Consider the following 72,089-nt stretch of genomic DNA (forward strand, 5'->3'; position numbering starts at 1 on the left):
CAAGTTTAAGAATAATTTAAAACACCCCAAATCATGGGTTAGTAGTTTCGGGTTAATCCGAGAGTATTTTGAATAAGTTATCTAGCCTAGTAGTTGATAAAAAAGGATATTTTTAAGTGGTGACCAAAGTTAAGAGGACCAATGCCCTAATCTATTCCAAAGGCTGAACACTTTTAATGAATGATAATGTCAACGAGGGGAAATTTTTCTCATATCTCATTTTCCCAAGCCTTTGTCTTCATCATTATCCATTCAAACTTATTTTACTCCCTAACATTCCAAGAAAAAGTGAGAGCTTTATTCCATTTCAAACCTTGCCTAGTGACATCAAGCTAAGAACCTTAATATCTTCCTTCCAAGCTTCATTTCAAGCCCTCTTTTGCAAGTTTTTGTTATGGTAGCCAAATGTACATTTAGTGGTGGTTTAGGATAACCTAAGTAATCCAACATATTTTCTAGAAGTTTATGTCTTAGAAGTTGTTCTTAGTATCTTCCCAAGCTTCTAAGCAAGTTATTATTACCTTCTTGATCTTTTTTTAGTGAGAGAAGTGAGGGAGAGCTCCAAGACAAAAGAAAAGGATAAGTTGACTCTTGGTTGACTTTTGGGTGTTCTAAGCATCTTAGGACTCAAGGTAACTCACTTATAACTTAACTCTACGAAATGTAGATCACTAGGTGTGATTCTTAGCTTGCATGAATTGTGAAGCATATCCATGGTAAATCTTAGTAATTTGTGTTTTCAACATGTTTATGGACCTATTATGACCCCTTTTATCATAAATAAATCTCTAATAACATTTGGAAGCCTCAGTGGGGATTTTGGGTGAAATGAGGAGTCATTTTCATGCCCAGACATGGAAAATTTGGATTTGAGTATCGGTACTGAAAGAATAATGTCGATAATGTTTTTCAGAAGTTAAAAACAAATGAGTTTTGGGCTAGAAGTATCGATAATCATTAATAGGGTATCGATATTGCTGATTGGGTATCAATACTTACAGGAAGGTATTTATACCGAGTTCACTTAGCAGATTCTAGTAGACATTTTTTTAATCAGTACTCATGAGAGTATCGATATTGGGGGTAGAGTATCAGTACTCTCTGTAGGGGTATCGATATTAAGGTATTTTTCAAAACATCGAAGTATAATTTGATATCGATACTCAAGATAATATCGATATCGTAGTACAGAAGTATCAATTCTCAATCCAAGAGTATGGACACTACCATTCCTTCTCAGTTTATAATAGTAATTTAAGTATCGATACCAAGGGTGGGTATCGATACCCAAGGGTTCGTATCAATATCAAAGAGTTGAGTATCGGTACCAGTGTACATATTTGGATAAGGAATCCAAATAGTTAAGAGGTTGAACTTGAGGGTCCTAATAACACCAGGATTTCATAAAATAAACTACAAGTGAAAACAATAATAAAATCAGAACAACTAGGATGACATAAAACTATCATCTTTTGATGCTAAGGCAATAACCATGACACCCGAGTTTACTTTAGCAGAGGAAAATCATCTCGTTGGATATATCTCAGTCAGTGCCAAGACTCCTCAGTTGCCAGCTGGGCGTTGATGCTCCAAGACTTGACAAAATGAGTTGGTCAGGTGTACCAATGTAGTTTTGGATGTCACCCCTGATACCGAGGGTATCCTAAGTAAGCTAGAGGCGTGTGCACTCAGAGATATAGAACCCTCTGCCACACCATTAAGCCTACCTCAGCATTTCATGTAATCATTCTTATGTATTCATACCTATTCCACTAGCATGCTTATTTATTGAAAGTATGTAGTAAAAATACAGTTATTAGTATGGCACTAAGCTCGTAAGCTCATCGTTTGGAATGTGTTTTTGTGCACAGGTTCTTAGGAGATCGTCTGTAGAGCCTTTTCATCACCAGACATTCTAGATCATCCAAGACTTCAGTGTTCATCTTGATTTATATTAAAGGGCATGTACTATTTATAGACCCTTGTATTTCAATCGTAACTCTATTTTGATTAAACTCAGTATTTGTATTTTGAATGTTTTGGTAGCTCCCCCATAACTGTAAACTTATATTTATTACATTTTTATTTTATATTATTATCGATGGTTCTTATATAATGGTTTACATTCGTTTTGAAAGGAAAAAATTTTTGGGTGGCTACTTTGGTGGTCTTGTGTGACACTTTAATCATGTGGTCTTCTAGTCGAACTGGGTTAGGGGGTTACATTTAATGGTATCAGAGTGTTAAATTTAATCGTTCCTAGGACACATAAGTTAGAGTCAGTCATCATCTATGTATGTACATGCCTCTAGAGAGTCAATAGTACTTTATTGATTGGAATAAAGATAATAACCTCTGTTTCTTTCTAAATTTCAAAAACAATCATGGCAGACGACCTAAAATATAGTCAGGATAATAAAGACAAGAGCCATGCCTCGTTAACAGTCAAAACCGGTGACGAGTTTATGTTGGATACGAATCATTCCAACATACCAATAGAAACAGGAGTCGAGGAGGCGACCTTCTTTAAAGGCCTGACATCGACACTTAAATAGATTGTTAGAGGCATACCTAGTGCCTCAGCTATAACACCTCACTCGCCTATACCACTATTTAGCCCGCATGAGTACCTAGGTTTCCAGTAGAAAGGCTCCACATATACAAGACCATTATCTTCCATGGTTTATGGGTTGACGACCCCATAGCGGTAGACCTATGGCTTATAGAGACTCTTTACACTTTGCGACGGTTGCAACTTATCGCTGAGGCTAATTTTGAGTACGTCACTACCCTGCTCAAGGGTGACGCCATAAATTGGTGAAAGATGATAAAAATGGAACTGGAGCTAAAGAAACCATCTTCGAAGTAGTTCTTATCAAAACTATGATAGAAATACATCGAAGAGGATCACACCAATGATTTGAGAGACTAGTTTTTACACTTGGTATAAGGGACTAAATGGTGATGAAGTATGAGTGTGAGTTCCTCAAGATGAGAAGATACATGCCTGAGTTATCGTGCTGTCAAAGATTCAGAGAGGGCCTACACCTTAAAATTCTATGACATCTTGAAGTCGACCCCTACAGGGTCTTTGCCGAGTTATCGCGCTGGCAAAGGCGGTCGAGAGGGTTCTATATAGTAGGTCTAGGTAGACCAGTAAGGCCGTATGGCAGGCTAGGAGATCCACTAAGCCAGAGAGATCATCTTATACTTTGGATAAGAAGGCCAAAGAGAGTTAAGGTTCGTAGAGACCTCCAATAGTACAGTCGATGAGAGCCCATCAGAGCTCGGATCACGGGGTTAGGTTTGAGCCTAGGAGGAAACCATTCACATTAGTCTCCAAAGAAAGTGCTAGTGACTAACCAAGAGTCTTCTCTCCTATGATCTTCCCTCAATATGGGAGGAGGTACCCAGGGACATGCCACCATGGAACGAGGGGTTGTTTCAGTTGCATTTCTTATATTATTTAATCAGCGACTGTTCGAGGAATCATGGAGTTACCTTAGAATCGATTTATAGGTTAACTCGATCCATTCATAGAGGTAAAGGTTTAGTGAGAGGTGACAGTGCTTTGTCTGGGAAACATAAGAAAGGGATAACCAGGTCAGTTATGAGACCTCGTGAGGAGTGTGATGCAATAAATGTGATATCAAGTACCTTTAAAGTATTTTCCATTCCAATTACCTCATTTATAGACCTCAATTCCACTCATTACTAAATCTAATCTAACCAAGTTCAAGAAATAGAAGTCCAAGTAGAAGACTTAGACTAGGCACAAAATAACAATCCACTAAATTTAAATCAAGTCCACTAGGAAAAGATAAAATATATGTCCCTATAGCTAATGCAACAACTCTTGCTCCATTTCCTACTCGTAGGTCTACGTCTCCTTTAGCCAGATTCCTTCTCTTTTGCAGTCCCTCTATAGAAGTACAAATATGACAACCACAACCGGTATCTAATACCCAAGAAGTAGATGTTTACAAATTAACATAAATAACATAAATACCTGAAACAAACGTTCTGTTTGCTTTTGCCTTCTTGACCTCTTCAAGGTAAACAGGGTAGTTTTTCTTCTAATGTTCGGTCTTATCACAATGAAAACATTTTCCTTCCTTGCTAACTCCCCCTTTGGGTTTCAATACATTTTTCCCTTTCGGTTTGGCTTTACCATTGCCCTTAGAATTTGCCGCTACCTTTTTCTTTCCATTTCCTTTGTCATTGTGGACCATCAGAATGGGATTAGGTCCAACCTTTTTCATGTTACTTTCAATAGTTCGTAACATACCAAGTAACTGTGGTAAAGTCTTGTTAATTTCATTCATGTTGAAATTAAAGACAAATTGGCTAAAGCTATGTGGCAACGATTGCAGGATAACATCGGTAGCCAATTCATCTTTGAGAGGAAATCCCAACTTTTCCAACGTTTGGATGTAGCCCATCATCTTGATGACATGAGCTCCTACAGGAGTTCCCTTTGTCATTTTCATTGAAATAGAGCATTATAAGTCTCATATCTCTCTTTACGTGCTTGCCCTTCATATATTTCTTTGAGATTTTGAATCATTTCATATGCAACCATGTCTTCATGTTGCTTCTGAAGCTCAGGAGTCATGGTGGCAAGCATTAGACATCCAACATCTAACATATCATCCATATGTTTCTTGAATTTGTCTTTGTCAGCTCTTGAAGCATTAGTTGTAGGTTCATCAGGAACAGGTTCTTCAATGACATGTTCCTTCCTTTCCTGTTTGAGAACATTCTCAAATTACGAAACCAGTCAAGGAAGTTTATCCTTCTCAAGGAGTGATCGCAGTGATAAAGTGTTGTTTGCCATTAAATCTACTACAATGGAAATATTAAAGTAAGTAAATTTATCGAATTAAAATTTATAAATAGGTCTTTATTTACAAATTACTCCCACTATTTTATTTAAAAATTAAAAACCCTCCCTGTTTTAATTTTGGAAAAATTCAACGAAAATTTTTCTAGTGGGTGAGGATTCATAATAAATCAATTTCCTAAATCAGCTCTGGCTTTTATTTTAGGATAGTGATTATTTAGGTAAGTAACACTTTACTAGTTACATCTTATGTAACTCCTCCTTTTGGTGAACAACTCTTGTTCAAGTCATCTCATGACTTATCCAAATATTTAACCTCTAGGTTTCTAATCCTATTAGAGTAACCTAGCTAAGTTATTGCCAATATCTCAACCGGTGAATATCACTTGCTTATTCTTCGCGTTTAACCAAGATAGATTTATGTGCCAATGCTTTGGCAAAGCCATCATAATATCGATCGAAGCCTTAACGAGGGTAAATATTGGATAGTTAAGTTAACTTAGATTATAAAGAGGGATTTGCATAAATATCTCATCATTTTTCATTTTAATATTAGGCCCTTATTGATCTCACCAATATTCATTCTTATTTTATCATTTGATGCATTGCATACATAACAAATATAGCAATAAATAAGATGCAATGGTTATAGCCCAAAAACAATGTCTAAGGTGGTGGGAGAACCAAAAAACCCTAAAGCCTAAGACTTCTCTCTAGGTATCTTCTCGCCATTCTTTTGCTCCTTGTTAATCTTCATATGATTACAATTTTAAAAGAAACTTGTTTTACATACGAGGGAGTAAGATGAGAAGAGAAATACAAGTGAAATATAAAAAGGCACGGCTCGCAGACCGTATTTCAAATTAAACCACTGAAAATTGAACAGGGGCTATAATCATGCATATGAAACACCATGCAAAACAAACATATCATATATATACGTTGTTATGTCTTTATTAAAAGATATTAATATGGGCCTTCAATTTATAATGTTGATGAAGGGTCAAGGGATATTTTGAAAAACAATACTTCTGTTTTTATAGAAAAACCTTACGATTTGATAACACTTATAAACAGAATCGTGCTTTTGGAATTTTCAATCCCGAAGGTTTTCTGCATCGGAACAATCATTATTCCCCTGCCAAACGCGATTTGTCATCGCACTCGTACAGATCATCATGTCAACAATTGACATATGGATTTCGTAAAATCCTTGCAACAAGAAATAGATTGAAATCAAATTAATATATTAATCATTGCAGTTATCGATTCAAACAATAATATCATGCATAATTGCCGAAAATGATAAAACTAGAACATGCATCTCATACATATCGCATCAACCAAGAATTTAGCCCGAATTCAGATCGTACAAGTGGCTCTAATACCACGGTGCAGCGGAAACAAAACTCGACGGTCTCACTAGCGATCTAAGTACGTAAAACCGAAATTGGAAGGAAATGTTGCGAATACTTACAATGGGTTCCTTGAAAAACAACAAAGACAACAGTAAGAAGTGGTGATCACAAACGGTTCGAATCGTAAGCCTCCACGAAAACACGTCTCGACCTCTACTTAGTTCACCCGATTAAGAGCAAAAATATCTTTTCCCAAAATCAGTTTTGAGAAAAACGGTTGAAGTGGTCGGATGATATACCTTACCTCTCTTAAATGTATCAGTTACCCTAACACTTACGGTTTTAATTTATTTTAAACTAATAAATTTCTTATTTAATTAATTAAAATTAAATATAAATTAAAGACTTATAATCTGAATTACAATATTTAATGTTTATTTAAAATCCTGAATTAAATATTATTTAAAAGAGTTGAAATTAAAATTACATTCTTTTAATGTTTAATTACTATATTCGGGATAATTAAAATCATATGTATATTAAATATACATATATTAACTCTAGATATATTTTAGTAACATACAACAAATTGTATATCTTTGTTCATTTCAATCCTAGGGTGTGACCCTGTAGGTTCTTGTAACGTTAGGAGTAATTATTAGAACAATTCTAATATTACATACAATGAGTGATATCTAACAATATATCATTATCACCTAAATTACAAGAAATTATGATTCGACATATCATCTTCGTGATTAACTCTTTTATGTATTACATCATTTTGTCCTTTATATCTAGAATAGGCACAAGTCTTAGAATAATCACACTTGTATAGCCCATCTATTGTTTCTTGATATCTAAAGTAGACTATAATTAATGAATAATTTGTGATATCACATATCAACTTATTTGAGCATGGCCATGCATTTCTAGTCTAACTCAATCAAGTGGCCTGTGATATATTTCCTATTATGTAGAAAGGACAAATCCTATCATAATCATACACACCCCACTACATATATTGAGATATTTTCAATAACAGTCTTTATAGTGCAACCAGTTACGGAGCATGTTTAAATGTATCAAAACATACAACAATATATGTTGGGATGACATTGATCTCAAGTCTGAAAATCATACATATAGTCATCGCCGTGAGCAATGTTATGTCTGTTACATAATAATCCAAGACATATACTCATGATGGGTCAATCTAATACATTGTTCTCTAACAATATAATCATATATCAATTCTGACATCTCTATGTCAATGACAACTCCTTGTCATCAATCAATAACATGTTAGTCTTAAGCGTATTATTATTGTTCATGCCCATAATTATACTTGAATATGGATCTTTTAATAATGTTATTATATGGACTCTATTATCTTTCAGTTTATGTTAAACATAGACATATAACTGAAAATAATAGTGGCAATGCCTTTATTTAATAAAATTGATAAATAAATGTATTATTACAATCATTATATGATTGGTCTTTGGGCATACTCTGACACATAGATTGGCCATAAATGATAGAGATGGCACTAGAGCTAGAGAAACAATTTTGGGAGAAGTACCTATCAGAATTCCAAAAAAATAAACCAGAGAGCTCCCATCGAACCAAACAATTATGGAGTATGAGCAGGAGTTCCTCATGATGAGTAGATACATGCCATAATTAGTTTGATTGAGGACCACCGCTATTAAAAATTCAAAGAGGTCCTATAGTTTGACATTTTGTTGCATCTTGCAACCGACTCTCAAAGGGTCTTTACCAAGCTATCCCGTCGATAAAAATGATTAAGAGGGTTTTGAGTCAGTTTGCTAGGTAGACCAGTGAGTCAAGGTTTGTAGAGACCTCTAATAATACAGTCGATGAGTGCCCATTAGAGCTCGGATCACAGGGGTAGGTCTGAGCCTTGGAGGAGACCTTTGACATTAGTATTCAGAGCAAGTGCTAGTAACATGACAAGAGTATTCATTTATCCGATTTTCCTTCAATACGGGAGGAGACACCCAAGGATATGTTAACAGGGAAAAAGGGATTGTTTCAGTTATGGTTCCTTGGATCATTTTATTATATATTATTCAGGGACTATGAGAGTTATCTCAATATCGACTTAGAGGTCAATGCCATCTGCTCAGAGAGGTAAGGGGTCAGTGAGAGGTGGTAATATTGCTTTTGGGTAGTATAGTAGAGGGACAACAAGGTTAGTGGTTGGTGCAGAGCCAATGGTAGCCACCAGACAGTATACGGTGAGAGCTCGTGAGGAGTACGATGCAATAGATGTGATATGAGGTACCTGTACAGTATTTTTCATTATAGTTATCACATTGATAGACCCTCATTCTACCCATTCATACATCTAATCTAACCTAGTTTAAGAAATATAAATCCTAGTAGAATACTTATAGGTAGAGTTCGAGTATCGAGCCCTCTAAGTCCAGATGCCCTAGTAGACAAGATTCACCAGTGATGCCCAGTATAAGTCCATGGACATATCTTTTTGATAAAATTGATGGGGTTAACCTTATGTAACTTCAATATTATTTTGAGTATGGATTGGTTATACAAACATGACACTTGTTTAAAGTGTAAAGCGAGACAACTTAAGCTCAGAATGGAAGATGGTACCAAGTTAGTAATGACTAGTGAAAAGTTGGGCCAATCAAGGATCGTGTCCACTATAAAAGCTCAAAAGATGATCAACCAGGGATGTGAGGCCTTCTTGTCTCATGTGGTCATTACTCGAATTCCAGTTCCAACACCTAAGGATATCGAGACAATGTGAGATTTCCCCGATGTGTTCCCAGAACAATTGTCGGGTTTATCGCCAGACTGTGAATTAGAATTTGATATAGAGGTAATGTTGGGTTCAACTCCAGTTTTCATTACTCTTTACGGTATGACATAGATAAAATTGAAGGAGTTAAAGGCACATATCGATGAGTTGTTAAAAAAGGGGCTTCATTTGATCAAGCAAATCCAGGTGGGGAGAACAAGTCTTGCTCGTTATGAAGAAATATGGGTCGATGAGGTCATGCATTTATTACATACAGCTGAACAAGCCAATCATCAATAATCGTTATCCAGTCCCTATGATAGATTACCTCTTTTACCAGCTAAGGGAAGCGCGTGTGTTCTCTAAAATTGACTTGCGATTAGGATATTCGTAGTTTAAAATCAAGGATGTCAATGTGGTGAAGATAACTTTCATGACAAGGTTCAATCGTTAGGACTTCTTGGTAATGTCGTTTAAACTCACCAATTCCCCGACGACATTTATGGACTTGATAAACTGAGTCTTTCACCAGTACCTAGATTAGTTTGTGGTGATTTTAATAGACGACATCCTAGTGTACTCTCGATCTAAAGAAGAGCATTACCAAAACCTCTACATCGTCTTGTAGATGCTTCAAGGCTATCAGTTGTATGCCAAATTTAGAAAATATGAGTTTTGGCTGTCAGAAGGTTTTATTCTTGGGTCATATCGTGTTAACTGATGACATCCTAATCAACCCTCAAAAGACTCAGGCCGTAGGGAATAGAGTTGGAAGTAAGGGATAAGGTGTTCCTCAAGGTTTCCCCATTAAATAATGTGTTTCGCTTCGTGCGTAATAGAAAGTTGACCCCGCATTTCATAGGACCCTATGAAGTATTAGATAGGGTTAGACAAGTGGCTTACCGATTAGCTTTACCACAAGAACTAGAAAACATCCATAATGTGTTTTATGTATCTATGCTTATAAGGTATCGTTCTGATCCTTCCTATGACATACCCTCAGAGTAGATCGAAGTGAGCCCATACATGACTTATAAGGAGGAGCCGATCAGAATCTTAGCAAGAAATGTAAAGGAGTTAAGGAATAAAAGGATCCACCTAGTAAAGGTGCTTTAGAAGAACCATGGTAAATTGGGAAATCGAGGAGGATATGCATCTTCAGTACACTCGACTCTTCTATCTAGGTAAATTTTAAGGATGAATTTTCTAATTAAGAGGGGAGAGTTGTAAGGCCCCAAATCTTAGGTTAGTAGTCTTGGGTTAATTCGAGAGTGTTTTGAATAAGTTCTCTAGCTTGGTAGGGAATCTTGAACCAAATGGGTGTTGGTTTGGGCCCAATAGTTGATAAAAAAAAGTATTTTTAAGTGGTGACCAAAGTTAGAAGGACCAAGGAATCAATTTATTTATAAACTATTCCAAAAGCTGAATCTTTTTAATGAATGATGATGTTAACGGTGGGAAGTTTCTCATATCTCGTTTTCTCCAATACCTTGTCTGATTCTTCATCCATTCAAACTTTATTTTCTCCCAAACATTCAAAGAAAATGTGAAAGCTTTATTCCATTTCAAACCTTACCCAACAACATTAAGGTAATAACCTTAATCTCCTCCTTCCAAGCATCATTTCAAGCCCTCATTTGCAAGTTTGGTTATGGTAGCTAAATGTGGGTTTAGTGGAGGTTTAAGAAAACCCAAGTAATCCAATAGATTTTCTAGAAATTTAAGTCTTAGAAGTTGTTCTTAGTCTCTTCTCAAGCTTCCAAGTAAGTTAGTAATATCTTCTTAATCTTTGTTTAGTGAAAGAAGTGAAGGAGAGCTCTAAGGCCAAAAGAAATGAAAAGTTGACTCTTGGATGAGTTTTGGGTGTTCTTAGCAGCTTAGGTCTCAAGGTAACTCACTTTTAACTCAACTCTACTGTATGTAGATCACTAGGTGTGATTGTTAGCTTGTATGAGTTGTGAAGCATGTCCATTGTAAATCTTAGCATTTTTTGTTTTTCAACATGTTTGTGGACCTATTATTACCTTATTTATCATAAATAAAACTCTAAAAACGTTTGGGAACCTCAGTAGGGTTTTTTGGTGAAATGTGGAGTCATTTTCATGCCCAAATAGAGCATTTCTAGGTTTGAGTATAGGTACTAGAAGAACAATATTGATATTTATCCTTTAGATAGATAAAAACAAAGTATTTTGGGCTAGAAGTATCGAAACTCATTAATAGGGTATCGATACTACTGGTTGGGTATCGATACTTACAAGAAGATATCAATAACAAGTTCACTTAGCAGATTTCAATAGCCATTTTTGGTGTCGGTATTCATGGGAGTATCAATATCGGGGGGTAGAGTATCGATACTCTCAGTAAGGATATTGATATTATGGTATTTTTCAAAACATCGAAGTAAAAGTTGGTATCGATACTCAGGATAGTATCGATACCCTAGTACAGAAGTATCGATAATCGGTCCAAAAGTATCAATACTACCCTTCTTTCTCAACTTATAATAGTCATTTAAGTATCGATATCAAGGGTAAGTATCGATACTTATAGATCAATACCAATATTGAAGAGCTCAATATCAGTATTAGTGTACGAATTTGGATAAGGAATCAAAAATGGTTAAGAGGTTGAACTTGAGGGCCCAATAACATCAGAATGCCATCAAATAAAACAACAAGTGAGAATAGTAATAAACTCAGAACAACTAGAAAATATAATAGCTAGAACAACATAAAACTAGCCTTGTTTGATGCTCGAGAAACAACCAGGACACCCGAGTTTACTTTAGCAAAGGAAAATTGTCTCGTTGGATATATCCTAGTCAGTGTCAAGGCACTTTAGTTTCCAACAAGACGCAGATTCCCCAAAACTTGATGAAGTGAGTTGGTCGGCTGTACATTTCTGATGCGGTTTCATATCTCACCCCTGATACCCGAGGGTATCCTGGGTAGGTTAGTGGGGTGTGCGCTCTGAGATGTAGAACCTTCCACCACACCATGATACGTACCTCAACATTTCATGTCAGCATTCTTATGCCTTCATACCTATGCCACTAGCATGTTCATTTAGTGAATGCATGTAGTACAGTACAGTTATTAAAGCTTAGTGTTTGGAATGTGTTTCCATGCCTAGGTTTTTAGAAGACCGTCTATGGAGCATTATCATCACAATATATTCCAGATCAGTCGAGGCTTCAGAGCACATCTTGATTTATATTAGAGTGCATGTATAATTTATAGCCTCTTGTATTTCAGTCGTAACTTTATTTTGATTAAACTGGGTATTTGTATTTTGAATCTTTTGGGAGATCCTCTGTATATGTAAACTCATATTTTTTACGTTTTTATTTTATATTATTATTGATGGTTCTTATATAATGGTTTACAATCGTTTTAAAAAGAAAAATTTTGGGTAAGCCACTTCGGTGGTCCCTTGTGACACTTTAATCCTTCTATCTTCGGGTCGAACTGGATTAAGGTGTTACATTATTAACCTTATGCACATGAATAATTAATAACCATTCATGCATTAACTAATATAGTATATTTCATAAAACATGCAAAAGGTAGTAATATATTTCTCGATTTTCAAGATACATCGGTCGACCCTTGAACTCCTTTCAATCACCATTGAACTTTAATATGTTGTCCCGAAATATCTCAGATTCATGGAAAAATAAATTATATCATAAAGTAACTTAATCAAGAAAAACAGATTTAATCGAAAGGTAAAACATTGAAAAATAGTTTATCGGGTTTGAATTTGGCAAACAGACCTAAAATGAACTCAAGACTTAAAAAACCCCAAAATGACTTTTTAGAAAAAGTTAACTCAAAAAGTCAACAGTCAACCTAGTCAACACATTAGGTCACAGGACAAAGCTAGTTCAGTTTGGGCTTGGTATGGTCTGGCTTGAATTTGTGCCTAGCAAGTTGATTCAGATTTGGGCTCCAACAAGGTCCACAATCTTAGGTCACACACATTTTAGCCTGAAAACTAAACCCTTTTCTTCATATTTGGAAATTAAGGTTTCTAAACCTTTCCATAAATGGTGACATGGTAGGGATGCTTAATAGAGACAAGGAAGGCAATGATGATGCATACAATGATGATAGGGTCGTCTCATAGTTACTGGTAAAAGATAAAATGAAGAGACAACGGTGGAGGAAAAGATTCCAAAATATTTCGCTCTACGATTCCTCACTAGCAACGATTGTCGAAGGAAAACCAAATGAGAAGTTTCACTCGTGACGACTCAAGAGCCTAATGGTGGGCTTGGTGTGGTGAACGGACAGTAGAATCAACAAGAAATAGAAAAAAAAATAGTCGTAAGAGTTTGGGTTTTCAAATGACTCTCTTCGACGAACGGTGGAGATTCTCGATGAGTTGGTGCAAGGCTTTGATCTGGATGAGATGACGGTTCTACTGGCATAGGCAGTGATGCTCACCGATGAGCGGTGGTTATGGTCGGTGATGAAGAGAACTGAATGGTTTCTCCCAATTCAGTGACAATCGTTGGTCAATTGGAGGTAACCAAGGTTAGGGTATGATCAAAAAATGAAAAAGAAACCCATGGCGGTGGCGATGCATGCCATGACTAACCGAAAAGTGACGGTCGACGCTCGATAGTGAATGACGGGTATAGTTGGGCTATATTTTGAGGATTCAAAATTATAGGGATAGTTTTGAGTGTTTAGAAAAATAACTAAGGTCGGTTAAATAAAATATGGGTAATCATTCCTCTATTTCACAAGTTCAAACCTTGTCAAACCTTTATTTTTATTCACATTTTTATTGTTAACCTTAAAAAAAGAATGGGTATTTGGGGTTATTCCCTAAAATACCCTCAAGCTTGAATAACAACCATCATACTTCAAAAGTCATGCATTTTGGTCCCCCAATACATGCTAATTAAACATTTAAAATTAAATGAGGGTGTGACATGAATTTTTAAAGAATTCATTTTTGAAGTATTTAAGAGAATTTTTATTGTTTAAGCTTCTTTTTGGTGATTGAATTGTAAAGATTGGAATTGATTATGTGAATTACCATTTTATTTGGATATTAAGAAAGTTGAAGTTGTAATATGAGGTTTTAGTGGAATTATGATATTTAAGGATGATAGGGATCATATGAAATAGATATAGTATCGAATAAGCATTGAAAGAATTTTTAAAAAATTCTTATTTGTTGTGTGCATATGTATGGTAAGGTACTAATATGTACTTTGAATTGCATGTGTTTTGCAAATGATATTAGTGTAGATCATGAACTAAACCAAGATTGAAGCAAGCTTAAAGCTAAGGAAAAATTTAAGGGGTAAAGCTTGTATCATTATTTAAGGTTTGCTAATGAGTCATATCAAGTAAGTGCATTCTTATCTTATACTATTATATATGATTTAAGGAAGGCTTGCGATAAGCCAACATTGAAAGTTTTAAAAAGTAAATTCTTGATTTTATATTATGAAGTTTTCATAATATTTTATAAATGGAATTGGAATGATTTTGGGTATGAATTACCCGCTAAACTATTATATGATATTTTTGATAAATCTATATTAAGAGTTCTTGGTATAGTTAGCATGCCATACAGTATTAGCAGCTGCATCGAGTACATAGTAGACTAGTGATGCTACTATTGTACTCTTAGGAATACGATACATAGTAGACTGACGATGATACTATGGTATTTCTGATTCTTAGCACTAAAAGTGCATCTTACTGACTTGCATGCCTTGTATACTATGTTTAAAACGAGATTGTAGTAGTTATATATTAGTTATAATAAATATTACATGGTTTTATGCTAGTTATAAAAATAGATTGTAGGTTAATAATTTGGTAAAACTAGACTAACTGACATTAATATAAATTTTAGTTTAAGCATTTTATTTGTCATATGTTATAGTTATGAATTGCTAGTTTTATGCTTGTAAATGGTTTTGGTTTGAGTTTTAGAGAAAAAAATTGACTTGATTTTAAGTGATTAAATGGATTAGGGTTTATTGTTTCAGAAATGAATAGTTTTAAAGAAACAAAATTTTTATTGATCTCTGATAAGAAATGTTTCATAAAATTCATGTGACATTCTCGACTCGTATTTAGCGATAGATAGGGGATGTGGTGTTACATTTATTGGTATCATGGTTGCAGGTTTAGATGATTCTACACTTAAACCGAGTCTTTTTTGAGTTAAAAAATGTATACATACCACTAGGATGTCATTATTATTGATATGGTGTTTGTATGATTGATACTACTCCTTACTAATGTGATTTGACATTGTGTATGTATTAGATGTATGAGGATGAAGGTTCTCGTTGAGCGACTGATCAGGAGGTTCATGAAGAGACTGGTAGTGAAAGTAACGAGGTTAATAATAATCCTAATGTTCAGTCTGATCATGGTGGTGCGCCAGCACATCAAGGAGTGTCAATGCAAGATTAAGGAATCTTCTTTCAAACTTTAGATGTGATCATTAAAAGTTTTCAGCCGCCTTCTACTCCAGCTCCTCGATTACCAATCGCTAAAGAATTGAAAAGTTTAGGAGCTTGTGAATTTAAAGAAGATTCCGATGTTAAGATTATGTTGGATGGATTCTACTACAACGATGTTGAGAAATTAGATGGAATTGTATCATTACTCAAAGGACTGGCTCGAGTATAGTGAACTAATGCCATTATGCATGTTCCACCCGAGAATGTAACTAGCTAATTCTTTCATGAGGAGTTCAAGAATATGTATATCGAATATCAGCTCATACGATAAATGAAACGAGAATTCCTCAATTTGAAATAAGATAATCAGTCGATTTATGAGTATGAGTGTGAATTCAATAAACTAAGCCAATTTCCAGCAGAACCGATTTTGTACGAGAATGTTAATTGTTAATGGTTTATCGAGGGACTCCGACCAAGTCCAAAGGAAATGATGTTGACTTTAAATTTTTATGTTTTTCAAGAAGTGGTGAATAGAGAAAAAATATTAAAGAATAGCAAAGCAAAATATACAATCATCCAAAATATATGGTGCATCTGCAGCTTTATCTCAGTCTAAGCAAAGTAGAGGTTCTTGTTATGAAAACAGAGCAAAATCTATGGCATCTGCCCAAAAAGGAGTGAATGTTGAAAAGTATAAACCGTGACCGATATTTTCTACTGATACAGAGATATCATTTCAAAATCAGCATCGACCTTTTGAGGTTTACGATAAAAATCACCAAGGAGTGTGCCAAACTCTCACGGGAGCTTCCTTTCGATGTGGAGATACTAGTCATTTCATTTGATATTATCTGGTGATGTAGGAAGAAAGGCCAATGCAAACTAAGAGATCTATTGTTGTATCACAAAGAGGCTGAGCTAGTGCCATATCGAGGGGAGCATCAGAAATTGATTCTCAGCGTGAGATTCGGACACTAACAAAAGTGTATAATATCTGGACTGATGAATATCGTGATGATCTAGAAATCATGGCAAGTGCGTTCGAACTTTTCGATAAACCTATATTTGTGTGATCCTGGTTCTATCCATTCATACATAAGTACTAAAGTAATTTGAGAGAGGAATTTTGTTAGAACCAGTCCTGAGTGATATAGTAACGCTAATCCTCTAAGCCTGAGTACGAGGGTAAGTTAGATTTGTAGAAATTGCTCGTTAAAGATTCAAGGGGTTGAATTTTCGGAAAACTTGATGGAATTTCCTTTTGAAGAATTTAGGATAATTTTGGGTATAGATTGGTTGTCTACCTACTATATCATTATGAATTGTCTCTTAAAGCGATTGATTTTTGAAAGAATCGAGAGGTTTTGAGATTATAGCGGCAGGTGAAAGATTATATCCATTTTTTAATATGATTTCGACAGTAACTATTAAGAAGTTATTACCAAGACTGTCAAGCTCATATAGATAATGTAGTAGACACTCAAGTCTCAAAGAATAAGTTAGAATATATTCTGAATGTACATAAGATAACGAGTTTAAAGATGTACAGTGAGAGTTGGCTTGAGCTCGAAGTGAGGCTCAAGAAACTGATGAAGCTTGGAGACATACTGTAAAGGCTCAGCATTTAGCTACTGGTCCTAGAAACTGGTGGTAGTAACCCAGAAAAAGGTGACGGAAGCATATAAATAGGTTACATATACCCAAATAGAGGTACCATAGGCTCGTGAGGAAACTGAAGCAGCTAAGGTAGAGGTTGCGAAGAAGCAAGAGGCTCTATATAGCAATATAATGTAAAGGAAAAGTTTCCCTCCATGAAGGGTAACGGTGAGAAGATGGCTATTGAGGCTTTTGAGAAACTCCAAGAGTTCAAGGGTTATGGTGACAAGCGTGAATGTAGCTTAGTGTAAGCTTTGCAAATTATTATTGGCCTCGTAGATAAATTGAAATGGAACATATGATATTACTAAGAGGTTTCGCAACGGAAGTTGTCCTTTGATCCTTACAACCCTTCTAGGGGAGGTCAGAAGAACTTCAAAGAAGGTGTGAGGCAATACATGATTCTTGCAACATCTTAATGACATGAAAATATTGATATCATACAAAATTTAATGCTGACTGGGCACTAAAAAAACAATTTTACGTAAATTTTCCCAATCTTCTCCGACGAAGGACCCATAACTCTTAAGCTGCTCGAGGCTCACCATCTCCCCAATCTTCTCCGACAAGATCGGGGTTTTAACTTCAATATCTCAGATCATGATGCAAATTATGATTTTGGATTCATTGATATAAAAGACTTATATTTTACCAGTTTATTATGTTCTTTATGTCCAGTAAGGGGAATGGGTTTGTTTGGTTCTTATAAAAGTGTTGATTTTTAGGTTCCATTTCTGTCGAACCATAAGTTTTGAGATTTGTTCAACCGCCCAATTTGTTCCGGCAAGCAAGATCTAAACCCGTTGTTCATCGTAATGATTTCTTCGAGACTGGTCATGTTACTGAGACTCGTCGACACACAATCGTGGAACTTATTGTTAGCCAAGGCAATAACAGAAACCGGTGAGTTACCAAAATTGTCGGGGATGTTGAATTTCAACCTGTTGTGGTTAATAAAAATTGCATCCAAATCATTGTCAAAAAGCTCTTTCGGTACTCTCTCCAAACTCATTAAACCTTAAATTCAAGAACTTAAATGCATGCAACTTAAGAACCACCTCAGGGAACTTACCGGCTAACCTATTGTTGCTAAGATCCAGCTCGAACAGCAGCTTTAGACATACGAACTTATGTGAATCAGTCCCAAAAAATCGATTCGTGTTGATGTGAAAGAATGAAAAAACAGTGAGTAACCCGAGCTCCTCCAGCAAGTACCCTGCGATATCGCAGGGTAGACTGGAAGGGTTGGAGAGGATAGCTTGTTTCCATGCTTATAAAGCTATGTAACCATTTCTGAGGCGGGGGTTTTCAAAGGCAAGTGATGGGTCGACAGTGACTTTGCATGATGTACAACGCTTCTTGGTCGGTGAGGCGGCCGTCGTGGCTGGAAATGAAACGGTGGTGCTCACATGAAGAGAAGCCGATGAAGATCGTGAGTTAGATATTTTTTCTACTTTCAATCGTTTATTTTCTATATCAACTCATTTAAACACATACAGTGTCCAGTCAACATTAAAAGAAACGAGTTGGACAGTTTGATCTGTTACGTTAGTCGAAAGTAACGATTATATTAGTTAAAGACAAAAGAAATATTGATCAAAGGGTTCGTTAATTTTTTTTTAAATTGAAAGATAACATTGATCTAAAATAAATAAATAAATAAAAATCACACTGATTTTTTTTATTCGAAAACCTTAAATATCATTTAGCCAACTTTTTTCTTATCCTCTTTCCTATTTTTCATATATTAAATAATAAACTTAAAATAGTTTTCACTTTTTCTACCATCTTATAACCAAAACAATTAAAAGAAATGATTATATAATTTTTTTATTTTTCACGTTATAAGTATATGACCTTATTTTTCCCTTTTATTTTATTTTTAATTTTTTGTATCTTTTTATTCTTATACTTTTTCATGTAACGGTTTTTTTTATCCATAACTAATGAAAAATTTAACTATTTGTTACATTTAAATTAAATTTTAAATACAAATTTTAACTTTTGAAGATTTCTTAATTTAGTCCTTAAACTTTTTTAAATTTACAATTTAACCCCTATGAATCTAAAACTTATGAAATCATAACTAACAATCATATATGGACTAAAATCTTCAAAAATCTCTTTTTTGACAACTTTTAAGAAAGAAGATAATTCGATAAATAAAATATTAAACAAAATATCCTCCCCCGTTAAGTTAAAGGTTCAATAACACGTGTAACAATGAATTTTTAATTGTGTTACTGTATAATGTTTCTACGTTTTGTTCTACAAAATATTTTTTGTTTTTGTTTTCAAATTATTATTTTTTTCAATTTTTTAAAAATTAGAAAATATATTTGGTTAATATAAATAAAAACATGAATCCAAAAATAAAATAGTAAAAAATTATTTGGTTTCTAATTTTTAAAAACAAAAATAAATAAATAATTATTAAAAAGTTAAATTAAATTATAATTATTAAAAAATTCCATTATATTAATTTAGCAAGTGAATTATGAAAATATAAAAATTAAAATTGATAAGAAATTTCATAACACAAAATTTATTTTAGTTTATAATAAAAATATAATATTATTGTGTATTAGACATCAATTAAATTTTAAAAATACACAAAAAATATTATAATAAGCAAAGCACACAAAAGTGTTGTTAAAATAATAATATGTTTAATGGTAATTGAGGTCTTCAAACTTTAGGAAAAATAATTAATGTAGCTCCTAAATGTTTTTACAGTGAAAAAATTAATCTAACCCTTTGAAGAATGGAATAAAACGTTGATTGTCACGACGCTTATATGACAGTTCACAAACATACATAACAATCTACAATATTGATGTGATAATTTATGATACTATTATGGTAGTACACATGGACAATGATGTGGTAAATGGACTTAATTGATATTTTTTGCTAAGTTTGATGCACAATTGATTTTTAAAAAAAGTTTTTGTGCTTATTTATTTTGAAAAAAAATTATTTAAATTAGAAATATAAAATATAAATAATTAGTAAGATATTTAATACATGAAATATAAAAATACTACAACATTAATTTATTAAAAATTTTCAATACAAAGACTATATTAAGTGTGGATCATATTGATTTTTTTCTTTTGTAAAAATTTGACGGTTTAAAATATCATTAAGTCAATCTTATTGTTAAAATAATTTGAACCCGTCTAAGTTCAAAATTCAGATCTCATGTTTTCTTATTTTTTAAATTTCTAAAACAATTTTAATTAAAATAATGAAAACATTTTTTTATGTTTTCATTTTTCACTTATTTTTATTTTCCAAAAAATATTTTTTAATTCGACAACCAACCATGTTTTCTTTAAAACATTTTCTATTTTCTAAAAACTAACAATCTAAATAGTTCGATAAACCTAATTGTGAAATCGGCAAATTAGAATGATTATGCTAATAGAGAATTAATCCCCCACATGAACATAACCACAAGTATTATGACTTCCCATTCATATCAGAAAAAACACAAATCCTACATCATTTTTTTACAATATTAATAGTAGTAAACAACCACTCTACTAATGATCAACAAAAATAACCTAAACCCAAAATTTCTAAATATATAATATTCAAATTAATTAAAGCTAACTTGATTCAAATAAACTAAACTGAAAGAGATTCTGAGTTGACAATAACTAACGTTGGAGTTTAGCATTGGGCGGAACAAAAAGTTTAAAGCAAACCATGCACCAACAGTACAGCCATCAGTTTCTTCAATAACAAATTACCATAGGAGTTCTGAATCCCACAGCACTTAATCCCTCTAACTTACCACATTAATTTTGAATCCAACAACTATGTACAAAGGATGAGACGTAGGCAACGAATAATAATAATAATAACGCCAGCTTCAAACAAACACAGCTGAACATTACAAACTATATAAACGGCAACGGGGCACGATTTATCGACTAATAATTTTACCATGAACTACTGGCACCTCATCATCTTTCTTCTCCTGGCTGACCGAATGAGACCTACTTCCACTCTGGTGATTGCCCAATTCCTCCAATAGTGTCGACATTTCTTCTTCGATTGGAAGTGTCAGTTTTGAGCCCTCCAGTGCAACACCAAGAACGATGTTCTCTTCCAAGGAAGGTGACCTAGCCACCAATGGCTGCGGAGTCGACTTATCGACATCCTGCTGTGCCTGTGAAACGCTCACTGGGATTTCAGATTCTTCATTTGCAGACCGTGGATCAGTGATCACCACACTTCCTGAACTTGCTGGCTTCCGAGTTTCGCTCTTACCCTCACTAAATTGCTTTTCGGAGTTCACTTCGATCGAGTTCCCACTTTCAGCCTCGGACAATGAGGCTTTTGAACCTGAACTGGGGTTATTGGTTGATGATGCCATAACCCTGTCTTCTTTGGAGTCCAATGTTGATCCCGAATTAGTATTTCCCTTCAAGTCAGATGTGAGGGTTGCTTCCTCCATGGATTTTTTTTCTTCATTTACACGTGTTGAAGCTTTGACTTTGTCATCACCATTAACTTTATAACTGGGTTCAATGAGGAGAAGTGGACGGTTGGTAGTTGTTCGAGAACGTCTGAAAATGGTATCAGCGAAAGGTACATCTTCTATTTCAGCCTCGCCATACATCTTCTGAACTGTACGGATAGGGGTGGCAAGCCGAGCATGATGATGGCTAATAACTCTGAGAAGATCCAACAGTATAGCTTCTTGTTGCAATACTATCCAGAACGTAGCCTTTTCACATGTATGCGTGCATGTCATGAATGTAAATATGCATAAATTCACCAATGTTTTGTGCTACTTCTATTGGTTGGCGTCCATATAATCTTCCAAGGATCTTATATTATTATCCAGGCCAAGATTGTCAATGCTTCTTCTAGTAGTTCTTTTGAAAAGTATCCACCAGTGGCAGGGGGCAATTAATAAAATACCGTATTAACAGACTGATTCCTATATACTAAAAACCAGAATTGAAGAGAGCAAAACATTATTTTTTACATCTACAGATTCTAAATCGCCATTTCATTATTATATCTTCAGATATTTACATGAAGCACGGACAACAATGAACTTACCTTAACACAGAAATATTCTTCTATACGTGATGTTTTCACAAAACAGGATACCATTATCTGAAACGATATGAACAAATGAAAAGGAGTTAAAGAAATAGCTAACAGCCACAAAAGTCTACTCTGAAACTTGCATGTGTTAGTAGATTATTTATATAAATGCATGAGACACAAAATACACTAATAGGCTAAGATGGGCAGCCAATGCACCTAAATTAAGTCTAGAAACTCTTGTTGTGAACATAATAAAACAGCTCAAGGAAATTTTAAGGGCCAGAATTACCTATCAGAAACATCTATGAGCAAACTGTGAAGTAGCATTTTCAACAAAATGCAATCAGAGGGGGGGGGGGGAACAAAACAAAAACTTAACGTTAAATTAACATTTTTATGGGGAAAATTATCAACGGTGAAAAAATCTCACCATAAGAGCCTGGTTTTCTGGATTAATACTTTCCAAAAATACTCTTCTATGCAATTTTTGCTGCTCTACTTGAGGATTTTTGGCTAAAACCTTCCGCATGTCAGCTACTACATTCTGTATGGAGAAAAGTGTAAAGTTCTAGCATGAGCTCTAGAAACGAGACATGATGGTCCTGACAAGTTAACAGCAAGAAAAATCACAATCTTACATTGATTTTATTAACATCCAAATGACTAATGGCAAAGTAATTCTTGATGCGCCAATGAGTCTTCTGGCTAATGTTCCTCACAACATTCATAGTGAACTTGTGGTTTGGGATGTGAACTGCCTCACGGTCATCAGCTCTTATAATTGTTGGTGACCACCATCCAACATGCTGTTCCAGGAAAGTCAACAAAAGCAACCAAATTGTTTAATATCTCAGATTGCTTAAGAGAGATGAATAGAGAAAAGTATCACAAACCTCGACTGTCCCTGAAACTTCATAACCGTCTATATTAGTTTGAATCCATTCATTGACAACAAAAGGCCTTGTTGCATCGATCATTACACTTGAAAGAAAATTTGTAAATATCTGAATGCATTAAAAATACAGAAGAAAAAGAAAAAAAATCAAGAAAGGATCATGAAAACTTGAAATTAAGAACTTGACAAGTATCAATAAGGATGATATTGAATGTTCTATGGGCAAGAATCAACACACTAATTGCATACTAAACAGGTAATGCCAGAGTTGAGAAATCATGGCTCTAAGGATTATAAAAGTTTTTAGACAAGATGGTTTCAAATTTCAGGCTAGTAATGATCTACTATTGGTACTTAATTGCATTGTACCTATGATTACTTACTACATGGGACAGTCATAAGGTTTTGCAACAAAAATTAAGCACATTAATTTCTTTTATGCATTACAGGCAACCCATTTACCTCACGACCAGCAAGGGTGATCAATACTGTACCAAGTCCACCAGCAGTTACCCACTTCTGGGTGGAAAAACCTAGCAATTCAATGAACAATGATACAGCAGCAACCCATACTGCAGTATAAACAGCTTTTCCAGCAAAGTCAAAGCCCATCTGTGAATAGAACAAAACACTGTTTTCAGGTTTGCCCATTGCAATCTTTGTAAGCGCCTTCAAGATATCTAAATTATTATTCCACAAATCCTCAGAAGTTAAAATATTTGATCCAGAAAAATGTTAAAAGTTTCCTGAAAAAATAAATCGAAGACGGGGCATCATTTGCCGTAGGGTAGAGACGGCAGAAATATTGATCAGGTTGGCCTAAGTCGCTAGAATTAAGATACACCATTACAACCACAGTGCAATTTGATAATTGATGCAAATGCTACAAAAAGATTTTAGAAAGCAGAACAATGAGAAAGTGACAAAACATACATTTCTTGCATCATTGGAATCATTCATCTCCGTAAATACATTTCTTAAAATTAGGCTAAAGACAGAATAAATAGGGAATCAAGCTATCTTCATTGCATGATTTTCTCTTGCACAATAGTTCAAGCTCCTAAATTTAGGCTAAACACAGAATAAATAAGAAATCAAAAAGTTACCTTAATAACATGCACAACTAACATGAAATGTTAAAACTTGATAGACATGCACTCTTTAGATTAGCATGCCAATCCCTGAAAACATAGAAATTAAAAACTACACACAATAGCATCCTCTACTTTCCTCTAAATAGCCCATCCCAACCAAAAAAGGGAAATGAAGAAAAATCATCTAGTTTAACCAGTAAAGGAAAGAAAAGTATACATAATTAGCCAGTCGTCAAAAACTTACAACTGAAGGCAGTCCATTGAACTCACCTTGACAAACAATAAGAAATAGGAAGAACAGTCGATAATGATCGCACAAAATGTAGAAGTCGTTGCTTAACAGCCTGCCTTGCTTCTGAGGCTAAAACTACTGGATCTAATGCTCTGAAAGAAACCACAGTATCAACAGACCAAGCAAATCGTCTGCAAAAAATATGAAGATTAAGATGAATCCTTTATGGGGCACCTGCAGAGGAGTGACACTCCAGTACAGAGCAACACAGGTCGAAGATAATAGGTCATAATATGATGTGTTCTACTCTTATTCCAACTGTTATCGCTCCTCTGCGGAAAATAGCAAGGCAGTGAATCATAAAGGAATTCCACCGATGTAGAATACAAAAGCATGTAGAATAGTGTTCAGTGCTTACATGGAAAAGCATAACCCTGCCTAACCGCATAAGTGGCCCAAGGCCCCATGCAGCAAAAGCAATAATTGCAACTGCCGGGATCAACCGAGGTACAACTGGACTGGCGTGTAAATCACCAAATGCCCTGATATATCCCAATAAAAAAATTAGTAGATTATATATTAAAGAAAAAAAAAAGATGCATGAAGATGCCAAAGAAGAGAGCACTGAACTAGCCCCACCTAATAGAACTTCAACCTGCCCCTAACTACACCCAAGAAAGAAGGTAAATTTGAATATAAAACTAAGTAGATGTCTCCAACGGGGAGGATAAATATACCATAACTAGTATTAAAAATGATATCCAGCCTTCTGAAATAAATAGCAAAATTGACTGAATGCTTCTCATAACATTGAGAGAAAAGTTCTCCAACTGCCACTTAATATCTCCACAGTGAAAAAGGAAAATCCGTCTGGCTTACTACATGTATATTCAACATTACAAAAATAACAACAAAAAAACCCTATTCCCATATGCAATGGGATAAGGGGGAAGTAGGGTAGTAGGCTGCCCCCAATGCCAGGTTGGGAGTAGTTTCTGTGGAAGACCTCCGGCAGTCAGAAAATTAAAAAATAAAGATAAAATACAATGCATGTATAAATAAATAAATAAATAAATACATAGTTGAACAGTCTTCATATGCAATCTACATATGCGCGTCTGTAATGGGAATTTTTTTTTGGATAGGAATTTAATGCCTCGTTAAAAACCTCCTTCATGATTAAAGAGCTTATAGAGAAGCTCCTTAATCAGCGGGAGGAGGAAAACACTGCCTTAAGATTTCATTAACCATAGAAAATGCACGGTACAACCAGGGAGCCACCCCCAATATAAACAAAACACTAAAAACAACCTCAAACAATCCTACCAGAACCAGCCTAATCCAACAAAGCAACAACAACAGCCTAAAAAACAGACTGGTCAAACTCAAAGCCTAAACGTGGCCCGATAGACGCCCAAACAAAACAAAACAACCATAATAAAAGTCAAGGGTAACAGCTGACTAAAACCATAGAAGCCAACTTCTAACTCAAAAGCCACTTAGCTTTCTCATGATAAGAATACAAAAAAACACGCACATAGCCGCCTTTCCACCACATTAACTCGTCTTGTCGGCTAAAACCATCCAAACTTCCAGCTCCAAACAATAAGCATGATGCAGATCACCTAAAACTTCTACTCCTTCCCTCTCCACAGTCTTCCGAAATCAGATACACTACTGAGCCATTAGACTCACAACCCAATTCTTTCCCAAAATGCAAGGAATCGATCGCATCCTTTTGTTGAGACTGCCCCAATGCTGGAAAGGCATAATTATATTTGAATCTGCCATAAAAAACAAACACCTCTTCCTCCCATTGCACCTTACTCTGATGTCTCTTGCTTCAGTAACCCCTATACTTTCTTTTGGGAGCTGTAAAATTCTCTTGAAAAAATTGGTCAGATCTATATTTGTTGCCAAAACCCTCCTTAGGTCTCATTAACTGCCTTGTGTTACCCTTTGAATTTATGTATGCGCAGTTGTAAGAAAGGTCATCTTGAATCCCATCCTCCACCACCCTTGACTCAACTCGACCATCAAACATGGGGAAATCATTATAATAATCCTTCAAGCCCACAAAAGTACATGCAGGCTCACTACTTTTCCTGTAGGCATCTTCTTTCTCCCTCTCTACGTGAACCAACAAATCCTCTTTATCCTTTAGGCTCATATCTTCCAATTCCCTTGGCACTAAATGGCCATCCAGGATGGGAAAATTAATTAAATAATCCTTACTCCCCTCATAACCATGTGCAGGCAAGCAACTTTCCTTAAAGACATCCACTGCTTCTCTCTCCGAGTGCACCAGCAATGTCTCGTGTTCCCCCACTTCCTCAAGTTGCGAAAGAACCATCCCCTGACCCACAACGACACTCCTCGGACCCATAATCAATTCCTCGCCTATGTTCCTGTCCTCCATACCTTAACCCGACAAGAAGCTGCCTCTAGCAGTAGTCCCCAAATAGCAAAAAAAAATTTCTTCTTTCTCAGAACACCTCTCGACCAACTACTCCTCCGAAGAGTGCACGGATCTTCCTGCTTCTTTAGCAGCCACCTCCAGCTCGGGAAACTTAACTGGAGAGACACCAACGAACTCCCCCACTTTGGATAACGGGGATACGACTGCCTCTTCAACCGAAGATGACTCTACCCACTTAATAAAAATTATGCACCATTCTACCAAGCTGTTTTTTATAGTTGAAAGCTTACTCTCGTCAACATAACCAACAAAGGGAGCCTCCGTATGACTAACATCCTTCACCACACTCTTGGCCTTGACTGGATATGGATCAGAGAACTTCTTTCTCCAGAAAACATCACGAAGATGATATCTCGCCATGAAAACTCAAACTTTATTACCTTGAATCCAAGAACTATCAACACAGTTGATAGCCTTTCTCGCGTCCTCCAGTCTGGTGAAACGAACAAAACCAAACCTATTTCTTCCCTTGCTTCTTTTATTAGGGATGAGAGAATCAACCACCTCACCATATTTATCAAAAAATAACCAAAGACCTTGGTAATGAAAACTCTCAAGAATGTTGAAAATGATTACTGTGACACAATTTTTCCTAACAGGAACTCTCACCTTACTCGCCATCAAGAGAAATGAAAAGGAATAAAACATAAAAACTTATCTAAAACACCCTAATTTTTAAACAGGAGGAGTTTCTCTCACTAACACCTTATTCGGACTATATTATTTCTGTAATGGGAATTAATCCCTACAAATAAATCTCTGTGTAAAAATCTCAGCATATAGACAGAAACGTAAGTCCGGGCTAAATTTAAAAAGAGGAAACATGAAGAAAAGGATACACAATAGTCAGAGATACCAAGTTACGAGAAGGAATAAAGTCAAATTGGGTTAAAACCTAAACTAAGGCAACACTACTCCGTTACCCTAGTTCTAAGCCTTCATAAATTCCAATGACAAAAACGTATAAAAAGTAGAAGTCATGGAAATTACTACAAAGGCATTAAAAATAAGATAGAGATGCTACACCCTATTACTGTGACCCACATTACTCGACTACCCTGGTCTTAAGTCTCTATACTTTCCTGTCAGAGGTCATGTCCTCGGTAAGGGCTAAATTCTTCAAATTAGATCTCAAGCAGTCTACCAACTTCCTCCTTGGTCAACCTCTCCTTCTGGCACCATCGACTGTAATCGACTCTACCCGCCTGACCGCATCTGACGGTTGTCGCCTAAGGACATGCCCAAACCACCGTAGTCTTCCTTCCATCAACTTTTCAGATACAGACACTACCCCCAAGGACATCCTAATTGCATAGCTTGGTGTCATGTCCCACAGAGTCCTACCACATGCCCATCGAAGCATTCTCATTTCTGCGGCCTCTGTCCTCCTTACGTGATCCTTCTTGATTGCCCAACATTCTGATCCATACAACAGCTCTGGTCTAATTTCCATTCTATAAAATTTTCCCTTAATTTTTAGAGGAACCTTCTTGTCACACAAAACTCCTGTAGCAGCCCTCCACTTTAGCCATCCTACCTTTATACGGTGTGTAACGTCATTGTTTACACCCCCATCTTTATGTATCATAGACCCTAGGTACTTGAAACAATCCTTTGAGGGGAGAACGTGTCCTTCGATGCATACTTCTACATCTTCATCATTTTGGTTCCCACTGAAGTTTGAAAATAAATACTCTGTCTTTTCAATATTGATCCTTAGACCTTTTTCTTCCAAAGCAGTCTTCCAGGTAGCCAATCTTCTATTCAACTCATTTTTTGTTTTAGCAACTAGGACAATGTTGTCAGTGAAAAGCATACACCATGGAATATTGTCTGGTGTCACACAATATATGTCGTTCATAATCAAGGCGAAGATGTAAGGGCTAAGAGCCGACCCCTGGTGGAGTTTGATTTCCACCGGGATTGTCTCGGTGTCGCCAACTGTAGTCCTGACGTAAGTAGTAGATCTACAGTACATATCACGAATCGCCCGTATATAAGCAGTTGGGATCCGTCTCGTTTCCAAGGTCTTTCAGATCGTATCCAGATCGTATCGCTGGGTACGCTATCATACGCCTTCTCAAGGTCAATGAACGCCTTCTCAAGGTCAATGAACGCCATGTGAAGATCTCTATTTTTCCCTATATTTCTCCATAAGCTGTCGAAGTAGATGAATCGCCTCCGTAGTAGACCTGCCTGGCATAAAGCCAAATTGGTTTTCTCAAACCTTAGTAACCTATCTCAACCTTGCCTCTATCACCCTTTCCCATAGCTTTATGGTATGACTGAGTAGTTTAATACCTTTGTAGTTACCACAACATTGGGGATCCCTTTTATTCTTATAGATTGATATCATCGTAGACTCTTTCCACTCCTCTGGCATCTTGACAATCTCTAAAATAATATTAAAGATGTTGGTCAATCACATAATTCCCTCTTCTCCTAGTGTCAACCACACAGTGATAGGAATTTGATCCGAACCGACAATTTTGTCCCTCCCCATCTTTCTAAGGGTCATTTTGATTTCCTCAATCCTAATCCTACTTGTAGAGCAGTCATTGACCGAAGTAAGATGGTCGGCTGACCCATCAACAATACTATCTCTATAGGGAGAGTCACCGTTATTAAATAGAGAAAATAACTTCAGTGACCAAAAATACCTTATAATATACGATTTTACCCAACTTTTTTTGGATTTGCGAAAAAGACCAACAAATTCGTAACGCGAACTCCAATTTCACAACGCGAATTTGTAAATCTCAATATGAATCTGTAAATCGCGTTGCGATTTCCAAATTCGCAACACTGAATTTCAAATTCGCAACTCGATTTCTGAATTCAAAACGCGAATTTTGTTGTAGCAACTCGATTTTCGAATTCGTAACACGAATTTTAATTTCGCAACAGGTTTTAGTTTCGCAACACAAATGTTTTGGGTATATAACTACGCAGTAGCATCAACTCATAACCTAAATCCCTAAATCGCAACTCATTTCATCTTTATCTATCACTCTTTCCGGCGACATCCATTCCTATATCCAACGACATACTTCCCCATCTCTAATTGTTTTTTACATAATTTTATTTATATATAATTTTTCTATGATTTCTCTCCCAAATTATCAACTATCAACTTAATAAATGTATGTTTTTTTCTCTAAGTTAGTGATGATATGTAGTTTATAGCTCGTTTGTTTAGTAAATTAATTTACAATTTGTAGAATGAAATCATCTAATGTTGATCATATTTGGATAAATTTGTGTTTTGGAGGGTCATGGGAGAATGTTCATGGTGTTCTACAATATATGCCTTTACCCATGAATCTTCAACTAAAACTGTCATTAAAAAGTTAACTTATGAAACTCTAATATTACGTGTTGCAAAGAAATTGAATTTAGAGCCTCTAAGTGGATTTAGGTTATCTTATCAGAGAAAAGGTAAAGTTTATTTGTTAACTGACAATGAAGATGTTGAACGATTCATTACTTACATTAGTGTTTCACAAGAAGATGATGTTACATTGTATGATGTTGAACCTAGAAGTAGTGAAGTTAGGTCAGTAGCAGGTAGTAATCAACTAAGTTCTTCAACCCCAGTTTATGGTGCTCACAATGTACAACGTTGTTATGAACCTCAAAATTTAATGGTTCCACCACAATTTCATCACCGAGAAAATTTTATTTCACCACATTTCCAATACCAAACACAATATCAAACACAATCTCAAAACCCACAACCTTTTCCTAATCCAAATCCCAATCAACTTTCAGCACCAAATTCCGGTTTTCGTATTGACCAGTTAGATGATTATGAGCAAACAGAAAAAATTGTGAGTACTATTCAGTATTCGAAATTTGATCTTGGTCAATACTCGAACTTTGATCTTGGTCAATACTCGGATTTTGATGATGTTTCAGAAGAAGAAACAGACCCTGCGTGAAATGATTTTGATATTGGTCAATACCTGAATTTTGATGATGAAACAGCCGTTGCCAAGGAAGATGTTGTTGATAATAATGAGGAGGAAGTTAGGACTGTGAATGAACATGTTGAACATCCATTCTGTAATTAATATAACCCTGAAGAAGAAAAAGAAAAAGAAGAAGTCCCCGAAGAAAAGAAAAAGAAGAAAATGCCACGGGAGTATAAATGGAATATGCCAAAATTACTTCAGATACCGGAAGAAGAGTTGGTAAAGATAGCAGTTGATTGTTATACAAAAGTTATTCGTATCAAGAAAGATGATTGTTTTGATACAAAAGAAGACTTGAAGATAGCTTTGTATACGAAATGTGTGGAAGATGGCTATCAACTAAAAGTTAACAAATCAAGCCAAGATCGCTTCAAAACAAAGTGTATGATTGAAAAAAACTGTATGTGGCGTATGATTGCCAAGAGGATAAAAGATTGTGAAATGTTTCAAGTTAGGACTTTAATTGATAAACATACATGTTCAAGAACCCAAGTTTTTCCTCACCATAGACATGCAAACAAAAAGGTGTTGGGTGGTTTTCTGGCCGAGTTAATGTTTTTGAATGGTAGGGTATATCGGGGACATGAAATTATGACTGACATGAATGCTCGGTTCAAGATTAGTATCTCATATTCTCAAGCTTGGAGAGCCAAATGTTATGCCTTGAAATTATTGAGGTGTCTCCAAAAGCATCGTTTGCCCAATTGCCGGCTTATTGTCACAATTTAAAGCTGAAAAATCCTGGGTCGGTAACTTATATCAAAACAGATAGAGATGGACACTTTGAGTTGTTGTTTATCATCATTGGTGCTGCGGTTAGTAAATCAATATAATTTTGTTGACTCATTTTTGTTAGTTACATGCATTTCACATTTAAATGATTATGTCTTGTGTATATTATTTTGTAGATTCGTTCGTTTATTACTTGCATGCGTCCAATTATTATAGTTGACGGAGCAAATTTGAAAGGTCGATACCTTGGAGTAAACTTATTAGCAGTAGCCATGGATGCTAACAATGGGATACTGCCAATAGCTTATGGGGTTGACAAATCTGAAACCTCTGATTCATGGACATGGTTTATGGGGCATCTTTGGGATTATATAGGTCTTATTAGCAATATGACAATCATATCCGATAGGAAAAACTCAAATTACAACGCTGTTAGAAGGTGTTTCCCAGATTCTTTTCATGGACTTTGTGGTGTTCATTTGTACAGAAATCTAAAATCAAGGCCTGCTGGTATAAAAAAATCACAAATGGACATACTGGAAGGCTGTAAAAGCTTATTGGGAAGTGGATTTTAATAAGAATATAAATTGTTTAAGACGTGTTTTGCCTCAATATGCTCAAACACTAGAAGATGTCGGGTTTGAAAGATGGTCAAGAGTAAATCAACTTGGAGCAAGATATGGTTTCATGATGTCTAATAGTGCAGAATCAATCAACGCTCTAAGTCGTCATTCCCGAAAATTACCCATTACTATGTTAATGAAGTTTTTTTCGAGCCTCTATTTAACAGTGGTACTACAAGAAAAGAAAACATGCAAGTATTATTTCTTTAAATTCGTAATTTATCATATATTTTACTAAGTATTATTTATTTAAATTTACAGGAACATTGGAACGTCGTGTTACACCATGGACTGAAAAAAAGATAACGAAACGTGTTGTGAAGTCAACGTCATGGAGAGTTGAACCATGTTCAGACACTTTGTTTGAAGTATTGGATAATAAATTAAATGGGCTTGTCGATCTAAATGCAAAGACGTGTAGTTGTATGAAATGGAAAACATCTGGTTATCCGTGTGGCCATGTTATAAAAGTTGCTCTTCATCTAAACCAATATGATTCAAGCGCATACGCTATGGATTGCTACACTACAGAAGTATATCAACAGACTTATGCCGAGATTGTCTACCCTATTCCACATCCTTCTGAGTGGGACAAACCAAATGACTTACAAACAATTTTGCCACCAGTCGTGGACAGTAGGCTACCTGGCCGACCAAAAAATCACGATTGTATACCGTCTAAGGGTGAAGAGAAGAGGATATCGACATGTAGTCGGTGCAAGGAAAGTGGTCATACAAGGTTGACCTGTGGATCACCAGTGCCATCACAATCATCTTTTCCATTACCAAAATATGGATCCTCATCAAAATCCAAACTCATATGGTGTCAAGCAAAATGAAATCAAAATCAAAATCGCAATCACAATCGGCTTCACCTTTTGGGACTTATTAACTTAGGTGATTTTTAAATGCAAACATTGTATTATGTGTATTTTATGTGTGAATGCATACATTTCAGTTAGACATTCATTAGTAACTTGAGTTTGAACATTGCTATGATATGTTCAGTTGTTATCACTTATCAGATTTTTTGTTGCGATTGTTGCGAAAGTCAAATTCGAAACCCGAAATCGCAACGCGAAGTTGACTTTTACGTTGCGAATTTGCCTTTCACGTTGCGAATTTGACTTTCGCGTTGAGAATTTGACTTTCGCAACCATCACAACTCGAATTTGACTTTCGCGTTGCGAATTTGATTTTCGTGTTGCGAAAGTGTACCTTCAACAGGTCTTTTTTGCCTTCAACATAATGCAGATTGAAATTTAAAACAACAAATCAACTTTTACAAATCAATTGAACAAGCAAAAAATAATTCTTATTTCCTCATCAATTAAACAAATAAACTTTACAAATAAACTTTTACAAATACATCAATTTCACGCAGACAAATGTTTATGCACAAATACATCAATTTCACGCAGCTCACTTCAGGATCATGATTAACCTACAGAAACCAAACATTTTCTCAAACAACACTTTCTACACATTTAAAACCATCGAACAAAAAATTATCTAGGTACTTAACAAAACATTTTCAAACAAACAAAGAGTATATATGTTAACAACACTTGCTCAAACTTACCAATTTGTGTTGTTTATGCACACTTTCAGCACGCGGATGCAGGTAGGCAGTGTCTCGCATATATCGGTCTAGCCATAAAATGCCGAAACCACAAGCCTACTGCACCTCTATCTCTATCTGTGAGAGGTAGAATCTGTTTACTTCCTTTCGTCAAACGTTCCAAGTACATGCATACGAGAGGACCACAATCCCCTCTGGCTCCCTGCGTTTATTGTGGTACAGTCTCATCTCTGATCATTGTAACTTTGAACTTCTTTGGCTTCTTGTTTCCAGAATTAGTTCAATAATCAATCGCATCCAAGTATTTAGCCAAATGAGCGCTCCATCCCTTACAAATAATATCTCTCGAATCAGACAATGGTATGTAATTCAACATGTTCAATTGTGCATATCAAATTTTTATTTATGAACACCTTTAAAATATTCAAAAATAAATACTAACCTTATCGACCTCCCACCACACAGGATAAAGTTTAGCTTTTCCATTACCCAACACATATGAAGTGTCTCTCTGATCCTTCAAGTGAGCTACGTGAAAAGACGTCGGCATAATACTCCATCGCGTATTTTTTTATTTTATTCAATTTCCTTATTATCAGAAGACGTGACACCCATGCATCAATATGCTGTTTTATAAAAAAATCCATATATTAGTGAATTTCATAAATTTAAAAAAAAATTAATCAAAATGCAATATAAGAAGAATATAAGACTTAACCCCCCGTCGAAATAGTCATTGTCTTCAACCCCTAATAACACACCCCACCAAGACCGATCAAGAAACAAATGCATATCATCGTCGAGTTTGCATATGTCAGCGTAACACCCCTGGCTCCACTCATGTAGATAAAAATCAACTGCGGTCTTAGCCCAAAGGGTATTATCCAGAATTGTATCCGGTAGTGTTCTCTTCTCCACTTCAGATACCATAATGGTACTGACCGGTAACTCATACGAAAGCCAAGTCTCATCCATCATGTCGGACACATGAGGGGGTTTATCAATATGCCGACATATTATGCCATGTGAATCGGGCTCTCGAACGGTGGGAGGGACCTCTTGAACGATGACAAGGGCCTCTTGAACGGTAGGAGGGGCCTCTTGAAGGATGATAGGGGCCTCTTGAACAATAGGAGAGGCCTCTTGAATGATGAAAGGTGCTTCGGGCTTCTTCTTACGGAGTCTTGGCACTATTGGGGTGAACGGAGATGTAATGGCACGTGCACGACGTCTGATGCGTGAACCCCGTCATACAAGAAAAACCCGACTTAAAACATATACCATATCGGGCCGCAAAAAATTATTTAATACATAAATAAGTAAATAAACAAATAAATAATGTCGAAAAAAGGTTATTTTCATTTTTAGTATAGTATTAAACAAACTTACCTCATTGCGTAGAGTATGAACCTCATTCTGCAACGATGCAACAATCTCACAAAGAGCGGCTACCTCATTACGTAAAGTAGATACCTCACCACGTAAAGCACCATTGTCATCACGTAAAACCTCTACCTCACCACGTAAAGACCGTACCTCATCACACCATGCACTATTGTCTTCACGTAAAGTACCGACCTCCTCATGCAAAGCATTGACCTCATCACGTAACTCCCCTAACTCATCCCGTGGAGGTGGAGAACAGAGAGATAAATTTCGTGGCATCTTTGTCGGTCGCCTATCATGAGGTGATGGTGGATAAGAGGCTCGATGATGTGATTGAATAGGTGATGGCTCTCGTTGTGGAAGTGTATAATCGGCTCGATCAGGTGATGGCTCTAGGTGAGGTGATGACTCTCGAAGTGGGGGCTGCTCATCATCCGTGCCATAAAAAAACGCTTACTAGCTTGCCACCAATCAGTGACAAGCTCAGCCTCTGTGGGTGTCAGCCTCTGTAATGGATAGTTAGCCTCCTAACAATATAAAATCTCAAACAAAGTTAAACGTCTACTAGTAATAACTTGTTTATATATGGTAGTATTTGTGTTAACTTACATCATTCATCGTCGTATATGGTAGTAACTCTTCTCCAACGGTCGGATCTTACTCCAGGAAATAGCCCTAGGAATATCATTTGAATTTTTGATTGCATATGTTCGCATGATGGGAAAAGCCTCAAATATCCAAATCTACAAACAATATAATACACAAACATTAGTAATTGTTAAATAATTAATTATAATTTTGGAAACATTATATAGAAATTCTTACCTTAAAGGCCCAAATAAAGTCTGCCAAAGTGTATTTGGAACCATGGCCACGCAAAATTTTTCGGTCCTCAAAGGCAGACGACAACTTTTTCTAGGTAGCTTTTCATAGATATGAACCCCACGGAAACAGGTATGACTAGTGTACCGACCTACATCATCGTGTCCGAAGCGACCAGTGATTAAGCAAAACTCCTCCCGCCCAAAACAAGTATACGCTAGAGGAAAATAAAACCATATCTCTTCATCACCACGTTTTATCCTCTAGGGTAGATCGTTAGTCATGGTCTGAAGAAACAAATAGGTCAACATAGCATCTCCACCCGGATGTTGCACTTTCAGCCATGGCCCGAAGCAATTATCATCAAATAATTTTCTTTGTATAGGTGTAAGCATCGACGTAATTGTAGTGACTAGGCTTAATTTATTCCTTAAGGTCAATGAAGCCGAAAAATATTTCTACAAAAATAATAAACATACCAAGTTAGATATACCAAAAACTACAAATTATACACTATAAACAGACATGATATTAAACAGTGAAAACAAAGCCAAATATGTTTCAAACTTGCACGGTATTCACCCAAATCATTATTCTATCATAGTTCACAAAATGCATCAGATAACATTGTGAAGTTAGTATTTGTCTTTGTTTTTTGGTTGAAGTAATGCAATTCATTCAAGTTTCAATTTGCAGAAGAATAATAGTTTCAAATAGTCTTCTGCAAATTGAAACTTGAATGAATTACATTACTTCAACCAAAAGACAAAATAAAGACAAATACTAACTTCACAAGGTTAATGACTAAACAGTTTAGTAGTATTGGCAGCAACCGAATGAATTTACTAAGCAATCTAAGTGAAATGGTTAATCTATTACTGAAATTACCAGTAAATTTATCATCAATTTAAATATGAAAAATCTAATAATAATACAAAAATTTCAAAATAAAAATAATTAAAAAAGTAACCCTCGGTGGTTGATTTTCCATTTCTGACTGTGAATTGTTGTGAGGGTGGCTCTGAGAGATGGAGATAGACGGATTTTGCCAGAGATGGGGACGGATGTCGCCGTAGAGAGTGAGAGATAGAGATGAGATTGAGTTGTCATTTAGGGTTTTAGGTTATGATTTGTGATTATAATGTTTACATTTGTGTTGCGAAATAAATATTGTGTTTCGAATTCGAAAATTAAATTCGTGTTGCGAAAATAAACGCGCTTTGCGAATTTGACTTCTGTGTTGCGAATTACAAATTCGCGTTGCAAATTTGGAAAATCGCAACGCGAATTTGGAAAATCGCAACGCGAATTTGGAAAATCGCAATGTGAATTTGGAAAATCGCAATGCGATTTACATATTCGCGTTGCGAATTTGGAAACTGAGTTGTGAAATTCGAGATCGCGTTGCGAATTTGTTGGTCATTTTCGTAAATCCAAAAAAAGTTGGTTAAAATCGTATATTATAAACCATTTTCGGTTACTGAAGTTATTTTCTCTATTAAATAAGCCAAATAAGTCAAAGCCACACCAGCAGATTTTATTATAGGAATCTCATTTCCCCCATTAGGAATTGGAACAGATCGGCAGATAATGACATCAGACCTGGGATATACATGTCTTATGGGTCTACAAACACTGCTCAAAAGATGAAGTCTCCAAGCATCCTGTCGCTGGATAAGAAACAGAAGAGGTTTTCATGTCTCCAGACTTTGTAAAAGTGGTATCACATGCATGCAAATGCATATCACATTCACTCTAACCAATTCTCATGTTTTCTGAACTAGCAGTAAATGAACAAAACAGAAAAAATAAGTGGCTTAAAAGCTTCTGCACTCGTCAAGGAATATGAAAATCATACCATATCATGCGAGGAAAGATTGATACGAATTAAATGTAGCCGGCCTTTTCCTATGACACCCTGTTGACATTAACATATTCAGTTGCAAATACTTGGAGAAGAAAAGACGGAACATAGAAATGGTAGAACAGAAAGATCTAGATATCACATACAAGGTTTTGACCGCAACCATGACTATCATGAACTCTCAGTTCATTAGACAATTGCATAGTATCAACACGCGTCATCCTTTGACGAGAGAGTCAAAATTCTTTTATGAAGACAATATCACCTTATACAAGCCCTACTTTCAACTAACTTTATACCTTAAAAAGCTCAAATTAGCAACAGATTCCCCAAACAACTAATGTCTGCATATAGAAAATAAAAGTAGTAAAATTAACAATTCAGTTACAAGAAAGAACTTAACTAAGGATTTTAACAAGTGAAACTAAAATGTGTAACTCAGAGCATAATTGATTGGAAGCGCAAATTAAAATCCCTTGATCGTAAAATGCCTAAATATGAAAATGAAATTCACACAAGACCATAAACTAGACATTTCTTCATAACGATTGCCCGAATTTAAACGATTAAACAACAATAAATCGCTGTAAATAACATAAAAAATTTTAAAAAAGAAACGATAAAAACAAAGTCCTTCAAATTTTACCAATAAGGGAAAGGGGGAAATAAAACAAAAATAAATTGGTATAACTGATAGACAAATAAATAAATAAATAAGATCCATTACCTCGAGACTAAATAGGATATAATAATTTGCATATAGCTGTTTTTTCTTTCTTTCTTTCTTTCTTTCTTTTTTTAAAAAAATAAGTTTTGGAGAAAGGTATTTTTAAAAGGGAGCGGCTGCTACAGTAGGGCTAACGCGCACGGGAGCGAGTTGATTTTTCTTGAGCCGACGTGGACGCGGTCCAATCATAGGGGGAGTTCAGAAGATGTTAATTTCGTTAGTGAAATGATATTTTAACCTTATGCGGCGATTTGCCGTTGCTAAATACTCACGTGCCGCACAATTTTATCCATTGGAGCAATTTCTTCATTTCTAAATAGTAGGGTTAAAAAAACATTACCGTTAATTGGTATACTCGTTATATTTAATAAATTAATTAATTAAATAATTAATATTAAATGATTTTAATTAATTAAATTACTAACAAAATTAACTAATGGTTAAAGTTATGACTATGAATTTTAATAAATGGTTAACAATTAATAAATTAAATTTATAATTATATTTCTAATTTATTATATTTCTATAAATAATTGAATATAATTTTCTATTATTTTTAATTTATATATATTTTAATAAAATTTGTAAATAACTAAATAAGTAGTTTAATATATATTTCTTATTATTTTTTAAATTTTTTTTGAAAATAAAGAAACGTAGTTACATCAATATAGTAATGTATTTATTGTTAGGTACCAAGATATTGAGAGATATGCATACTTAAACCGGTGTAAATATGTGTTAAATGCTACATTTTTTTATTTTATTCACTTACACCGATGTAAGTATGTGTTAAGTGCTACATTTTTTTATTTTATTCTCTTACATCGATGTGTGTATTAAATGTTACACTTTTTTTATTCACTTACATTGGTGTAAATATATGTTAAATGCTACATTTTTATTTTATTCACTCACATTGTTAGTATTGTTAGTAAATGATATAGAAAAACTAAAAGGCTAATATCCCACATTGGAAAAGAATACACCCATTCCCCTTTATATTGAATGTGGCAAGATAACTCCCATGCAGACTCATGCCATCTTCGTCGTTTGGCTCATTGTCATGACAATTGCGTGTCTTCGACACGCATCGTGCGCGTATTCTCTTTTTGGAGAAAATTTGTAATAATTTCTTTACAAAAATATTTTCAAGAAACTAAAATAAAATTTCTAAAATTGTATTTATATACACATTTCTCAAGTGTAAAACTGATATTTTTCATTACTGTAATTTAATAGGAGAGAAATTGATTCCATAATTCATGCCTTTCTCTCCGTTTTTGGTTTGGAGAATGTACCTAAAAGTACAAACCTCTTGTAGCATTTCGAATTCATCAAGCAATTCATTTTTCTATGTTCACAATGCTTTCCTCTCCTTTTTACAAAGTTTTTTTTAGCTTTTAACATTTCGAAAATTCTTAGTAATGAAGAGCAATACCACTTTTGTCCACTCCAATCTCTTGGGTGTAAGAGATTTTGGAGAACCATGTTAACCTCAGAGGGCATTCGACCATTGTTCTGATTACACTCATCGAGCCGAATTAGCTTCTAAGGCAGTGGATCACCATGTGTTGAAAACATTTTGATATTTCGTTATAACAAATTAAGTTAAATGAATTTTAAGATTTTCCAAAAGATTTTCTAAGTATATTTGATATAATTATTCGAATATCAAAATATTACTCCAAATCTTTCAAATGTCATTTTTAATCCTTACTCAAGTGTAAAATTAAGTTTTAATCTTAAAATAATTTCAAAACAATTTTAAAAAGTATTTCGAACCATTTCAAAGCAAAAAATTCCAGATTTTCCAGAGGGAACCGATTCCCCCCCAAGGGGGTACTGATTCCCCCTGAATGGTTTAGCTCCGAGAAAAACATAATGCTCGGAGGGAATCGATTCCCCCCAAGGGGGTACCGATTCCCCCTGATTAACGGTCAAAATATTTGAATTTTACACTTAGGGAACCGATTCCCTATGAGGGGGTATCGATTCCCCCCACACTCCAAGCTGTTTTATTAATTGATTTCACACTAAAACGGCTCCATTGACTCCACTAATCATCCCCAACGTTCAGAATCAATTGAAGGAGTATTTAAACAAGCTTAGAAGCCATTGATCAACAACAAGAAACAACAATTATCAAGAATTGAGAGAGAATCAAAGAGAAAGCATTAAACTCATTGTTTGAGCACTTCAAGCCTATTTTCATTCAATATTCATTGTGCTTTCAAGAACACCATTTGTGCTCTATTTTATTTATCCTTGAGTGTTCTTTTTTGTTCTAGAATTGTGCAAATAATCTACCTTGTGAGGTTTTCCTTGTAAGTTTGCAAATTTGTGTATTTCTCTTTGAAAAAGAGTGTGCTCAAGAATTTGGGGTATAATTCTTGAGGGAGTTGTAAGGTTACTCTTTTTCCTCAAAAGAAAGAACAAATTAGTGAATTTGTTGAAAATCCTTAGTGTGGATAGCTATGGTAGTGGACGTAGACTTTGGTTGAGAAAGTCGAACCACTCTAAATCGTTGTACAAATATTTTCAATTTTCTGCAAAAGCTTCCACCAAAATTTTTATTGCCAATTCACCCCCCTCTTAGCCAATTCCATCGATCGATTAACTCAACAATTGGCATCCAAGCTTGACTCATTTGAAGGTTTAACCTCCTCTTGAGTAGATCCGGGAAGAGTTAATTCGATAAAGATGGCGTCCACTTCCGGTTCATTCTCCATGGAAGAATCCAGACCAATTGACGTGCCTCCACACTTCAATGGAACAAATTATCGTCGTTGGAAGAAGCTTATGATGATATTTATCCAAGCATTTGATACGGAAGCTTGGATGATGATCGAGAAAGGATATTCTTCTCCTACAAAGAAGGAAAAGAAGTGGAGTGATCAAGAACGGAAGAAAGCTCAACAAAATACAAAAGCTATGCACATGTTGTGTTGTGCAATTGATCCTGATGTATATAAAGGAGTTTCTTCTTGTTCAAATTCCAAGGATATGTGGGATAAGATTGAGGAGATCTATATAGACAAGGAAGAAGAAGAACCAATAAAGGTGATGTCTCTATTAGCTCTCACAGAGCCAAAGGTATCTTCTAACTCAAATAGATTAAATTCAAAATCTTTTAATGAGTTAGAAGATGCTTATGATGAATTATTTTCGGAGTTTGAGACCATGAAATCCAAATATAATAAATTAATTTCTAAATTTATTGCTAAAAATGATATTCTTTTGAAAGCTAAAACAGACTTGGAAAATCAAAATGAAATGTTGATAAAGGAGTTAGAGCTTTCAAAGATAAAATCTGAAAACTTTGAAAAAGAAATTTTCAAATTAAACAAACTTCTTCTAGAAACGAAAATGGATTTTGAAAATCAAAATGAAATCTTGAAGAAGGATTTAGAGCTTTCAAAAATGAAATTTGAAAGTATTGAAAAAGAAAATTTCGATTTGAAAGTTAAGCTTGAATGTTTAACAAAAGAAAAATATATCATTTTAAATAATTCATCTAGTTCAATAATGACAATATGTTCACATTGTCATTATTATGGTCATAAGGAACATACTTGTCCTTTAAAGAAAGGAAAACGATTTAAAATTAGACAAGTATGGGTTCCAAAAGGAACAAGAGACATTGAAACTAATGTTCAAGGATCCAAAGCAATTTGGATACCAAAATCTACTTAAATGTCTCTTGTAGGTATGTGGGAGCAATGGTGATGAAGATGATGATATTCAAGATGCTCTAGCCACACATGAAAAAGGAATAGGTAACCTCTAAACTTAATGTTTTTTATTTTATTTGGTTGCTCATTTAGTTTATGCATGCATGAGGTTTTAAATGTTGAATAATTCTAAATGATTATGTTTTATCTCATGTATGTTGAAAAATATTGTATGATGAACATAGCAATTTTTGATAATGTTTTATAAACTCTAGTTCATCATATTAATTTTTGGTCAAAATTGTTTTTGATATACCTTTAACAATTGATATCGATTTTTTTTCAAGAACTTTGGATTTTGCAAAATTTTGACCTTAAATTTTTTTTAATGTTTATGCATTTTTTTTGTTTTAATGTAGAAAATTTTCAAAAACTTTATGCATGTGCTTTTAATCTCGATAATCAACATTGCATAATGTTTTGTATGCGAATGGATTAAAGCATAATCCGATTAGATGAATTTGACAAAAGATACAATGTCTTATTTTTAAATTAAGTGTTTGCAAAATTGATTGACATTGCATCTACTTTGATTATGCTTGTTGGTTATAGAATAGGAAACATTTACATGGTGCATTTAGATTCTATCAATATGACTAATTTATGCATTGTTGCTAAGGATGAGCATGATAGTTGGTTATGGAATAGGAGACTAGGACATGCTCGTATGAGTGTTTTGCAATGATTGATTCAAGGAGATTTAGTTAGAGGGTTGCCAAAGCTAAAATTTGATAACGATAAAATCTGTGATGCTTGTTCTAAAGGAAAACATAGAAAAGCTTCCTTTAAGTTCATTAATGATGTATCAACTAGTAGAGTATTACAATTGATCGATATCGATATTTTTGGGCCATCTAGGACTACTAGCTTGGGTGGAAAACAATGTGCATTTATCTTGGTAGATGACTATTCTAGATATACTTGGGTTCTATTCTTAAGTGCTAAAGATGAAGCATTAGAAAAATTCATCACGTTTTCAAAAGTAATCCAAAACAAAAGTTACTCTATAACTAGTGTTAGGAGTGATCATGGAACTGAATTTGAAAATCTTGGATTTACTGAATTTTGTAATTCTAATGGTATTAGCCATAATTTTTCAGCACCTAGAACCCCTCAACAAAATGGAGTTGTTGAGAGGAAAAATTGAACTTTAGAAGAAATGGCTAGAACCATGCTTTGTGAAAACAATTTGCCAAAATATTTTTGGGCTTAAGCCACAAATACCACTTGTTATGTTATTAATCGAGTAATGATTAGGCATATTTTGAAGAAAACTCCATATGACATTTTTAAAATAAAAAGCCTAATATTATCTATTTTCATCCTTTTGGATGTAAATGCTTTGTTTTAAATAACGGTAAAGACAATCTTGGCAAATTTTATGCTAAAAGTGATGAAGGAATTTTTTTGGGTTATTCCTTGAATTCTAAAGCTTAGCGAGTATTTAATAAAAGAACTTTAGTTGTAGAGGATTCTATACATGTTGTTTTCGATAATAATCCCCTTCCGAGGAAGGATTCTTGTATGAATAATGATGTAGGTATTATAAATATGAGGAAACTCAAGATCCTCTCGAGAATCCAACCATTGAAGAAAGGGAAGTCTCTTACCCAAGAGAGTACAACTATGTCAAGGATGGTGAAATCATAGGTGATCCATCCAAAGGGGTAACAACTCGATCTTCTCTTAGAAATATTTGTAATTATGTTGCATTTATCTCATGCATAGAGCATAAGAATATTAAAGAAGCATTAAATGATGAACATTGGATTATGGATATGGAAGAAGAGTTAAATCAATTTGAGAGAAGTAAAGTATGGACATTAGTTGAAAGGCCTAGAAATAAATCTACTGTAGGTACTAGATGGGTATTTAGGAATAAGCTTGATGAGAGTGGTAATATAGTTAGAAACAAGGCTAGACTTGTTGGTCAAGGGTATACTCAAGAAGAGGACATAGACTATGATGAAACATACGCTCTCGTAGCTAGGATGGAAGCAATTAGAATGTTATTAGCATTTGCATGTTTTCATGAATTTAAATTATATCAAATGGATGTTAAAAGTGCATTTTTAAATGGTTTTATTAAAGAAGAAGTGTATGTGGAACAACCTCCAGGTTTTGAAGATTCAAAATTTTTGGATCATGTTCTTAAATTGACAAAAACACTTTATGGTTTAAAACAAGCTCCTAGAGCTTGGTATGAAAGACTGTCAAACTTTTTAATTGAAAAAGATTTTCAAAAGGGAAGGTGACATTACATTGTTTTTAAAGCATAAAGGTAAAAATTTATTAGTAGTTCAAATTTATGTTGATTATATAATATTTGGTTCTACTAATGATATTCTTTGCCAAGAATTTTCTAAGCTAATGCAAAGCGAATTCGAGATGAGCATGATGGGGGAGCTCTCATTTTTCTTGAGACTCCAAATCAAGCAAAGAAAAGATGACATCTTCATCAATCAAGCTAAATACGTCAAAGATATGCTCAAGAAGTTTGGACTGGAAAATGGGAAACCTCGTGACACTCCAATGAGCTCATCAACAAAGCTTGACATAGATGAAGGAGGTAAATGTGTGGATGTTAAATTATATAGGTCAATGATTGGCTCTTTGCTCTATCTAACTGCAAGTAGATCGGACATTATGTTTAGTGTTTACTTATGTGCTAGATTTCAATCATGCCTTAAGGAGTCACATTTACTAGCTGTTAAGAGAATCTTTAGATACCTTAAGGACACTCCTAGTTTAGGACTTTGGTATCCTAGAGACTCTAGCTTTAGCTTGCATGCCTTTTCTGATGCGGATTATGGAGGATGCAAATTAGATAGGAAAAGCACCTCCGGTACTTGCCAATTCATTAGAAATATGCTGATTTCTTGGTTTTCAAAGAAACAAAATTGTGTTGCATTGTCTACCACTGAAGCCGAATACATTTCAGCTGGTAGTTGTTGTGCACAAGTTTTATGGATGAAACAACAACTTTTCGATTATGGAATTGAAGTAGGTACTATTCCTATCAAGTGTGACAATACTAGTGCTATTTGTCTCACTAAAAATCCCATCCAACACTCTAGAACTAAGCACATTGAAATAAGACATCACTTCATTAGAGACCATGTCGCTAAGGAAGATGTAGTTCTAGAATTTGTTAAATACTTTGCACCAATTAGCGGATATCTTTACAAAACCTTTAGACAAGGAAAGATTTTGGACACTTAGGAGAGAATTAGGTTTAACTAACCTATCTTCACTTAGTGTTTAAAATAATTTTAGCACTTTTAAGAATAAATGAAAAATGCTTATAATAAATTTTGATTGCATTCTTTGCTATTAGTTAGGGGGAGTTTATGATTCTTTGTGAAAAATTGATTATATGTTCAAATAAATTTTAATGATAAATTTGATTGATTGAGCATAGTTAATTTTTGGTAATATGAGTTGCCAATACCACTAGAGAAAATTAATTTAGCATTTTGAGTGTTTAAAATCAAATTTTAGCAGTTTTAGTGCAGAGGGAATCAATACCCCCCTTGAAGGGGAACCGATTCCCTCCTTTAGGGAATCGATACCCCCACGAGTTCTGGTTATTAAACGCCCAAAAAAACCTTTTCTCTTAAAACCCTCTCTTATATCTTAAACATCGTTCATCCTCTCTTTCTCTCTAAATCTCCATTTTTGCCAAAGTCATCAAATACAAGTCGGAATTAGATCTTTGTTCAACTTCTAATCCTTGCAAATAACATCACATTCTCATAAAATCCAAAATTTCAAGGTAATATGTCAAAAACACTCAATTTTTCAAAATTATCTTTTAATTTTGAAATAAAAAAAAATCAAGAATTGTTGTTTTAATTGATGTTTTTGATTCAATTATGTTGTTTTCATAAAAACTATACATATTATGATTTTCAAACATTATATTCCAAATAGTTTTTCAAAACATTGCCCTTTACGATTCGATTTAGAGAACCTTGAAATATTGAGGACTCATTTGAGTTTTGGGTTTGATTATATTGCATAAATGTGTTTAAATTTGCAGGTTATATATTCTATTCCGATTCTTAATCCATGTCAAATCCTAAACAACCTAGGACATTGTCTAGTCGCTCAAGTCAAAACCGACCTCTTATTCCTCCACCCAATCCAAATAACCCAAATATGACCATTCTGAACTCTTGTGTCACGTTCCTAGTCGTAGACAAGATCTATATTATAGGTACCATACTTGTTTTGAGTCATACAAAATCCGGGAAGAACGTATCCCTTCGATCCAAGCTATAGAAGATATGGACTTCCAATATCTTCCTACTCTTAAATCCTAAAAGTTTGATAAACTCTTTAAACTCAAACCTTTGGTTTATCATCAATTAGTCCGCATTTTTCTATTCCAATGTGGCATGTGTCCAAAATGAGCGACGATACGAAATTATAGGAATTCGATTATATCTTTTAGGATAATTCATTTTTATTAGCTCCGGCACAATCGCTACCCATTTTGGACTAGATAACTCAGGTTTAATGAAAAAGAGACTATGGATTCACCATATAAGTCTAAGGATAGTGAGAGTACCCTAAGAACTTATCATGATAGATTCCTTCATTATATGATCTGTTGGTGGTTTAGACCATCCGGAGGTAGGTACTCCTCCCTTAGGAACATAGATATACGGTGGATATACTGTATCCAACATAAAAAGAAGATTAATCTGCCACAGATCATCTTTAGTGAGTTTCCATAAACACTATTCCTTTCAAGAATATAGAAACCTTGGTTTATGGTTGTCTCCTTAGTAATTTGTTTATCAAACTCGGTCTTAGGGTCTCTTCTGATATTCCTATCCCTCTTCAAAACCAAATCAATCTTATTTCCTTGAAGAAAGCAAGATGGAAAAAGGATAAGTAAACGGGCCAATGGATTTATCATCACGAACTCAGAACTTTGAATTGTGAAACATTTTGATGTTCATGGATTGTTTTATTTTGGATGTTTAAATTTGTTGGATATTTGAACTTACATGCTTATATATTTGGTTTGATTTTAATTTTCATTTTGAGCTTAATGTTTATTTTTTTCATCATTTACATATTAGTTGCATTATGACCAATTTTTGTCATTTCACATTATTTATGAATATTGAATTATGGAACTAATGGCTAATGTTTCTCTTGATTGTGATCTTAGCAGCTTACGCTATATTTATTTATAATCAATTGGCTAAATGTTTTTCAAAAATTTGTTTAAAATCTTTTAAAGGTCTTTTTGATTTTAAAAAAATGAGGAGAAATGTAAAAGTGTTTTAAAGGGGAGAAGTGTTAGAGTAAATGGGAGTAATTTCAAACTAATTTCAAACTTGATTTCAAAATCTTAAAATTAATAAAATATTTTGTTATATTAAAAGGGGGAGATTGTTGAAAACATTTTGATATTTCGATATAACAAATTAAGTTAAATGAATTTTAAGATTTTCTAAGTATATTCGATATAATTATTCGAATATCAAAATATTACTCCAAATCTTTCAAATGTCATTTTTAATCCTTACTCAATTGTAAAATTAAGTTTTAATCTTAAAATAATTTCAAAACAATTTTACAAAGTATTTCGAACCATTTCAAAGCCAAAAATTCCAGATTGTCCAGAGGGAATCGATTCCCCCCAGGGGGTACCGATTCCCCCCCTGAATGGTTTGGCTCTGAGAAAAACAGAATGCTCGGAGGGAACCGATTCCCCCTGATTAACGATCGAATTATTTGAATTTTACACTTAGGGAACCGATTCCCTATGAGGGGGTATCGATTCCCCCACGCTCTAAGCTGTTTTATTAATTGATTTCACACTAAAACGGCTCCATTAACTCCACTAATCATCCCCAATATTCAGAATCAATTGAAGGAGTATTTAAAAAAGATTAGAAGCCATTGATCAACAACAAGAAACAACAGTTATCAAGAATTGAGAGAGAATCAAAGAGAAAGCATCAAACTCATTGTTTGAGCACTTCAAGCCTATTTTTCATTCAATATTCATTGTTCTTTCAAGAACACCATTTGTGCTCTATTGTATTTATCCTTGAGTGTTCTTTCTTGGTTCTAGAATTGTGCAAACAATCTACCTTGTGAGGTTTTCCTTGTAAGTTTGCAAATTTGTGTATTTCTCTTTGAAAAAGAGTGTGCTCAAGAATTTGAGGTATAATTCTTGAGGAAGTTGTAAGGTTACTCTTTGTCCTCAAAAGAAAGAACAAATTAGTGAATTTGTTGGAAAATCCTTAGTGTGGATAGCTAAGGTAGTGGACGTAGACTTTGGTTGAGAAAGTCGAACCACTCTAAATCGTTGTGCACATATTTCCAATTTTCTGCAAAAGCTTCCACCAAAATTTTTATTGCCAATTCATTCCTCTCTTGGCCAATTCCATCGATCGATTAACTCAACACCATGGAACAATTTAATTATTACGATTTATTTTATTTGTTTATATTTCTAGTCAGTTCTAACGACTCTACTTTGAATTTACTATTTCCAACTAGAAGTTAATTCTGATACTATAAAATAATATCGAATCCTTTAAGTAAGCTTGTACAGACCTTGCCAAGCTCGATGCACATGACAGATCAAACTACCGTCGATGGTTCCAATGCATCATCTTCTTCTTCGAGAAGCATGATCTCGACTACGTGCTACTTTAGTCGACGCCTTAATCCATTCAATCGTCCTTGGATGTTTCCTTTAATGTCGTTGGTGGTGATTCTACCCCTACTCCCACAAGTCAAGTTCTTCAACCCATAGATGATGCTGCTCCTACCTAGGTGTCCTTGGAAAAATATGAGAATGACAAAAAAACTATTCGAGGATTTCTCATAAGTCACATGTTGAACAAACTGTTTGATATGTTTCTCAAGGGAAAAACACAAAGGTGACCAAGGACACCTTAAAAAAGAAGTATGGAACTGACGACACTGATATAAAGAAATATATCATTAGTGAATGGCTAAAGTTCCAAATGATAGATGAAAATCTATCATGGATCAAGTCCATGACTACGAGAACTGGTGGCTGACATACTCAGCAAAGGGATGCAAATATGTGAGGTGTTACGAGCCAATGTTCTTATCGAGAAGCTGCCAAAGTCTTGGTTCGACTACCGTAATTCCTTGAAGCATAGTAACATTCCTATAGAGAAGTTGGTGGGCCATATAAAGATACAAGAGGCTAATAACCTTAAGGATAAAATCTCTATTAATTTTTTCTTTTAAGGCTAACCTTGTGGAATCTGGATTTGTGTAACACCCTAAACCCAATTTGGGCCTAAAATTTCACATTGGGCTACCGAGACAACCCCTGATTTTTAAAACAAGTTCAATTTATTTTCAAATAATCTAAATGGTATCATAAAACTTAAATAACAATTATAAAATATTTTTATAAACCAGAGCTCCGAGACATACACTTTAAAATCAAAATAATAAACATCTAAGTTATAAATTATGAATACATGAGTAAGGATCTATGAATACATAGGCCCACTAAGCTACGATACAATACTTTAAAGGAGATGCTAGAAGTTCTACTACGACGGTGCTCCATGAATTGTTCAATCTATTGAGCTACCAATGGAAAACATTCAAAGACTGAGCTTACAAAGCCCAATAGTATAATCGCTAATCTAGAGCAACATTGAGGGTTTCATAAACACAAGTATGCTAAAGACATGGTACTAAGCAATAGGTACATGCCTGATCTAGATCAATTGTTGCCTACTTGAGGCTTAATTATTCTATAACTGAAATATGAGTCTCACGCTTCCCTAAATCATCTATTAAGGGCTTAGCCATGAGTACACCTCTGAAGGGTCATTAACCCCAATGACTGTCTCTGCTGCGCATTATCTAAATGCCATACTAATGGTCCTATGCACTATCTAAATGTAATGCTGACTCTGTTGTGTATTATAAACTAGCTAAGGTAAGAATTATGATGTGACTGAGGGGTTGTATCTCATGCACACATCCTTCTAGCCTACCACTATCACTACTGTATGACATACAACATTAAACAAACAAGTTATGACGGGAGTCATGGTGTAGTTGAGGGTTTTGCAACTCAGAGCTAGCGTACCCCTCTGACCTACCTGAATATCCTTGGGTACTCTGGGTGAGATACAGAGCTACATCGGAAATGTACACCCTGACAACTTACTCCGTCAAGTCTTGGGGTATCTGCACCCAGTTGCCAAGAGAACTGCCTTGGCACTGACTGATATATACATGGATATCCTAAAAAACAAGACAATTATCCTAATGCTAAAGTAACTCTGTTGTCTTGACTATTTCTCGATTGTCATACACAAAGGCTAATTTTATGACACCCTAGTTTTTACTATTTCTAGCTGTTCTAAGTTATTACTGATCTCATTTATTGGTCTCCCTAGTTACTATCTCGCTCATTCTCTCCCTAGTCTATTACTATTGATAATTTGTATTGATATAGTTGTTCATTAATTTAGGGCATTTTAGTCCCTACTCTAACTTTAGAGAAGTTTCTACTCATTCGTGACTTCACAACGACTACGGTGTTTACTATTTACTGATTGTGCCTAACGACTTGAATTATAAATTCTACGAGATCCACTTATCTCTCGGGTAAACCCAAAACTATTAACCCATAATTTGGGGCGTTACAATTTGCCTTAGGTTCCAAATTTAGTAGGCCTAAGAACCGATGGAACAAAAAAAAGAAGTCTAGACTACGTAAGGGGATTAACTTTAAGAAATCGAAAAAAGACGAAGTGTAAGGCAAGTCTGTCAACTATTACGTGTACAAACATGTCAAACACAAAGCCTACCAGTTCCAACAACGCTTTGACCACCATAATGAAAATCAACCACAACTGAATATTGTCGAGAAGACAAACAAGATTATTGTTGCGGTGATTTTCTAAAGTCAACTTGGTGGAGAAAAACGTAAAGTGAGTTGTGGACACCGGTGTGTCAAGGTATTTCTATGCCAACTGGGAAATATTCATTGAATTTGAAAGTATGACTAAAGGTGAACAAGTCTACATGGGGAGCTCTAGCAGATCTGATGTGCTAGGTAAAGGAAAGGTTTTACTTAAACTAACTTCTGGTAAAAACCTCTCTTTGAATAATGTTCTTGATATACATGCCTTGCATAGAAATTTAATAAGTGGTGGGTTACTCAATAAGGCGGGCATTAAAAATAATATTCGAAGGAGTTAAACTATTACTTTCTCGAAATAACAATTATGTGGGAAAAAATATTTGAATGCATGTTTATTTGTTGTAGAAACTGTGTTTAGTGGAAATAATAACGCCTCACTTATGCTTATATTGTTTAATCTGTTGTTATATGTCATGCTAGATTAGGACATGTGAATGTTAATTCTTCAAAGAAACCCTTAAAAATGAATTTATTGACTAATCTAGACGAGAATGACTCTAACAAATGTGAAGATTGTGTAGAAGCTAAGTATGCTAGGACCTTCTATTAAATTTGCCACCAAACAAAAAACTAAATTTTTAGATTAGTTCACACTAATTTAGCATATTTCAAAAAGTGTGAGAGTAAATGAGGAAAACACAATTATGTCACATTTGTAGATGATTATTCTAGATATACAAAGGTTTATCTTCTAGAACAAAAAATGAAGCAAAAAGTTATTTTTTGACTTATAAAGAAGAATTAGAAAATCAACTTGATAGGTGAATAAAATGGTTTAGATCTGATAGGGGTGTTGAATATGACTCTAATTTACTTAAAGAGGTTTGTGAAAATAATGACATAATACATGAATATTACACACCCTATTTTCCTAAACAAAATGGTATAACCGAAAGGAAAATAGAACTTTAAAATACATGATAAATGATGTATTAATAAGTTTAGGGTTATCTGATAACATTTGGGGAAGCCATTCCTTCTACTAATCATTTGTTAAATCGTGTATTTCATAAGAAATTAGATTGCACTTTATATGAATTATGAAAAAATATATCCCCCGAATCTACAATACCCGCAAGCGTGGGGGTATCTTGCCAAAGTAGAATTACATGCTTTTAAGAAAACCACTATTGGTCTTAAAATGGTTAAGAGTGTGTTTATTGGTTATGCTACAAATAGTGTTGCCTATATATTTATGTCTTTGCATGATTTTTCAATTTGTGAACCTAGACATTTTTGTTTTCTTTGATAATGTTTTTCCTCTTAAGAAACCTAACTTTAAGGTTGATACACAAATAGAAAATTCTGCCACCACTTTTTCTAATTCACCTATTACTATGGAGACTCTAGATGAAGATATAGAGCCTAAATGAAGTAAAAGACAAAGAGCAACAACTACTTTTGGACCAAATTTAATTTTCTTTATTACTGAGGTTATTGACTTAGACTTGATTTCTGATCCTATAGCTCAAGCTTTTCTATTAGATGAAGATCCCAAAACTTACGAAGAAGCCATAAGATCAAAAGATGATAGTTTATGGAGAAATGTAATTAATGAAGAACTATAGTCAATAATGTCTAATCACATATGGCAATTAGTTGACTTGCCTAAAGGGTTTAAACCTATCAATAAAAAATAGGTTTTTAGGAAAAAATACTTAGACCAAAGGGGTCAATCCAGAGTTATAAGGCAAGGCTAGTAGTCAAAGGATTCACTCAGAAATTTAGCATTGATTTTTTGATACCTACTCTCCCATGAATAAAATCTCAACTATTCGTGCTTTGTTTGAGTTAGCCTCTATTCACAGATTACAAGTACATCAAATGGATATAAAGACTACATTCTTGAATAAAGATCTAGACAATAAGATCTACATTGAGCAACCACCAGGTTTTAACGCTTCTGGCATGGTGGGTAAAATATATAGACTCAAGAAGTCACTCCATCACCTTAAGAAACCTCCTAAGCAATGGTACGAGGAATTTCATAAAACCATTCTTAGTTTTGGGTTTATTGTTAATGGAACTAATGCATGTGTTTACTCAAAAAAAAATGTTTGGTAATGGAATTAATGAATGATTTGGGAGAGGTAGTTGTTATCCTAGGAGTCAAGGTTATTAAAATTGAAAAGGGTTTTTGTTTAAATAAAATAACTATATTAAGAAATTTTTAAAGAAATTTGACAGTTTTGATTTCATCTATGCGAGATCTCCTTATTACTCTAGCATATATCTCTGTAAGAATAAAGGAAACAACGTTTCCCAAAAAGGAGTATACAAAAATAATTGGTAGCCATATGTTCTTAATGAACTATACTCAGGCATACATTGTCTATGCTGTTAGTAGATTAAGTAGATATACCCATAATCCTAGTAATGAACATTGAATTGCTCTCAGATGCTTACTAATGTATCTCAAAGGTATAATGGATTGGAAACTTGAGCTCTTTGGCTATCCTATAGTCCTAAAGAGTTATTGTGATGCTAATTGGGTTACCAACGATGATTAAGTAAACTCGATGAGTGGGTATGTCTTTATACTAGGCGGAGCAATGATCTCATGGAAATCTACAAAACAAACATGCATTGCTCATTCTACTATGAAGCCAAACTTCATTTCTCTCGACCTAGCTGGGCAAGAAGTTGAATGGATAAGGAATTTATTAGTAAAATTCCTTTATGGGGAAAATTGACTCATTTAGTGTCATTGTTATGTGATTCACAAGCTACTATATGTGTGACACATAGCCAAGCTTACAATGGTAAGAAAAGACACATTTGTATAAGATATGAATTGGTAAGACATATAATAAGGAATAGAGTACTCTCTTTAGAGTATGTGAAGTTGGAGAGGAACCTTGTTGATTTGCTAACCAAAGGGTTAAGTCATAAATTGGTTTAAGATTGTCGAGGAGATGGGTCTAAAGCTCGTTGGTTGAGGAATTTATGGTGGACACCTAATTTAGTTATCTATGTTAAATATGATAAACGAAACCATGGAAAGACTCATAGTGTACATAATTTCCTATCCTTATGACGAGTAATCTGCATGTTCAAGGTTAAGTTGTTTTGCTCTTAATAAATTCATAGCCTAGGATTTGGGTGTTCTTAGTGAAAAAGACTTGATGAATTTATCGATTTTGGTTGGATATATACTCTTAATAAGTTCATAACCCAGTGATGAGTGGGTGATCCTATCGTGAAAGACCAAATGAACTTACCAGTAGGAAGGATGAGTTTGAAATAAACTCTTAATGAACTCAATCCCAAAGTGTTTGAGTGATCCTATTTGAGAATGAATTATTGAATCCACCATTTAAAGAGGTTAATTATTTATTCTTAACGATTTCTTATCCTAAAATTTGGGTGGTTCATTTAAGATGAACTTGAAGAAATTCACCTTATTTATTTTAAAGGTTGAGTTGTCGTAAAAGCTCTTAATTATTTCATAACCCAAATTTGGGTGGTTTATGTTGAAATAAACTTGATGAAATATCCTATGTAAGTGAGAATGACTAATCACCTTTTGTGAAAAACGTTGGGCCATTTTTCTAATATGCTTACTAGAATCCTGAGGATGTGTATGTTATATATATAAATATTGTTGATTTATCGTGAACTTTGGTAGATGAATGAGGTTAGTCGTGTGTCATGAGTTCAAGACTTGTTCACATAGTTAAGAAAAAAATTACACATTTTCACTATTGTGGAGACTCCAACTCTAGAGTGCATGGCCTTAGTCACCTTAGAATACTTCTTGCTTAGCTTAGCGGCTAAGTCAACCTGAAAACACTAAGTAAGAACACTTTTTAAAAATGTGAAAACACAAATGCTAGTAAGGAGATCATTATCAAAGAAAGAATTGAGTGAATGCTCTTTATTACTCAAATGAAGTAAAAAGTGAAATGTATACAAATGAGGTGGGGATGTCTCTATTTATAGTTAAATATCATTACAATGGATGGCTAAGATCAAACTAAATCAATAGCTAAGATGAGCCCTATTAATTTCAAATCTTTGTATCTAAGGAAACTCCATCAATCACCATATAATCAAATCCCCTATTTAAGGGAAGACACCCAAACCACCATCTCATCACATCGATTAGTCTGATTTTTTTCCTTGGATGGTTGATCACACTTGATATGGTAAGAATCCCCCACAACATCTTCTGATTTGTTGTATCTTTCCATAACTACGTTACCTATACAAACACAATCTAATAAGGTGCCACTTTCCTTGTTTGTTCGGTCAGTGTGAACAAGCTTGGGCCCTTTTGCACTTTCCATATTTTGGGCCAATTTTGATGAACTAGTCACTCCAAAAATGCCCTTTAGAACCTCTGTAGCATACTCAAGGGCACATTATTTGGGCTTGGTCATGTGGGTCATGACAATATTCCCCACTAAATCAGGAAAAGCCCTCATTGCTGCATCAAACGGTACTCAAACTTGGCCACTTTGAATCTCACTTACTGCCTTTACTTATTGCAGTTCCCTATGTGAACTGCTTGCCTTGTCTTTTTCCGCCATGTAACTTCTTGATCTCTTGTCCCCGTGTGTACACCTCGATTGTAGGAACTGTTTTCTACCTATCTAGTTCGCCTCGGTACTGACCCTCTCTATCCTTCGATAAAGGATTGGATGACCTCCTTGGTCGAACTCCTAAACTTGTCGGCATTCTCGGTATGCCCTCTTGAACTCTAAAAGGTCTAGCATATCCCTCTGAACCATTGTCCCCTTTAACCTGATGGTTAGGTTTTTCCTAACATACGCTTATCGAAGATGGAAAATTAGACTTAACAACATAAGAGTTGTGTTCGAGATGTACCTCTTTTTCATCGGTCATATTCACCCAAAAATGCATCATCCCACCTTTTACCCCGAAGTTTGGAGCCCCACGCATCGATGCTTCCTCCTCAAAGCTTTGTTCCCCTTGTATCGATACTTCATTCATGAAGTTTAGTGCCCCTTGTTACATTGGTTCTTCCTCCTTGAAGTCTGGTGTCTTTATCACCTTACCCTTTTGTGGTTCCTCCTTGTCCCTCAAAAGCTCAGGTTCATTTGTCTCCTCCTCAGTTATACCCTCAACAGTTGTCTCCAAAGTGATGCTTGTCTTGTTCAAAACATCCCCATCAAATTGGATTGCTGATAATACTTTGTCCCCTTTCCCTTTGTCTCGGTACATTGGCACAGTGTGTGGCCAATGCGGATTACTAAAATACATGGTGTCTTGGTGAAGAATGATGACAGATTGAATTCGTTCAAGAAAACTTAACCTGGTAACAAAATCAAAGTCATCCAACATAATTACCTTGAAATCTTCCTTGCCTTTCCGATCGCCAATTTGAAGCTCTACCATCCTTGTCACTCTAGTAATGGGCACTTTCTTGGAGTTTCCAGTCTTTATGCATCTATTTGCCTTCTCCACTTTGAGGCAAAGATCCTTCGCAGCTCTCTTGGACATGAATAAATTGGTTGCCCCAGTGTCCACTAGAACATTCTTCAATTTTCTGACAATGTTGATGTCCACGTACATCAACACTTTCTGTCCCCCAACTTCATTTTCCTTGACATAACCCACGACCATTACGCCAAGCCACATGGCCTCCTTAATTTTGGACTTCTTGGCTCGATTGTTATAATATTGCAATCTTTGTGACTCATTTCCTTGATGATACTTTGTTTTCTCCTCTTCTACCCTCGACTTGCTAGTATTGGTGCTTAAAATTGAACCAAGTCTGGCTACTTCTTCTTGTGGCTCATCTTCTTGACTCAAGATGGCGACCACCATACCCTTGTATGGCAATCTCTCACCCTGTGGTTACCATCGCAAGTGTAACACTTGATATGACTATTTGGTCTCGGTTATCATAATAGATGGCTCTCCCATTTTGTGGCCCCTCACTATTTTGATGCTCTCTAGATTCATCATTTGATGATTTATCTCTGTCTCCTCCACCATTGCATTTGTTCTTCAGCTTTAAGGTCTCAAATTCTGATATGGACTCGGCTAAGGCTATGGCATTTGAAAGGTAATTCATGTTCATTCGCACTACTTCGATTCTGGCCGATAATTGTAATCCACCCAAGAAGGCATAGTATCCCTCCTCTTAACTCATGGTCGGGATTTTAAGCTTGAGCTCTATGAACTAACTCATATTCTCCTGGATTGGACCATCATGCCTAAGCTCCTTCAGCTTCTTTCGTGCCTTCAATTCGATATTTACAGGGAAGAATTGTCCCTTGAATTTAGTATTAAATTCACTCCACTTCCCTATGGGAATTCCCTCTGAACATTTATGTATCTACCACAAAAGAACATCATCAGTCAAATAATTTAAAGCAACATTTACCTTAGTGAAGTCATCCTTGACTCCCATGCCTTGAAAATATTATTATATGCACTAAATAAAGTTCTCAACTTCACTTGTCGATCGTATCCCCTTGAACTTGTTCGACGTCAGAACATTGATCCTGGGCCTACTTGGATGTAACTACTGGCACTCCGTTCACCATGGCCTCTTGATAACCAATCAGTTCGCTCTTAAAACTCTGTCAAATCTTTTAGCACCTCCACCCTCATGGCCAAGTACAAACTCTCAAGGCCCCTAGTCTGTTCATTAAACGATACGCTCACCCCATTGACGTGTTTTTGGGTCTCCCATTTAATTTAGTCCTCCAAAGATTCTATCTTGGCCAGGCAAGATTCAGCTATATTCAGCACCTCCTGGACTTCACTTAGCTCATTCTTTAGATCCAACACCTCAGCCCTCGCAGTATCATACTCCTCTATCTTCTTTTTACCATAGTTATCGAGAACTTCCTGTATAGCCTCCATGACTTTGGCCTGAAAGCCTTCTAACTCATTGAGTCTCCTCTCAGTGGATGCCACGACATCTCTCGATCTCCCTCGCTTCTTCTCTGCATTTACATGGGTCTCAACTTCCTCCACAACAGCTGGGACCTCTTCTTGTTTTTTTCGTGCCATCTCTCCCAAAACAAGCTTGAAAACGTTCGTTGTTGCTGCAACGAACTAGTTCTAATACTACTTGTCACGCCTTTGGAGAATTGAGTGAATGATCTTTATTACTTAAATGAAGTAAAACATGTAGTGTATACAAATAAAGTAGGGAGGCCTCTATTTATAGTTGAATCCCCTTACAATGGATGGCTAAGTTCAAACTAAATCAACGTCTAAGATGAGCCCTATTAATTACAAATATTTGTATCTAAGGAAAATCCATCAATCACCATCTAATTAAATCCCCTATTTAAGGGAAGACGCCCAAACCACCATCTCATCACATCAATTATTTTGATTATTTCCTTTGATGGATGATCACACTTGATTTGGTAAGATTCCCCCACAGTCTCTTATGATTTGTTGTCTCTTTCCATATCTACACTGCCTATGTAGACCCAATATGATAAGGTGCCACTTTCCTTGTTTGTATGGTTAGTGTGAATAGGATCGGGTCCTTTCGCACTTTCCACGTTTTGGGCCAAGTTTAATGGACTGGTCATGTACAAAATTCCCTTAAGAACCTTTATCACAGACTCTAGCGTGCATGATTTGGGCTTGGTCATGCGGGTCTTGACATTATGCACTAATTTAAGATACATCCACTAGTGCTTAAGTAACTAGTCTCGTTATTGCTATCCACGTGTTTTAAAATTATTTTTAAAAGAATATTTCTTACGCATTAGTGGGGAAATATTAGTAATGCTATAGAAAAACTAAAAGGCTAATATCCCACATTGGAAAGGATTATAACTTTGGGAAGGTATTTAAAGAGACACCCTTTGCCTTTTATATTGAACATGGTAAGATAACTCCCTCGCAAGCGCTCATTGTCACCGCCACCATCTGGTTGGCTCGGTTTTTCTTGGTTCGGCTCGGTTTTGCTTGGTTCAGCTCGGTTTGTAGTGGTGGTGGTGGTGGTTGTGGTCATGAGAATTACGTGTCTTTAACACGTATCGCACATATATTAATTTTTGGGAGAAAATTCGTAAGAATTTCTTTACAAAAATATTTTCAAGAAACTGAAATAAAATTTCTGAAACTGTATTTATAGACACATTTATCAAGTGTAAAATGATTATTTTTTTAATGTGAAATGAAATATTTTTCTGAATTGGCATGGCTGAATTTTCATAATTTATCATTGATGTAATTTAACAACTATTATAACTATTATTTTATATACATTCTTACTATGAATTTAGACATTTTTCAGCTAGATTCGTAGCTGACAACTTTTTAATACCCGTTTATATAAGTTGTTACAACTATTTCAGCACAAATTTATTATTTTAATATTAAAACAGATAAATTGATTTCATAATTCATGCTTTTTTTTGGTTTCTGGTCTAGAGAATTACATATAAATACATACCTCTTGTAGCATTTCAAAATCATCAAGCAATTCATTCTTCTCTGTTCATAAATCTTTCCTCTCTTTTTTGCAAAGTTGTTTTTAGCTTTCAACATTTGGAAATTCTTAGTAGTGAAGAGCAATACCACTTTTGTCCACTCCAATCTATTGGGTGTAAAAGATTTGGGAGAACTTTATTAACCTCAGGGGGCATTCGATCACTGGTCACCATGACATGTTCTAATTGTTATAATTTATTTTATTTTTTTATATTTACAGTCAATGCTAACAACTCTGTTTTGTAGTTACTATTTCCAACAAGTATCTGTTAAGTGCTACACTTTTTTGTAGTATGAATTATGAACATTTTTGATAAATTATTATAATAGGTTAACTTGTAATCGAAGCATTAATAACAGTTAACCATTTTTTAACGGTTAAATTATTAGCGGAAAAGTCTCATAACCTATCGTTTAGACTAAACGATACGATTAACCGTCTATAAACGACCTAGTAAATACACCTTTTTCACTGAATTATTTTTGTGCAAATTGATTACTAAAGTTTTCTTCTTCTTCTTTTCTTAAAAAGGGAATTCATAAGCTAGCTAAGAACGGAATTAGTTAAAAAAAATATTCTAAATACAATTAAGAGAATAAAAATATAATAGATAGATTGAGTATGACACTACATATGAAGCAAATCCATGAGGTAGCCTTTCTAAAACCTCAAAGTGAAACACGAATCTCTATCAGAAATAAACAATATAGGAATCCCTGAAGTTTCACTATTTCTCGAATATACAATTGAGCTAGCCTTTCTAGGGTGAAATCAATTCATACATGCAGAAAATGGGTTGACTTGGTTAATTGATCTAGTACTACCCAAACCGCACCATGTCTCTGGTGCATCATAGGTAACTTACTTATGAAATCCATTATTACTAATCCTATTTCTATTAAGGTATCTAAATAGGTTGAATTAAACCTAGAGGCACTTGATGTTCTGTCTTAACTTATTGGTAAGCCAAACACTTAGACACAGACTTGGATACTTCCCTCTTCATACCCATCCATAAATATAGTTGTCAATGTTCTCTATACATTTTGTCATCCTCGGGGTGGATAGATAGATGACTACAATCAAGAATCCTTTTCATCAATTGTTCTTCATTCAACACATACAATTAATTATTGAAGTACAACACGTACCCATCCTTTAGTTTAAAGTCAGATAACTCACCTCGGTGGACTTGCTCTACTCTACTCATCAACTGCCCATTATTCTTCTATAACTTTTTTAATTCCCTAATCAATTCCGGCTTGAACCATAACTCTACTAATAACCTTCTATCAGAGGTCATACTCAACCATGCGAACATCACCAGAAGGTCCGACATCGACTTACAATTCAACGTGTCTACTACCAAGTTAGCATTACCCGGATGATAATATATGACACAGTCATAATCCTTCATCAACTCAACCTAACGATATTGTCTTATGTTCAATTCCTTTTGGGTAAGAAAATACTTAAGACTTTTGTGATCGATGAAGATATAACACTTTTTTTCCAAAGAGATAGTGCCTTCCCATTTATAGGGCAAAGACCAAAGCGAGAAGCTCCAAGTCGTGGGTGTAATAGTTGCGCTCATGTGGTTTGAGTTATCGGGATACAAAGGTAAAAACCTACCTTATTACATAATGGCACATCCTAGCCCATTCAACGAGGCGACGCTGAACACAATATAGTCCATGCCAGACTCTGGTTGACTCAAAACTGGTGCTTGATTCAGACACATTTTACGGTGATACCTTCTCAACCACGACCTAAATTTTTTGTGAGTCTACCCAAGTGTCGTTTGTGTCTACTACATGGCCTAAGAATATTACTTCTGTTAGCCAAAATTTTCACTTGTTAAACTTGGCATACAACTAGCGCTCCTTAAGCATTTGAAGCATAATTTGGAGATGACAGTCTTGATTCTCCTTCGACTGCGAGTAGACTAGGATTTCGTTGATGAACACTACCATGAATTGATCCAAGTAAAGGTGGAAAAATCAGTTAATTAAATCCATAAAAGTTGATGGTATATTAGTAAGTCCAAAAGATATCACTAAAAACTCATAGTGATCATATTGATTCCTAAACGATGTCTTTGTTACATAGGTCTCCTTTACTTTTAACTTATAATATGTCGACCTCTAATCTATCTTAGAGAATTCCTTCATTCCTTTAAGATGGTCAAAAAATCATTGATCATTAAAAGTGGATATAGTTCTTAATTGTAAACTTATTTAGTTGTCGATAGTCGGTATATAGTCATATCAACACATCACAAATAACATCGATTCCCACACAGTGATATACTTGGCCAAATGAACCCTTGATCCAACAATTCTTGAATTTGAGCCTTAAAATTGTTCAGCTCGGTCAGAGTTATACGTTAGGGAGTGATGGACACCAGAGCTGATCTTGGCAATACCTCGATGCTAAATTCTAACTTAAGGTTTGGCGGTAGCTGATTGCGTGTAAAAGTGTGTATTGTGCATGCAATTTTGTACAAGTATACGTAATTGAAGCAAGTAATATAGTAGTCTCCAATATATTTTGTCAAGAAAATGTTTAGTTCATTATATTTTGAAAAACCTCACACAAGCATACCTCTAACGGATCACTTTAGTTGGATTCGCTACTGCAAGAAATTATTATATGTCTAGAATGATTTAGTATGTTATGCCTATGCTACTCGATAGGATTTACTAGAGTGTTCCTAGAACTTTTTCTATGGCAATACTACCCAGCGTGAACTGCAGCCTTTGGTTTGTCAAATTATGGCTGCGACAATACCCCTCAACGTAAATTGTAGCTCTAGCCTATCTACTCAAGCATTTACCCTTCTTAGTCGAATGAAACCCTCTCCTTATCTCTAATACAGATTAGACCCTCTCCATCCCGGATTTGTTCCCTTGTTCATGTAGATCTAACATAACTCTTTCGAGTATTAGGTATCAACTCCTAGAAAAATGGTAATCTTTCAATTGCTCTTACAAAGACTAGGAATGTTTTACCATGGCACCATACAATCTTTCAAAATTTCTTACAGTACCAAGGCAAAAGATTAAAACAGTGAACAAAACAACATTCAACAAAAACATACTTATTCATTCATTAATAATCGAATAAAGTATTATTCAAGCATTTCTAACACCAAATAATACAGTTTATGGTATTGCAAACATCATCCCAAAAATAATTTTTAAATACAAGCTCTTAAATGATATGGAAATGAAGAACAAGAGGAAGAAAAACTCCCAGAACAGAGCTCTATCGTGACATCCAACCACCACTATGACTGTTCCAGCGGCCAGCCCCTTTTGAGGACCCGACAGCTGCTCCAACGCAGTCTGTCTATGGAGGGCACCAAGGACAATCGAGTGGGGGACAATGGAAAAGGATGTGCTACAATCGCCTTTCTTCAAGCCTCACTTTAGGGATGTTCTCTCTTATTTTAAGGTGGTATAATGAGATATTTATAGTACAAATTTATAGGGATTAGTGCTATTGAAAATTCCCTAAATACCCTTGGTTTCATGCTCATTGTGTGAATAATATGGCAGCTGGTAGTGGTCCCAAATTCCTTAATAGGGGCATGATTTCACGTGAGGTGTATTGGACAGTTGACTAAGTGACATCAGCGGTTTCGCTTGTGCTACGTCATACTTGTGAGATAAAAACTCACCTTGGTAAGAAAATTTGTTCCTCACTATCGTCATCTTCTGTTCCATTGGCCTTAGCAAATTAATTTTTCTTGGCAAATAAATTCTTCCTCAGTCATTTCCTACATCATCACAACCAACAAACAACTCTTCTCCTTAGTAGCATCAGTTTAGTCAAATAAACTTTGTCTCGGGAAAACTTATCTACCACATGCAAATATGTCCTAAATGCAACTATATACAACTAAAATACTATTTCAATGTCTTTTAGACAATTAATAAATTAAGTAAAAAGACCTAAAATATAGTCTTTTACGTAGTTATCATACCCCCAAACTTAAGTTGTTACTTGTCCTCAAGCAGTGGATAATGAGCAGTAGAAACATAAAGTGTCAAGGCACAATATAAATTAGGACAATCAAGTGGTTTAAAATTTCAGTCCTTAGCAATAAGTTTGGAGTCAAAATGCTAGACTGAATGAGAAATCAAGCACCTTTTCTTAGGTTAAAACTCTTTGTTAGTGTGTGTGAGTGATTGTATTTAGTTTATGCTTAACAAATTTAGAAAACTCCTAAGTAATTGATTTTGTTTTGTCAAGGCATCAAATTATTCATTAAGCACAGCTTGACCCCTGTTTATTCAACATGTAACTTCAAATTATTTTTTCAATACTGCTTCAAGGGGAGTCTGCTCATTACACCTACCATCCCACACTCTAGGTAAATGAGAGTATACCTTCCATCCCCGAGCTAGTCAGGAAGAGTCATCCTGTGATTGCTTTCATTCACTCATGTGCCAAGGCTATAATTTATTTAAGGGGGTTTCCAGGTAATGTCATCGCACAGAAGAGTGTCCCTCTATAGTTATGCTGAGGCATTTATTTGTAATTCAACAAAATTCAAAATGCTAAGGAGTTCAACTCAATCATTTCAATTATTTTATGCCACGGCGCACAAAAGTTCTATCCTAAAAATTTTCTAAGTACCTTAAGCATAGAAAACATACAATCATGATAACATGATCACAAAGAATCAAGTCATAAGGTTGGTTCTATCATTCTAAACAGTCATGTACAATAATTCTAGCCTAGGCAATAAAATATTTTCTTTCATCATCGGACATCCTTAATTCATTCCAAGCAACTATACTAACCATAATTCATGCCATGACAAAAATATTTCTACTAATCATTGTCAATGCAATTAACTAAGTGTGAAACATACCTCCCCCAAACTTGAGGGATACATTGTTCTCAATGCATGAAAATGAAAGAAAGTTAAATTACTCTAAAATGCTATGCAAATGAAAATGTAAATAGGTACCTCATTGTGGTGGGTCAATTATACTAGATGCTCGGCTTCGACGTCTCTTGAGAGGATGGGGTTGACAGATCCGGTTTCATCTAAGGGTTGCAGTGATTGAGGTGAAATAGAAACATAACCAACTATGCATTTGATGCAATGCCTAATCCTAGAAGGACTATCTTGTACTGGCATCTCCTCGGTGGGTGAGGTCTCAGCGGGTGAGTCAAGGAATGGCTAGTTTTGGGATCAACAACCGGTTTGGTGGTCAAATCTGGTTGTTGATCTAGCGTGGGTTATGCATCAACTGGTTCAACAAAAATTTTGGCTAGGGTAAATTTTTTTCGAACAATTCGGGCGAAATCACCTGAATGTGTTCCGAGGAGGAGAAAGAGGTCGAGCTGAGGAAGTCATTAGTCTGTCCTTGTCCTTTGTCAGGAATTGGAGAGAATCGTGTGGCAAGGGGAAGGACACCGATTGGAGACTCTGGCTGAACATTGTGCTGAGGCAAAGAATGTGCTACAGCCTGCTGGTGCTAAATTATAAAAAATCTCATCAGAGAAGGGAGGTAGATCTTCATTGGTCATTGGAAACAGCTCCTTGAAGAATGCATTCAGTTGGGTATCCGTCGCCTTAACATAATTAAAGAATGTTTGCATGTGACATTCCAACCATTCAAATCACTCTCTCGTCTCTCGTGTGGCGGTCACAACAGTAGCTCTCCTCATTACGATAATAGATTTTGCATCATGCTCCAGTCCTTTAGCCGGGGCATTATCATCGAAACTCATTAGCTCAAGCACTTTTTTCTTTATGATCTCCTCCTTGGACTTTATGAATTCTTCCAATGGCTCCTCGGGGACCTTCTTCTTCCTACATAAAGTACTGATTAGATTTGAAAAAAGTAAATTGCCTTTGGCATGCTGGGCACACTCATGGACTAGCTTGAAGTTGATTTCACCAATATCAATTGACTGTCCATAGATGATATAATGAAACATCATAAATTGCCGTAGCAACACATTTGTGTTATAGGATACGGGCATTAGCTTTCCCTTTAAGAAGTGATTCCATACCTTAGTGATCGACTTGAAGGCACGGAGGTTGACACGTTTACGGTTTGGGGTGTTGCCTTTGAATTTGGCCCAACAAAAGGAAAAATCTTCAAGTACCCCATCATAAGTTTTCGAGTTCGCCTCGGCAAGGAACTTCTTGTCTTTGGTTTTCAACCTTGCCCAGTTTGAAATAACGGTTGATGGCAGAGGGAGTGAACCATATAAAGTTTCCTCAAACATACACTGAGTGCTGGGAAGGATCTCCCAAATATGCGTAGAACTCCCTAACCAGCGCCGATACCACAACCTTTGGGTGCCTGGCAAACTTCTCCCACTTGTGTTACTTGACAATATCCATCACTTCAGGCCCGAAAGGATCCTCATCGACTTCAGGGAACGCAAATCCATCTTCAAGATAGACTTGGCATTGTTGCAACATTTTAAACATCTTCTCAGCATCATCACTTTGAAAGCGCTGAAAGTTTGTGGCCACAGCGAAGGAGGTTGAAGTTCCCGGGTTTGATTTGGAACGAACCATGTTGTCTTGGCAGCATATTTTGAATGGAGAAAGAAAAAATTTTGGACTTAAAACAGAAAGCTATGGAGGTTTCGGGGGAAAATGAAAAACAAAGGAAAAGAAAAAGACGAAGAGGAAATAAAGAGAAACGGTGAGAGAGAAAAGAATAAAGTGGGTGGTTTTTGAGAAAAAAATGGGTAAATGGGCAATTTTTTGGGGGTTAATAACGAAAAAGTAAAAAAAAGTAAGATAGGTTAATAAATGAAAAAGATTTTAGGATTGGGTAAAAATGAATAAAATAATAAAGGAAAATATATTTCCCTCTCAAAATTGCCACCCAAATGTTTTATTAGGGTTTTGTTTCCTCCCATGTGTGAGCCTTAACCCTAAGCTATCATGTGTCAAAATATTACTAAAGAGATAATATTAGAGATTAAAATATAGATAAATAACTCGTGCAGAATAAAACAAAGAAGAATTATTTATGTACAAATTGTAAAATATTTTGCCTGGGTAAAAAATTTGTTCAGGGAAGAGAAGCAAACTCTTGGGTATCGTTGAATAGCAACTCTGATTTGTCACGTAGGATTGATGCTCCATTGTATGCCTTTATTATTTGACCATTCACCTTAAAAGTTTTCCCATTATCCAATTTCGTGATTTCTATTACGTCGTGGCTATGCTCTTGATGCACTACAAAAGGTCCTGACCATCTAGATTTCAGCTTTCTTGGAAACAGCTTGAGCCTTGAGTTCTAGAGCAATACTTGTTGGCCCGAAAAATTGTTGTGGTAAAATTTTTCTGTCGTGCCACTCTTTGTAGAGACAGGCGTTCTCATATGCTTGAGCTCTAAATTCTTGCATTTCGTTTAGCTCCAACAACTTCTTTTCTCCAGCAAGCTGTGCATCCATATTAAGTTTCTTGATGGAAAAAAATGCCTTATATTCTAATTCCACGGGTAAATGACATGATTTTCCATAAACTAACTTGAAGGGAGACATCCCTAGTGGCGTTTTAAATATTGTGTGATAAACCCACAATGCTTCATCGAGCTTTGGCAACCAATCTTTTCTTCTTGGGTTGACCACCTTCTCAAGTATTTGCTTGATCTCACGGTTGGAGACCTCAGCCTATCCCTTAGTATGGGGGTGGTATGTGGTGGCAATTTTATGGTGCACCCCATATCTTTGCAACGCCTTGGCAATTAATTTGTTGTTAAAGTGGGTGCCCTCATCACTGATAATCCCTCTTGGAACTCCAAAACATATGAATATGTTTTTGAGCAAGAATTTTAGCACGGTCTTGGAGTCATTTCTAGGTGTTTCCACATCCTCGGCCTATTTGGATACATAGTCCACAACTAAAAGTATGTACAGATCGCCGAAGGGAAATGGGAAGGGTCCCATAAAATCAATTTCCCATACATCAAAGAATTTAACTTCAAAAATATTTTACCATGGAATCTTATTTCTCTTCGATATATTCCCGGTGCATTGGCAATGATCATATGACTTATATAAGTCTTGCGTATCCTTGAATAAGGTGGGCTAGTATAAGCCATATTGGAGGACCTTTATAGAAGTTCTTATCCCACAAATATGCCCTCCACACGAGGATGAATAGAAATGAAATAGGATCTCCTTGTGTTTTTTTTTTTCGGGGACTCACCTCTGAATTATTTTATCTCCACATTGCTTGAATAAGAATGGTTCATCCCCATAATAATGGCGTACATCATGTATGAACTTTTTTCGGCCTTAACAAGATAAATCTGGAGGCATAATACTACTAACAAGAAATTTAACTATGTCAGCATACCACAGCAAATAAAAATTTTCTTGTCAGGGAATTTTTCTTGAATTTCTTTCATGTCATGGAAAATGTTTTTGTTCTATAGCCTAGATAAGTGATTTGCTACTTGGTTCTCGGTACCCTTCCTATCTTTCACCTCTAAATCAAATTTTTGCAGCAAGAGTATCTATCTAATAAGCCTAGGCTTGGCATCGTTTTTATTCAGTAGGTATATAATGGTTGAGTGATCAGTGTGTGCAATGACCTTAGTGCCTATAACGTATGCCCTAAACTTATCAAAAGTGAATAATACGTTAAGCAATTCTTTTTTAGTAGTGGTATTATTAAGTTATGTATTATTTAGGGTATGACTATCATAATAAATTACATGAAAGATTTCACCCTTTTGTTACCCGAGCACTGCCCCTACTGTGTAGTCACTTGCGTCGTACATCAGTTTAAAAAGGGTGTCCTAGTTAGGTGGAACAACAATTGGTGTTGAGGCAAGTTTTTTCTTCATATCCGTGAACACGCTAAGACATTCATCATTGAACACGAACGACTGATTTTTCTGCAGCAAAAGACATAAAGGCTTTGAAATCTTTGAAAAATCTTTGATGAAACACCTATATAATCCATCATGCCCTAGGAAACTTCTTATGCCCTTCACAGTGGTGGGTGGAGATATATTCTCAATCACTTCCACCTTGGCTTTATCAACCTCAATGCCGCGGAGAAATTCTTTTTATCCCAACACAATTCCTTCTGTCACTATAAAGTGACATTTTTCCTAGTTTAGCACAAGGTTAAACCCCTCACATCACTTCAACGCGTTAGATAAATTGCAAAGCCATTGGTAAAAGTCATCAATCGAGACGAAAAAAATCATCCATGAATATTTCCAAGAAGTCTTCCACCATGTCTGGGGAAATGGCTATCATACACCTCTCAAAAGTTACCGGGCATTGCATAATCTGAACGACATCCTCCTAAAGGAATATATACCATATGGGCAGGTGAAGGTGGTATTCTCATAATCTTTGGGTGTTATGGAAATCTGATTATACCCAGAGTATCTTTCGAGAAAACAATAAAATACCTTGCCAACCAAACGCTCAAGCATTTGATCGATGAAAGGGAGGGGAAATGGTCCATCTTCGTCACCTTATTTAGTTTTCAATAATTCATACAAATCCTCTACCTCATGACGGTTCTCGTTATCAAAAGCTCATCATTCTCATTCTTTGCCATGGTCACACCACCCTTCTTCAGCACGAATTGAATCGGGCTAACCCAAGAGCTATCGAGTACAGGATAGATCACCCCAATATCTAGCCATTTGATGATTTCCTACATCACCACTTTTTTCATTATCATATTAAGTCTCTTTTAGGGTTCCACAGAATTGTCATGGCAATCATCTAACTAGATATTGTGCATGCATATCGTAGGGTTGATTCCCTTCAAGTCTTCCATAGTCCCACCGAGAGCTTTTTTATGTTGTGACAAAACATTCAACAAACTACCCTCTTGCTCAGGGGTTAGACTAGTATAAACTATAACTGGAAAAGTATAATCACTACTTAGGTAAGTATATTTCAAATGTGATGGCAAGGGTTTAAGTTCCAAGGTAGGTGCATGCTAGAGCGAAGGTTTTGAGGAATTAATTCATTGAAATCAAGGGGTTCAAATCTCATATCTGGTCTAGCTTGAAGTAAGCTAGATTGTTTCACATCCAATGAATAATCCTCGAACTCCACATTTGCTCTATCTTCAATATGTTTGTCATTGCCTCAATCGAAAAAAATTTACCTAGGCAAATATTTTTGTATTCCTCATTTTGAGAAAATTCGCCTAGGCCAAAATTATTGTATCCCACTAGCTGTAAAATATCACTGTGGTAAAAAATTTTACATTCCTTCGTCTAAAAATATTATCTTGGTAAAGAGTATCATACTCGTTTAGATGTAAAAATTTGGCTTGGCCAAAATTTTCTGTTCCAACTTCTTCCATTGACTCCATGTCTCCAATACAATGTCATTCTTCTGAAACATCAACATATTTAAGAGTGTTGAAGACATTGATTGTGACGCTTTGATTAGCCACCCTCATCGTGAACTCTCCTTCTCACAATCTATTAGGATGAGCCCATTGGCTAAAAAGAGATGCCTAAGAATAATAGGTGCATTTTTGTTGGCCTCACAATCTAGAATGTGGAAGTCTAATGGAAAAACAAATTTGTCTATTTTCACGATGACATCTTCAATTTTTCCCTCGGAACGAATATGTGATCGGTCAGCTAGTTGCAAAAACACGGTGGTTGGTCGAGTATTACCCATTCTAAGATTCAAAAATATGGACTTGGGCATCATATTTATGCTGGATTCTAAGTCACATAGGGCTATTCCAACATGATTTTCATCGATGGAACATGGTATAACAAAGCTGTCAGGATGTCTTTATTTTGACGGAAGTTTACTTAGTGTATAACAATATTATTTCACAATCGCAACATTTTCTAGTCTTTCCACCTTTCTCTTTTTTGTGAAAATATCCTTCAAGAATTTGGCATAAGAAGACATCTGCTCAATGACTTCAAGTAGTGGAACATTGATATACATCTTATCAAGGACATCAACAAACTTTTTGAACTATACCTCATCGTTATGCTTCTTCAACTGTTGAGGGAAGGGTAGTCGGGGCCTGACTTGATCTGCTGCAGGTGGGGGTGAAACTTTTGCCTTCGTAATAAATTTTCCACCATCAGTAGGGTAACTTGTTGAACCCTCGTCCTTTTATTTCTCCTTAGGTAAATCTTCTTGTTCAGCTTAACCTTCAGGTTCTTCATGTGTCATGCCTTGGAGAGAAATTTCTTTCTTTCCCCCCATACTTATCATCAAGATTAATTTGGGTGCCACTCCTCAATGTAAGTGCACTGCATTGCTCCTTTCCATGAGGTTTAGCGACCTCAGTGTCACTAGGGAGGCTTCCTTGCAGGTGAGAATGTAATACCATGGAAATTTAGCCCACTTGGTTCTCCAGTGCTCTCAAAGATGAGTTATGACTTTAAAATAAAGTTGCTTGGCTTTGCAACATATTGCCTTAGTTCTTGATTGTTGATGAGTGTTCATGCATCAAAGCCTTTGTTGAAGCCATGAAATATTTTATCGAGGCCACAAATTCTTGCAATGAACCTTCAAGGGAATTATAATTTGTGGAAGATGTTGAACCTTTGTTAATATTTTCCAGGGCATATGTTGATGGTGAAAACTTGAAGGTTCAGAAACATTTTGTTGTGGCCTATTAAAATTGTCTGCATGGTTGTTCTTGTTAACTTGATTATCCCAAGAAAAATTTGGATGTTGTCGCCATCCAGGATTGTAGGTATTAGAGTAGGGGTTGTTGTGCTTCTATTAAATTGCCACAAAATTAATAGACTCTTAATTTTTGGGCTCTCACTCTCATGATGGTTGCAGCGGCAAAGAATACATGCTAAACTAGTTGCCTTGACTTCTTTCACCTCACTAGAACGCTGTAAATTTTTCAACATATTTGTTATGGCAGAAAGTTAGGAAAAACTGAATCCTTACCGTCAAGTCCATATACCTTAGATATTTTCCTTCCAGTTCCAAGCCTTGTAGATATGAATCGATAATCGTTGTTGATTATCCTATCAAGGACATTAGAAGCTTCCTCAGGTGATTTTCAAGAAGAGTACAATTCTCTAAGGAATCCAACATCATGCGAGAGGGTGCATTGACTCCATTAAAGAACTTCACAACTTGAGTCCATTCATGGAATCCATTGTTGGTGTACTTAGGAAGCAAACTTTTATATATGTCGCAGCTCTCATACATAGATTCATTGTCGCCTTGGCGAAAAATTGAATGTCATTGTGGAGCTGGGTGTTCATATTGGGCGTATTTATCGAAGTAGAAAATTTTGCATAAGTCAGCCCAAGATTCTATTGAGCCGAATGGGACTCCACTCAGCCAAGCTCTTGATCGGTCACGTAAAGAGTAGGAGAACAATTTTAGCTTAGCACTTCCTCGTGCACACC

General features: G+C 35.3%; 1 protein-coding gene across 1 annotated transcript; it reads right to left on the reverse strand.

Annotated features, from left to right (window-relative positions):
* Positions 1-20,886: 20,886 nt before the first annotated feature.
* On the reverse strand, positions 20,887-38,382 carry LOC120130115 (mechanosensitive ion channel protein 3, chloroplastic-like). Its single transcript, XM_039147444.1, has 13 exons — positions 37,996-38,382; positions 37,844-37,903; positions 37,501-37,655; positions 24,806-24,932; positions 24,622-24,719; positions 24,426-24,539; positions 23,995-24,049; positions 23,524-23,673; positions 23,060-23,170; positions 22,805-22,972; positions 22,597-22,710; positions 22,176-22,232; positions 20,887-21,807 (listed from the first exon to the last, which is right to left on the reverse strand). The coding sequence occupies exons 1-13, from the start codon at positions 38,068-38,070 to the stop codon at positions 21,028-21,030; spliced, it is 2,064 nt and encodes a 687-aa protein (XP_039003375.1). The 5' UTR covers positions 38,071-38,382; the 3' UTR covers positions 20,887-21,027.
* Between the last annotated feature and the right edge of the window lie 33,707 nt (positions 38,383-72,089).

This window comes from Hibiscus syriacus, unplaced genomic scaffold, assembly GCF_006381635.1.
Source record: "Hibiscus syriacus cultivar Baekdansim isolate YM2019G1 unplaced genomic scaffold, ASM638163v2 tig00110511_pilon, whole genome shotgun sequence".
Taxonomy (NCBI): Eukaryota; Viridiplantae; Streptophyta; class Magnoliopsida; order Malvales; family Malvaceae; genus Hibiscus; species Hibiscus syriacus.

Bases quoted from the DNA above. Each gene is read 5' to 3' on its own strand.
- LOC120130115 (XM_039147444.1), bottom strand. From the start codon at position 38,070: ATGACGCGTGTTGATACTATGCAATTGTCTAATGAACTGAGAGTTCAT. The intron at 37,904-37,995 runs GTATGTGATATC...TAATGTCAACAG, and splicing joins ATGGTTGCGGTCAAAACCTT to GGTGTCATAGGAAAAGGCCG. The intron at 22,233-22,596 runs GTGAGATTTTTT...ATATCGTTTCAG, and splicing joins CAGAAAACCAGGCTCTTATG to ATAATGGTATCCTGTTTTGT.